The sequence below is a fragment of the Anomaloglossus baeobatrachus genome, chromosome 1 (assembly GCF_048569485.1).
Source record: "Anomaloglossus baeobatrachus isolate aAnoBae1 chromosome 1, aAnoBae1.hap1, whole genome shotgun sequence".
In the NCBI taxonomy this organism is placed as follows: Eukaryota; Metazoa; Chordata; class Amphibia; order Anura; family Aromobatidae; genus Anomaloglossus; species Anomaloglossus baeobatrachus.
This window is the reverse complement of record NC_134353.1, coordinates 30390492-30462580: the sequence shown is the minus strand read 5'-3', so window position 1 is coordinate 30462580 and position 72089 is coordinate 30390492. Positions and strand designations below refer to the sequence as shown.

At 47.1% G+C, this 72089-nt stretch overlaps 1 protein-coding gene across 1 annotated transcript; it reads right to left on the bottom strand.

Moving 5' to 3' along the window:
* Positions 1–18446: 18446 nt before the first annotated feature.
* On the bottom strand, positions 18447–58400 carry LOC142310167 (vomeronasal type-2 receptor 26-like). The gene is made up of 4 exons (XM_075347984.1): positions 58344–58400; positions 31516–32538; positions 25057–25180; positions 18447–19354 (listed from the first exon to the last, which is right to left on the bottom strand). The coding sequence occupies exons 1-4, from the start codon at positions 58398–58400 to the stop codon at positions 18447–18449; spliced, it is 2112 nt and encodes a 703-aa protein (XP_075204099.1).
* Between the last annotated feature and the right edge of the window lie 13689 nt (positions 58401–72089).

The window sequence follows — 72089 nt, the reverse complement described above, 5'->3', positions numbered from 1 at the left end:
TTTTGCACCAGGAGTGGCATAAGGTCACCCAAAAGCAGTGTGAAAGAAAAGGGGAAAGCAGCCAAGACGCATAAAAGCTAGGATTAAAAATCATGGATATTCCACAAAATATTGATTTCTGAACTCTTCCTGAGATAAAAAATATTAGTATTGTTGTTTCTAAATGATTATGAAATTGTTTTCTTTGCATTATTTGAGGTATGAAAGCAATGTGCATTGTTCTGTTATTTTGACGATTTCTCATTTTCAGAAAAAAAAATACTAAATTTATTGCTTGGAAATTTGGAGATTAAATCTCTATTAAAAATATCTTTATTAAGTAATCTTATCTTAATTTATAGAACTGTCAATACAGTGCACAACAATAGCCACTCAGAGGTGGATCAATGGAAAAAGAAGGACATGTGCGCCAAACACGAATATTCAGAGGAGGGTTATAATCTAAACGGGCTATTAATCTCCCTGTTATACTTTCCACTGCCTAACAGCGGAGTGTTAACACCCTTATACTCGGTGCCCCCGCTCCTCATCTGCTGTCCCTCACTGACCCTATCATCCATAATAAACTACCACTATCAACACAAAACAGTGTAAGTGCAGTGTGCAGGTCAGCTATAGGTCAAATTCCTGGGCTTTAAGTCAAGAAATGCTGCTGTGTATATAATGTATACAGGTGTATAAATGTATACTATAACCACTGGGAACGTATAATCATACAACTAACATGGATGAATCTCCAGTCAGGACAACAAATTCACTTCAATACCAGTGGATTAAGCATCCCACAAAGAATACTCCATGCATATAAATATCAGCAAATCTACTAACAAAATCACCAGTTTCGTCTGTTCTCCTATTCCGTCATGCACCGTGCCACGGTCAGTTCGAACTGCCCCTGTGCAACCGACATAAACGTCACCAGCAGCTCCACTCGTGCTTCCGCCGCCCCTGCACATCACATTGCACCCGCAGCTCTGCCACCCCCGCACATTACACCTGCGGCTCCGCCACCCCCGCACATTACACTACACCCACGGCTCTGCCACCCCCGCACATCACATTACACCCGCGGCTCCGCCACCCCCGCACATTACATTACACCCGAGGCTCTGCCACCCCCGCACATTACATTACACCCGTGGCTCCGCCACCCCCGCACATTACATTACACCCGCGGCTCTGCCACCCCCGCACATTACATTACACCCGAGGCTCTGCCACCCCAGCACATTACATTACACCCGCGGCTCTGCCACCCCCGCACATTACATTACACCCGAGGCTCTGCCACCCCAGCACATTACATTACACCCGCGGCTCTGCCACCCCCGCACATTACATTACACCCGCGGCTCTGCCACCCCCGCACATTACATTACACACGCGGCTCCGCCACCCCCGCACATTACATTACACCCGAGGCTCTGCCACCCCAGCACATTACATTACACCCGCGGCTCTGCCACCCCCGCACATTACATTACACCCGCGGCTCCGCCACCCCCGCACATTACACCTGCGGCTCCGCCACCCCCGCACATTACACTACACCCACGGCTCTGCCACCCCCGAACATCACATTACACCCGCGGCTCCGCCACCCCCGCACATTACATTACACCCGAGGCTCTGCCACCCCCGCACATTACATTACACCCGCGGCTCCGCCACCCCCGCACATTACATTACACCCGAGGCTCCGCCACCCCAGCACATTACATTACACCCGCGGCTCTGCCACCCCCGCACATTACATTACACCCGAGGCTCCGCCACCCCCGCACATTACATTACACCCGCGGCTCTGCCACCCCCTCACATTACATTACACCCGAGGCTCTGCCACCCCCGCACATCACATTACACCCGAGGCTCTGCCACCCCCGCACATCACATTACACCCGCGACTCCGCAACCCCCGCACATTACATTACACCCGCGGCTCTGCCACCCCCGCACATCACATTACATCCGAGGCTCTGCCACCCCCGCACATTACATTACACCCGTGGCTCCGCCACCCCCGCACATTACATTACACCCGCGGCTCTGCCACCCCCGCACATTACATTACACCCGAGGCTCCGCCACCCCAGCACATTACATTACACCCGCGGCTCTGCCACCCCCGCACATTAAATTACACCCGAGGCTCCGCCACCCCCGCACATTACATTACACCCGAGGCTCCGCCACCCCCTCACATTACATTACACCCGCGGCTCTGCCACCCCCGCACATTACATTACACCCGAGGCTCTGCCACCCCCGCACATTACATTACACCAATGGCTCTGCCACCCCCGCACATTACATTACACCCGCAGCTCCGCCACCCCCTCACATTACATTACACCCGAGGCTCTGCCACCCCCGCACATTACATTACACCCGCGGCTCCGCCACCCCCTCACATTATATTACACCCGAGGCTCTGCCACACCCTCACATTACATTACACCCGAGGCTCCGCCACCCCCTCACATTACATTACACCCACGGCTCCGCCACCCCCGCACATTACATTACACCCGAGGCTCTGCCACCCCCGCACATTACATTACACCCATGGCTCTGCCACCCCCGCACATTACATTACACCCACGGCTCTGCCACCCCCGCACATTACATTACACCCGAGGCTCTGCCACCCCCGCACATTACATTACACCCACGGCTCTGCCACCCCCGCACATTACATTACACCCGAGGCTCTGCCACCCCCTCACATTACATTACACCCATGGCTCTGCCACCCCCGCACATTACATTACACCTGAGGCTCTGCCGCCCCCGCACATTACATTACACCCATGGCTCTGCCACCCCCGCACATTACATTACACCCATGGCTCTGCCACCCCCGCACATTACATTACACCCATGGCTCTGCCACCCCCGCACATTACATTACACCCGAGGCTCTGCCACCCCCGCACATTACATTACACCCATGGCTCTGCCACCCCCGCACATTACATTACACCCACGGCTCTGCCACCCCCGCACATTACATTACACCCGTGGCTCTGCCACCCCCGCACATTACATTACACCCGAGGCTCTGCCACCCCCGCACATTACATTACACCCGAGGCTCTGCCACCCCCGCACATTACATTACACCCACGGCTCTGCCACCCCCGCACATTACATTACACCCGAGGCTCTGCCACCCCCGCACATTACATTACACCCACGGCTCTGCCACCCCCGCACATTACATTACACCCGAGGCTCTGCCACCCCCGCACATTACATTACACCCGAGGCTCTGCCACCCCCGCACATTACATTACACCCGAGGCTCTGCCACCCCCTCACATTACATTACACCCGAGGCTCTGCCACCCCCTCACATTACATTACACCCGAGGCTCCGCCACCCCCTCACATTACATTACACCCGAGGCTCTGCCACCCCCGCACATTACATTACACCCGAGGCTCTGCCGCCCCCGCACATTACATTATACCCGCAGCTCCGCCACCCCCGCACATTACATTACACCCACGGTTCCGCCACCCCCGCACATTACATTACACCCACGGCTCTGCCACCCCCGCACATTACATTACACCCGTGGCTCTGCCACCCCCGCACATTACATTACACCCGAGGCTCTGCCACCCCCGCACATTACATTACACCCGAGGCTCTGCCACCCCCGCACATTACATTACACCCACGGCTCTGCCACCCCCGCACATTACATTACACCCGAGGCTCTGCCACCCCCGCACATTACATTACACCCACGGCTCTGCCACCCCCGCACATTACATTACACCCGAGGCTCTGCCACCCCCGCACATTACATTACACCTGAGGCTCTGCCACCCCCGCACATTACATTACACCCGAGGCTCTGCCACCCCCTCACATTACATTACACCCGAGGCTCTGCCACCCCCTCACATTACATTACACCCGAGGCTCCGCCACCCCCTCACATTACATTACACCCGAGGCTCTGCCACCCCCGCACATTACATTACACCCGAGGCTCCGCCACCCCCGCACATCACATTACACCCGAGGCTCTGCCACCCCCGCACATTACATTACACCCACGGCTCTGCCACCCCCTCACATTACATTACACCCGAGGCTCTGCCACCCCCTCACATTACATTACACCCGAGGCTCCGCCACCCCCTCACATTACATTACACCCGAGGCTCTGCCACCCCCGCACATTACATTACACCCGCGGCTCCGCCACCCCCGCACATTACATTACACCCGAGGCTCTGCCACCCCCGCACATTACATTACACCCACGGCTCTGCCACCCCCTCACATTACATTACACCCGAGGCTCTGCCACCCCCGCACATTACATTACACCCACGGCTCTGCCACCCCCGCACATTACATTACACCCGAGGCTCCGCCACCCCCGCACATTACATTACACCCGCAGCTCCACCACCCCCGCACATTACATTACACCCGAGGCTCCGCCACCCCCGCACATTACATTACACCCGAGGCTCCGCCACCCCCGCACATTACATTACACCCACGGCTCTGCCACCCCCGCACATTACATTACACCCGTGGCTCTGCCACCCCCGCACATTACATTACACCCGAGGCTCTGCCACCCCCGCACATTACATTACACCCACGGCTCTGCCACCCCCGCACATTACATTACACCCGAGGCTCTGCCACCCCCGCACATTACATTACACCCACGGCTCTGCCACCTCCGCACATTACATTACACCCGAGGCTCTGCCACCCCCGCACATTACATTACACCCGAGGCTCTGCCACCCCCGCACATTACATTACACCCACGGCTCTGCCACCCCCGCACATTACATTACACCCGAGGCTCTGCCACCCCCCGCACATTACATTACACCCACGGCTCTGCCACCCCCGCACATTACATTACACCCGAGGCTCTGCCACCCCCGCACATTACATTACACCCACGGCTCTGCCACCCCCGCACATTACATTACACCCGAGGCTCTGCCATCCCCGCACATTACATTACAACCATGGCTCTGCCACCCCCGCACATTACATTACACCCACGGCTCTGCCACCCCCGCACATTACATTACACCCGAGGCTCTGCCGCCCCCGCACATTACATTATACCCGCAGCTCCGCCACCCCCGCACATTACATTACACCCACGGTTCCGCCACCCCCGCACATTACATTACACCCGAGGCTCCGCCACCCCAGCACATTACATGACTGATGGACTAGTGAATTGCGCTCCTGGTAACCTAATAAATAAGACACCACACACTGCGTGACATGGATTAAAATTTTGGCCACAGCAGCCCTTTATTTTTTATAAGAAAAAACATCAACAAGAAAAACAAGATTATCGGCCCAGAGATGTGGTTGTTATAAATCCCAGCCCCATATCCCCCTCCGCCGTGTACACCTAGCTCAAGGGGGAATCTGGGTATACCCCTTGATCATTTTCCTTGTGTCCGCTGAGCTCCTCCCCAGGGACCCATCTATTCCACTGTCCACTGAGCTCCTCCCCAGGGACCCATATTCCACTGTCCGCTGATCTCTGGCCCAGGGACCCCATTAAAAACATAATTCTCCAACCAACAAAGAGGGGGTTTAAACAACCACATCCCGCCGCCGCCAAATGCTGCTGTAACATACAATATTAAAATGTTAATACAATATTAATATGTTGATATGACATTGTCAATTTGGATACATTACTGATAACAATTGATACAATACTAATAATGTTGATAAAATACCGATGATGTTGAATACCAAAACATTGTTAGAATATTGACAGTGTTGCAAAGTCCTGATATTGATACATTTCCCTTTATTATAGGGAGGGTGGGTGGGACAACTGCTGGTTCAGTCTTTGAGTCCAGGACAAAGGAATGACACCTTAACATGGGACCTATTTCTTATATGGCCCCTGCCCCCTATCTCTCCTCCTGCTCGCTGACCCCCCACCACATTCCTTAGGTAAAAACCCCATCCCTTACTCCTTAACCCTTTCCTGGATCTATCACTGCCTCAGTCATGTACGTTACGGCTATCTGCCTTCACTCTGCTTGACTGATGGACTAGTGAATTGCGCTCCTGGTAACCTAATAAATAAGACACCACACACTGCGTGACATGGATTAAAATTTTGGCCACAGCAGCCCTTTATTTTTTATAAGAAAAAACATCAACAAGAAAAACAAGATTATCGGCCCAGAGATGTGGTTGTTATAAATCCCAGCCCCATATCCCCCTCCGCCGTGTACACCTAGCTCAAGGGGGAATCTGGGTATACCCCTTGATCATTTTCCTTGTGTCCGCTGAGCTCCTCCCCAGGGACCCATCTATTCCACTGTCCACTGAGCTCCTCCCCAGGGACCCATATTCCACTGTCCGCTGAGCTCTGGCCCAGGGACCCCATTAAAAACATAATTCTCCAACCAACAAAGAGGGGGTTTAAACAACCACATCCCGCCAAGACTCGCTCTTGTGACACCTTACAAGAGTGAGTTCCTCCACAACTTAATGGCTCGTTCTACTCCTTCTTGTATTCCCAACATCCATATATCAATGCCAATGTCATTAAGATGTACCTTATCATCTCTCCAAAATTGTTCCTTTGTATTTTCAAGCATCTGGTGACGTATGGCCACCCCTCCGTTTTCCAACACAAATTTTGTTATTTTTTTATTAACCTTTATCCTTGTATTATTGATGCGAGCCACTGATCGCGCTGTTCTCCACATTTGTCTAGCTACTATATCCGACCAGACCACCACTGTTTCTGGGTAAGACCTCCATAAATTCAACATATCAAGCTTTATGTTCCTAACTAAATGTCTTGATGTTCTTATTGCTAAATCATTACCACCTAAATGGATAAGTAAGACGTCCGGGGGGCGGTAGAACTCCACATGATACTGGATTTCTTTTAACAGCTGATGCCACTGCATTCCCCTCTTTCCTATCCATGTCACCCGTGCCAAGGAACTGGGCAACCCCAACTGTTTGCCATTAGGCCTGACTGCTGCACGTAATGCCCCCCAAAAAACAAATGAATGTCCCATGATCCAAACCAGGCATTGCTGTTCAGCTAAAACAAAAACACAATTATCACACAATTGTCTAAATGAAGACACAACTACTATAAGATTACCAAAATGTACACATATATATATACATGTACGCCATTTATAATAAATGCAATCTAATGTAGCTCTTAAATCTGCTCGATTCCCATCTCCCGATTTTTTTAACTATGTCAGGCTCTAAGCCCCATCTAGCAGCTTCTGTGGCTGCTCCTATCCTAAATGAGTGTGAAGTGAATGCATTTGGAGACTCTCCCAATATTGTCAGGCATTTTTTAAGAACTGCTGTGAATTGAAATTGTGACAATGACTTACAATCCTCATGAATTAGTAATGAACCTTGGATATTTGGCCTTCTTAAGACATAGTTTCTAAAACAGATGACCGGGCAGGCCCTGGAACCGCTTAAAGGAAACAATGTGATCCATTTTCCTCTACCCTGTTGATCAGTTTTTGACTTTGCCAGAAAACATTCCAATCTGTCTGTGTACTGATGCACGTCCTCGGCTTGTAGACCCCCACTTCTGGTGGAGCTACTCGACACTAACTCGCTGATTCTAAAAGCTCCAAAAAAGGCCAGTGTGAATGCACAACTAAAGAGTAACACTTCAAACGGACTGCTACAGACTCGGCCTAGTACACTCAGTATCTGCTGCAATAACTGGAAAGAAATCGGACGCCGTTTATCTCTGGTCTTCTTACAACTTTTCCTGTAACCCTTTAGGGCCTGCTTAACTAAAAAATGCTTTGTGTAATCAGTGACGTCATGCAGCTTAAACCAAAAAGCTAATCCAGACATTTTACTATTAATACTGGACAATGAAGTACCGTCCACAAAGGCCCTGCTAATGTAAAATAACAACAAGGAAACATTGTCATGTACACTGGCATCATGTGCCACTAGAGCACACAAGTCTTCCCATTCCCTCCATGCTGACTGGTACCTCTGCCATGTGCTTACACCCACAGACCGTTCTATCAGAGCGTATGCGGTGTCACTGGCAGTGACCACAGAAAATCCGGACACTTCTTGCCTTGTACCTCTGCCATCGGGGCTAACGAACGGAATCTGTCCCACTGAAAACGAGACAGAGCATCAGCCACAGAATTGCAAACACCGGGGACATGCACAGCTGTAATCAGACAATTTGACTTTAAACAGCGCAGCACTAGATGACGCAGCAACGTAACAACAGGCAGGGAAGAAGCTGATTGTTTGTTGATGACTTCTACAACTCCCAAGTTATCACAATGAAATCTCACTTTTCGGTTTTGGAAAATATTGCACCAAATTTCACAAGCAACCACTATGGGGAACAATTCAAGGAGTACTAAGTTTCGTGTTAACCCCTTGTTTCTCCAACTCTCTGGCCACCTATCTGCACACCACTGTCCAGAACAATATGCACCAAAACCAGTTGACCCCGCTGCATCAGTGTGGATGTCTAGATCAAAATTTGAAACCGGTGGTCTAATCCACAATGACCTCCCATTAAACTCCATTAAGAACTGTTCCCATACCGCCAGATCGTCCTTTAATGTTCTAGCCAGCCGCACAAAGTGATGTGGAAAGGTTATGCCTGAGGTAGCTGCAGCTAGGCGCCTACAAAAAACTCTACCCATTGGAATAATGCGACACGCAAAGTTCATTTTTCCTAACAGCGATTGTAGATCCTTTAATCTGATCTTACGGTGAGATCTAGCTTCTCTGACTGCCTCCAGCAGATCACTGACCTTGTCATCCGGTAATCTGCACTCCATGGCCTCACTGTCAATCAAAATTCCTAAAAACTTGATAAGTGTAGACGGGCCTTCTGTTTTATCTGATGCTAACGGTACTCCGAATCGCTTAAAAACCGACTGAATCGCTGACAATAATGAAGCACAAACAAATGACTTTGGTGGACCAATACATAGGAAATCATCTAGATAATGCAGGACGGAACGCACGCCGGCTTCCTTCTTTACTACCCACTCCAAAAATGTGCTAAATGATTCAAACAAGGAGCATGAGATGGAGCAGCCCATCGGTAAACACAAGTCTACATAAAACCTGCCACTGACAACCCAAGAGATGGAAGCTTTCTGGATGGACTGGTAAGAGTCTAAAGGCAGCTTCAATGTCTGTTTTTGCCATTAAAGCTCCTCTGCCGTACTTCTGAACCCATGCAATCGCTGTATCAAATGAAGTATACGAGACTGTGCAAAGTTCCTGATCGATTCCATCATTAACTGAGCTTCCATGAGGGAAGGACAGATGATGGATCAGCCTAAACTTATTGGGTTCCTTCTTTGGGACCACTCCCAATGGAGAGACTCTTAAGTTTTCTATTGGCATTTTGGTGAATGGGCCTGCCATGCGGCCCAGGTCAATTTCTTTGTTTAGTTTTGTGGAGACAATGTGAGAATATGTATAAGCTGAAGCAAGGTTACGAGAACAGGTTAATGGGCCTGAAGTAGATGGGATCTTAAAACCTTCTGAGAAACCCTCCCCCAGCAATTGTGCTGCTTTTCTATCTGGGTACCTGCTTAGATAGCCCACCATCTCCCCGAGTCTAATTGGGGTTTCCCCCTTTTTGGTTAATCTCTGCTGTTGGGGTTTTATTTCGTGTAAAGCATTTTGATAGGCTATGGTTTCCACTACAGAAGGTGCATTCATGTTTGTACCTGCATGTGTTTCCGAATCTGCACTGGCTATCATTGAACTGCCAGCAGCAACCTTTTCTGTTTGCTGCCGACAATCCGATTGCTGATGATCTGCCGACATAGCCCTGAAAGGGCTGATTACCCCACGTGGCGCTGTCATGAGACACATCCATAAACCAATATCTTTGTGATCCCAACGAATCCCTTGGCGACCAGCCTTTCGTTGGCGAAACTGCTCATCATAGCGCAGCCATGCTAAACCTCCATACACACGGTGCGCCTCCCCGATAGAATTCATGTAACAAAATAAGGCAGAGCAATGTTCAGGAGTTTTTTGGCCTATTACACTTGCTAAGATGGCAAAGGCCTGGAACCAATTGGCAAATGTTTGGGGGATGAGACGATAGCGTCCTTCTTGTTCCTCTCTTTTTCTCTCATCAAACCTTACTCTATCCAAGTTATATTTTTCTAAGGGCAATAATGAAAATATTTCCAAATATTCGTCGGCCCAAATCTTCTCCCTAACCTCCTGTTTCAAATGAATTCCTAGAGGACCCTCAAAACATACATATAATTCTCCTTTTGCTGCATCAGATAATGTAACCCCTTGTGAAATTACTGCGTCCTCCTGTGTGTCTGGATCAGCACGCGACTGACTTACCACCTCCGATGTCCGGCGACCATTTCCACACCATGCAGCAATAGGAGAAGAAGTTATGGGTAAGCTAGACTGACTCAAAGCCTCCTTAACCCCTGACACTAATTGCTGTACTACTGAATTAAGATCCCATCCTACATTGCCGGGACCCGTACCCCCAACTGCGCCCACTGGACTCATTACAGGTGTTGTTACACTAGATATAGGACAAGAAAAAGTGTTCTCACCAATCCCTGGCTGCGTCCTAGGTTGACCAGCCGTCCGTGACGTATTAGTTATAGTCTCTACAGCCCCTTCATTATTGAAGTGCTGCGTGCTGCTGCCCTCTAGTGGGGAGTCGTTATCTGTGTCATAGTCATTGTCTGGAATCTCTTCTGAGTCTTGTAGCTGTAGATTTATTGCCTGACTCACATCCTGAGCCGGCCGATGAAGTCTTTGTCTGGTTAAAGTACTTTTGCGCAGTTGTCTTTTTGGATTCCTACCACTCCTCGTGTAATGTGAACCCGGATCCGGAAAAGTTGTGTGTCCTAAGCCCATCCCCCCGTGTTGGTTTAGTTCCTGGGGTGAGGCCGTATGATGTCCTCTAGAATGATGCAAAGATTGTTGAGGAAGTTCTAAGGATTCATGGTGGGCTGTCGTCACGTCACTTGTAGCTTGTGTGGCTGCTTCTCTGGCTGGCACCTCAGTAGAGCTGGACTTTCTCCTTGGACTTCTTGGTGTCTCTCTGGTTAGATGATCTGGCTCTTTTCTCTGTACCTTGTTATTCTTGTACTGTAGTTTCCTTCCTGGTTTGTAAGAAGGATCAGAGGCCGTGCTGCGCTTTGCTCTTTTCCTAGAAGTAACAGAAGGACTTATGATCCTATTGTGAGTCCTATTGGCCATTTCAGAAGTTAGTCTCTCAGGAGGTCTGGATCTTCTTAAAGTTTGATGTTCAGAAAGTTCAGAAGGGACAGATGCTGTATCCCGGGCATTCTTCAGCAATTCGTCTAGCTGGGCCTGAATCCATTCGGGCCTACACGTCAAAGCCGCAGCCTGAACAGTCTTCAGCAAGGCATCCATACTGCTGGTTCAGTCTTTGAGTCCAGGACAAAGGAATGACACCTTAACATGGGACCTATTTCTTATATGGCCCCTGCCCCCATCTCTCCTCCTGCTCGCTGACCCCCCACCACATTCCTTAGGTAAAAACCCCATCCCTTACTCCTTAACCCTTTCCTGGATCTATCACTGCCTCAGTCATGTACGTTACGGCTATCTGCCTTCACTCTGCTTTACACCCGCAGCTCCACCAGCCCCGCACATTACATTACACCCGAGGCTCTGCCACCCCCACACATTATATTACACCCGCAGCTCCTCCCCCCCCCCGCACATTACATTACACCCGCAGCTCCGCCACCCCCGCACATTACATTACACCCGCGGCTCCGCCCCCCCCGCACATTACATTACACCGGAGGCTCTGCCACCCCCGCACATTACATTACACCCGCAGCTCCACCACAGCCGCACATTACATTATACCCACGGCTCTGCCACCCCCGCACATTACATTACACCCGCAGCTCCGCCACCCCCGCACATTACATTACACCCGCAGCTCCGCCCCCCCCCGCACATTACATTACACCCGCGGCTCCGCCACCCTCGCACATTACATTACACCCACGGCTCCGCCACCCCCGCACATTACATTACACCCGCGGCTCCGCCACCCCCGCACATTACATTACACCCGCGGCTCCACCAGCCCCGCACATTACATTACACCCGCGGCTCCGCCACCCCCGCACATTACATTACACCCGCGGCTCTGCCACCCCCGCACATTACATTACACCCGCAGCTCCACCAGCCCCGCACATTACATTACACCCGCAGCTCCGCCACCCCCGCACATTACATTACACCCGCGGCTCTGCCACCCCCGCACATTACATTACACCCGCAGCTCCACCAGCCCCGCACATTACATTACACCCGCAGCTCCGCCACCCCCGCACATTACATTACACCCGCGGCTCTGCCACCCCCGCACATTACATTACACCCGCAGCTCCACCAGCCCCGCACATTACATTACACCCGCAGCTCCGCCACCCCCGCACATTACATTACACCCGCGGCTCTGCCACCCCCGCACATTACATTACACCCGCAGCTCCACCAGCCCCGCACATTACATTACACCCGCGGCTCCGCCACCCCCGCACATTACATTACACCCGCGGCTCCGCCACCCCCGCACATTACATTACACCCGCGGCTCCACCAGCCCCGCACATTACATTACACCCGCAGCTCCGCCACCCCCGCACATTACATTACACCCGCGGCTCTGCCACCCCCGCACATTACATTACACCCGCGGCTCTGCCACCCCCGCACATTACATTACACCCGCAGCTCCACCAGCCCCGCACATTACATTACACCCGCAGCTCCGCCACCCCCGCACATTACATTACACCCACGGTTCCGCCACCCCCGCACATTACATTACACCCACGGTTCCGCCACCCCCGCACATTACATTACACCCGCGGCTCCGCCACCCTCGCACATTACATTACACCCACGGCTCCGCCACCCCCGCACATTACATTACACCCGCGGCTCCGCCACCCCCGCACATTACATTACACCCGCGGCTCTGCCACCCCCGCACATTACATTACACCCGCAGCTCCACCAGCCCCGCACATTACATTACACCCGCAGCTCCGCCACCCCCGCACATTACATTACACCCGCGGCTCTGCCACCCCCGCACATTACATTACACCCGCGGCTCTGCCACCCCCACACATTATATTACACCCGCGGCTCCGCCACCCCCGGACATTACATTACACCCGCAGCTCCGCCACCCCCGCACATTACATTACACCCGCAGCTCCGCCACCCCCCGCACATTACATTACACCCGCAGCTCCGCCACCCCCGCACATTACATTACACCCGCGGCTCTGCCACCCCCGCACATTACATTACACCCGCAGCTCCGCCACCCCCGCACATTACATTACACCCGCAGCTCCGCCACCCCCGCACATTACATTACACCCGCGGCTCTGCCACCCCCACTCATTACATTACACCCGTGGCTCCGCCACCCCCGCACATTACATTACACCCGCGGCTCTGCCACCCCCGCACATTACATTACACCCGCAGCTCCACCAGCCCCGCACATTACATTACACCCGCAGCTCCGCCACCCCCGCACATTACATTACACCCGCGGCTCTGCCACCCCCGCACATTACATTACACCCGCAGCTCCACCAGCCCCGCACATTACATTACACCCGCGGCTCCGCCACCCCCGCACATTACATTACACCCGCGGCTCCGCCACCCCCGCACATTACATTACACCCGCGGCTCCACCAGCCCCGCACATTACATTACACCCGCAGCTCCGCCACCCCCGCACATTACATTACACCCGCGGCTCTGCCACCCCCGCACATTACATTACACCCGCGGCTCTGCCACCCCCGCACATTACATTACACCCGCAGCTCCACCAGCCCCGCACATTACATTACACCCGCAGCTCCGCCACCCCCGCACATTACATTACACCCACGGTTCCGCCACCCCCGCACATTACATTACACCCACGGTTCCGCCACCCCCGCACATTACATTACACCCGCGGCTCCGCCACCCTCGCACATTACATTACACCCACGGCTCCGCCACCCCCGCACATTACATTACACCCGCGGCTCCGCCACCCCCGCACATTACATTACACCCGCGGCTCTGCCACCCCCGCACATTACATTACACCCGCAGCTCCACCAGCCCCGCACATTACATTACACCCGCAGCTCCGCCACCCCCGCACATTACATTACACCCGCGGCTCTGCCACCCCCGCACATTACATTACACCCGCGGCTCTGCCACCCCCACACATTATATTACACCCGCGGCTCCGCCACCCCCGCACATTACATTACACCCGCAGCTCCGCCACCCCCGCACATTACATTACACCCACGGTTCCGCCACCCCCGCACATTACATTACACCCACGGTTCCGCCACCCCCGCACATTACATTACACCCGCGGCTCCGCCACCCTCGCACATTACATTACACCCACGGCTCCGCCACCCCCGCACATTACATTACACCCGCGGCTCCGCCACCCCCGCACATTACATTACACCCGCGGCTCTGCCACCCCCGCACATTACATTACACCCGCAGCTCCACCAGCCCCGCACATTACATTACACCCGCAGCTCCGCCACCCCCGCACATTACATTACACCCGCGGCTCTGCCACCCCCGCACATTACATTACACCCGCGGCTCTGCCACCCCCACACATTATATTACACCCGCGGCTCCGCCACCCCCGCACATTACATTACACCCGCAGCTCCGCCACCCCCGCACATTACATTACACCCGCAGCTCCGCCACCCCCCGCACATTACATTACACCCGCAGCTCCGCCACCCCCGCACATTACATTACACCCGCGGCTCTGCCACCCCCGCACATTACATTACACCCGCAGCTCCGCCACCCCCGCACATTACATTACACCCGCAGCTCCGCCACCCCCGCACATTACATTACACCCGCGGCTCTGCCACCCCCACTCATTACATTACACCCGTGGCTCCGCCACCCCCGCACATTACAGTACGCCCGCGGCTCTGCCACCCCCACACATTACATTACGCCCGCGGCTCTGCCACCCCCACACATTATATTACACCCGCGGCTCCGCCACCCCCACTCATTACATTACACCCGTGGCTCCGCCACCCCCGCACATTACAGTACGCCCGTGGCTCCGCCACCCCCGCACATTACATTACACCCGTGGCTCCGCCACCCCCGCACATTACATTACACCCGCAGCTCCGCCACCCCCGCACATTACATTACACCCGTGGCTCCGCCACCCCCGCACATTACATTACACCCGCGGCTCCACCACCCCCGCACATTACATTACACCCGCAGCTCCGCCACCCCCGCACATTACATTACACCCGCAGCTCCACCACCCCCGCACATTACATTACACCCGTGGCTCCGCCACCCCTGCACATTAAATTACACCCGCAGCTCCACCACCCCCGCACATTACATTACACCCGCAGCTCCGCCACCCCCGCACATTAAATTACACCCGCAGCTCCACCACCCCCGCACATTACATTACACCCGTGGCTCTGCCACCCCCGCACATTACATTACACCCGCAGCTCCGCCACCCCCGCACATTACATTACACCCGCGGCTCTGCCACTCCCGCACATTACATTACAGCCGCAGCTCCCCCACCCCCGCACATTACCTTACACCGCAGCTCCGCCACCCCCGCACATTACATTACACCCGCAGCTCCGCCACCCCCGCACATTACATTACACCCGCGGCTCTGCCACCCCCAGACATTACATTACACCCGCGGCTCCGCCACCCCCACTCATTACATTACACCCGTGGCTCCGCCAACCACGCCCATTACATTACACCCGCAGCTCCGCCACCCCCGCACATTACATTACACTCGTGGCTCCGCCACCCCCGCACATTGCAGTATGCCCGTGGCTCCGCCACATCCGCACATTACATTACACCCGCAGCTCCGCCACCCCCGCACATTACCTTACACCCGTGGCTCCGCCACCCCCGCACATTACATTACACCCGTGGCTCCGCCACATCCGCACATTACATTACACCCGCAGCTCCACCACCCCCACACATTACATTACACCCGCAGCTCCGCCACCCCCGCACATTACATTACAACCGCGGCTCTGCCACCCCCGCACATTACATTAGACCCGCAGCTCCGCCACCCCCGCACATTACATTACACCCGCGGCTCCGCCACCCCCGCACATTACATTACACCCGCGGCTCCGCCACCCCCGCACATTACATTACACCCGCAGCTCCGCCACCCCCGCACATTACATTACACCCGCAGCTCCGCCACCCCCGCACATTACATTACACCCGCGGCTCTGCCACTCCCGCACATTACATTACACCCGCAGCTCCCCCACCCCCGCACATTACCTTACACCGCAGCTCCGCCACCCCCGCACATTACCTTACACCGCAGCTCCGCCACCCCCGCACATTACATTACACCTGCGGCTCCGCCACCCCCGCACATTACATTACACCCGCGGCTCTGCCACCCCCAGACATTACATTACACCCGCGGCTCCGCCACCCCCACTCATTACATTACACCCGTGGCTCCGCCAACCCCGCCCATTACATTACACCCGCAGCTCCGCCACCCCTGCACATTACATTACACCCGTGGCTCCGCCACCCCCGCACATTGCAGTATGCCCGTGGCTCCGCCACATCCGCACATTACATTACACCCGCAGCTCCGCCACCCCCGCACATTACCTTACACCCGTGGCTCCGCCACCCCCGTACGTTACATTACACCCGTGGCTCCGCCACATCCGCACATTACATTACACCCGCAGCTCCACCACAGCCGCACATTACATTACACCTGCGGCTCCACCACAGCCGCACATTACATTACACCCACGGCTCCGCCACCCCCACACATTACATTACACCCGAGGCTCTGCCACCCCCGCACATTACATTACACCCGCAGCTCCGCCACAGCCGCACATTACATTACACCCACGGCTCCACTTCATACTCCCACACAGCAGAGTCCTGCATAAAGAGAGCAGAGTCCCCTGGAGCAGCAGCTTCTGATCATGTGATTGATCACATGACAGTGACATCACAAAGGTCCTGTGAGCACATGGTTTCATCTAGATTTCAGTGGATTTTTGAGGATCTCCTTGCAGCCTCCATTCTAGGCAGTTCAGTGCTGTGTGTGCGTGTGTGTGTGTGTGTGTGTGTGTGCTGAGTGTATAGCAGAGCTTTGTACGCCTGTCTGTGTCTGTGCGTGCCTGTGTCTGTGCGCACCTGTGACTGTGCATGTCTGTGCCTGTGCCTGTGTGTTAGAGCTGAATGTATAGCAGAGCTGTGTGTGTTAGAGAGAGAAATAAATAAAACAAATTATACACACATACACACACACACATATATAACACACACACACACACATATATAACACACACACACACACACACACACGCACGCACGCACGCACACACACACACACGTTATGTTTATTTACAATAAAAATACACACAGCCTTTAACACATTTAATTAGCCCCAAAAACATTTCTGTGGACAATCACCTTACAAGGGACCACATAGTGTAAACACACACTGCACACAGGGGAGACACTCCATAGTGAACACAGCTCAAGAAACACAACACTAGATACCAATTTACAGCACAAAACATGGAAGAGACAGTGCACAGGGGTGAAAGAGGTCAAAGGATGCAACACACACAATACACAAATGCAGAGGAATGACATACAACAGATATATTGGAAAGCGCAATCAGTGTGACACATGTCCACTGCTCCTGTCACACCACTAAGCATAGACAGATCTTCATTTCACCTCACTGCCGATGCGATAGTATCAGGCCTATTTCTAGTATATAAATATTATCTGCTAGCACATACATATATATATATAGCTGCTCCCTACATACAGGGAGTAGGGAGTAGACCAGATATTGTCTAATGCATTAATGTCCTTTGGATTCTTTGATGGAACCACATTCCCACGTCAGACACATTATTCCATCAGGTGTAAAAAACACAAATATTATCTGGATATATATCTTACACACTACAAGGTAAATATCGAGAATTCACCTATTTCTGTTTTGTTTTATTAATATCAGTATGTCATGTTCTAATAAATATACAAATAGCAGACATTATAGAATAATAATTCCATGTTCTCTATATATTTTTATTACACAACCTGGTGAAGAAGTTCTATTTTAGTATAATATGGCTTTTACAATATTTCTGAATTGTAGAGAAAGTTTTGCCTATTATTTATAAATAGATAGAGCCACTTTAACTTTAGTGAATGTGAAAATTACAGATTTAATGACGATTATCAGAGGTGGCCTTTATTTTGTAGTCATCTATTTCTTCTTCTTAGCAGTTCAGTTTTTCTATTCATATTAGATTTAAACAAAATGTTAAAACATTTTGGAAAAAACACACAACCTAAAAGTCCAGCACTGGAAGCCATCACTGCAAATATCTCCACAGCCACCATGTCTTTTCCTCTTGTGCTCAGATAAGCCGGGATCATGGAAATCCAGACACTGATGAACACCAGCATGCTGAAGGTGATGTACTTGGCCTCATTAAATGTGTCTGGTAATGTCCTCACCATAAAAGCCAGAACAAAGCTCATAGCAGAAAGGAGACCCATATAACCCAACATGGAGAAGAACCAGATACCTGAGCCTTCATTACACTGAATGATGATCTTCCCAGGATAGGACTCAGTGTCCCGATCTTGGAATGGGGGAGAAATAGACAACCAAAAAATGCAGATTACAACCTGAATGGAAGAACACACAAACACTATGGTATAGGGCAGTTTCAGATTCAGCCATTTTTTATAAAAGTTTCCAGGCTTAATTGACTTAAAAGCAAGACAAACCATGACAGTCTTGGCGAGAAGTGAAGAGATGGCCACAGAGAAGAAAATTCCAAAACTTGTTTCACGAATTCTACAAGTAACATCAGTGGGACGACCAAGAAACAAGAAGATGGAGAGAAAGCTGAGGAATATGGAGACCAGAAGGAGGTAACTCAGGTTCCGGTTATTGGCTTTAACAATGGCGGTGTCCCGGTTAAATATAAATATTGTAAATATGGAGCTGGTCATAAGACATCCAAAGATCGAGACACAGGAAAATACAGACGCTATGATGTCATTCTTGTAAGAGATGAATTCCATTACTTTGGGCAGACACCGGTCCCTCTTCTCATTTGGCCATTCATCACTTTGGCATTTAAAGCATTTTTCAATATCTGAATGACGATTTAACAATATATTGTGTTAATATATGTTTTACATAAAAAACAACATAATTGTAATAATTTACAGTACAGACCAAAAGTTTGGACACACCGTTTTATTCAAAGAGTTTTCTTTTTTTCATGACTCTGAAAATTGTAGATTCACATTGAAGGCATCAAAACTCTGAATTAACACATGGGGAATGAAAAACAAAATAGTGTGAAACAACTGAAAATATGTCTTATATTCTAGGTTCTTCAAAGTAGCCACCTTTTGCTTTGATTACTGCTTTGCACACTCTTGGCATTCTCTTGATTAGGTACAAGAGGTAGTCACCGGAAATTGTTTCACTTCACAGGTGTGCCCTGCCAGGTTTAATAAGTGGGATTTCTTGCTTTATAAATGGGGTTGGGACCATCAGTTGTGTTGTGCAGAAGTCTGGTGGATACACAGCTGATAGTCCTACTGAATAGACTGTTAGAATTTGTATTATGGCAAGAAAAAAGCAGCTAAGTAAAGAAAAACGAGTGGCCATCATTACTTCAAGAAATGAAGGTCAGTCAGTCCGTTAGATTGGGAAAACTTTGAAAGTGTGCCTAAGTGCAGTGGCAAAAACCATCAAACACTACAAAGAAACTTGCCCACATGAGGACCGCCCCAGGAAAGGAAGACCAAAAGTTACCTCTGCTGGGGAGGATACGTTTATCCGAGTCACCAGCCTCAGAAATAGCAGGTTAACAGCAGCTCAGATTAGAGACCAGGTCAATGCCACACAGAGTTCTAGCATCTCTAGAACAACTGTTATGAGGAGACTTTATGCAGCAGGTAAAATAGCTGCTAGGAAACCACTGCTAAGGACAGGCAACAAGCAGAAGATACTATTTTGAGCTAAAGAACACAAGGAATGGACATTAGATCAGTGGAAATCTGTGCTTTGGTCTGATGAGACAAATTTGAGATCTTTGTATCCAACAACCGTGTCTTTGTGCGATGCAGAAAAGGTGAACTGATGGACTCTACATTCCTGGTTCCCACCGTGAAGCATGGAGGAGGAGGTGTGATGGTGTGGGGGTGCTTTGCTGGTGACACTGTTGGGGATTTATTCAAAATTGAAGGCATACTGAACCAGCATGGCTACCACAGCATCTTGCAGCGGCATGCTATTCCATCCAGTTTGCGTTTAGTTGGACCATCATTTATATTTTAACAGGACAATAACCCCAAACACACCTTCCGACTATGTAAGGGCTATTTGACTAAGAAGGAGAGTGATGGGATGCTACATCAGATGACCTGGCCTCCACAGTCAAAAGACCTGAACCCAATCGAGATGGTTTGGGGTGAGCTGGACCGCAGAGTGAAGGCAAAAGGGCCAACAAGTGCTAAACATCTCTGGGAACTCCTTCAAGACTGTTGGAAGACCATTTCCGGTGACTACCTCTTGAAGCTCATCAAGAGAATGCCAAGAGTGTGCAAAGCAGTAATCAAAGCAAAAGGTGGCTACTCTGAAGAACCTAGAATATAAGACATATTTTCAGTTGTTTCACACTTTTTTGTTAAATATTTTATTCCACATGTGTTATTTCATAGTTTTGATGCCTTCAATGTGAATCTACAATTTTCAGAGTCATTAAAATAAAGAAAACTCTTTGAATGAGAATGTGTGTCCAACGTTTTGGTCTGTACTGTACATATCGGATTGGTGCCCTGCGCTAGTACTGACTGGTATCACCAATCCTCATTTTCTCGGGACAGAGCAGCCTGTTACTTATTGTCCAATAAATAAGAAAGTTGTTCATAGTCATGAGGGCTAATAGTGAATTTTCACTCCCCATCTATACATCTCCTGCTACAGAACCATTTCCTTCAGTTATAAAATGATTGTCATCTGAATAATAATCTATAAGGTAAAGATTTTGCTATTCCCCATTTCTTGTGGTATCTACTGTAGAGCTTCTCTCATTCTTCTCATGCTTCCAAAGCAGATGAATGGATTGTATCTTTGGTACACTATATGGAAAAATACATTAGAACACACATGCTAATCACTGAATTCTGTTTTTTTCATACACTTTCAAGGTGTAAATTCTGCCCGTTGCAAATGTGGCCTGCCTTTGCTTAGATGTGACAGAGAGGTGGCTGATGTTAAAAGCTTATTAATACCAATCAATGATGAGCCAAACTTTGGTGCAGTAAAATGGCTGTAAATGTTCATACTAAGGGGTAGGGGCTGCAAAAGGAAGACAAATGGGGGTAAGAGCAGGAAAGTTGCCATGCAAGCAAATGTGGATAGGTAAATTACTTATAATAACACAGAATAAAAAAAAAACATAAATAAAAAAAATTATTTTGAACCAGGGGATGTAGTCGCATGTGGACGTGGCAGAGGAAGAGGTGGTCATCACTGTTTAATTTATTTGTTTGCCTTTTTTCTTATTTGGTGAAGCCCCAACATATTGGCAATGGCAAATAGAACAAACAAACTGCGGTTGATGACAGCCTTGATTTTTTTGAAGAATCACAGCTGTCATTAAACCCTTATATTACTCCGATTGCCACCACACCAGAGTAGTTGGGATGAGCCGGGTATAGCGCCGATACTGGTGTGCATCTAATAGATGTACCAATTTTGGTGAAGCTGCAGACTGCTATTTTTAGGCTGGGTAGGGCCCAATAACTATGGGCTTCCCGAGCCTGAGAAAACTTGCACCCATCAGTCTGCTTTACCTTGGCTGGGTATCAAAGTTAGGAGGGTCCTCACAACATATTTTTAATTATTTACTTAAATAATTGAAAAATAATGAATTAGGTCCCTGGTATTATGATACACAGACAAGGTAACGCACATAGTTGCAGACTGCAGCCAATAGCTGTCTGCTTTATCTGTTTATTTGTGATGAGTATCAAAATACGAGAGATCCTACAATATGTTTTACAATTATTTATTTATTTTATCACTCCACATTAGGGACATAGAAAGATAGTATGTGGGCATCCAATCACAGACATCAGCACAGAGGGAAGGTGGGAGAAGCAGAACTGCAATCAATCACAGACACTGTTACAGAGTGTGGGTGGGGAAAACCATGCATATTTATGACCTTTAAAAAGCAGACCCAGAAGCAGTGCGACAGCTGCAGGGAATCTCATTATCTTTAATTCTCCTGCTTTAATACTCTGACAACATTATTCCCCGAAACTAAATGTAAGTCAGAAATTCATCCAGCCATCTTCCCCATACTGTTCCCATTCAGCTTTAGCACCTTTCAATCCATTTCAGCATTTTTTTTTGGCCCTCCCAGACCTATCTCCAAGGTCCCCTAGAAAATTATTCGAATTTCCCATTGACTTGCATTGGGTTCGTTATTTAATTAAAAAAGTCCAAACCCAAATATTTGACTATTTCACAATCTCTACTTATAATAGTAAGCCCAATAAGAAACATCTTATGGATTGATATAAATTCCACCACCACTGGACTCTGGAGAAGAGGAAACCTGTTTTGTGGAGTAATGAATCAGACTTCTCAATCTGTCAGTCTGACAGATGGGTCTCGGTTAATTGAATGCCACAAAAATGTCACCACACTTATTGCATTGTTCCTGTTGTAAGGTTTATTGGAGGAAGGATAATGTTGCTGGCTTTTTTTTCAGGGGGCAACATAAGCTCCTTAGTTACTTTGAAAACAAAATTATTTCAAAGACATATTGTACAATTATTTGCTTCTAAAAATGTAAGTAAGGCCCTCTTTTGGTCCAGCATTACTATGTTCTAGTGCACAAAGCAATGTCCATAAATACATGATTGGTGAAGTTTTAAGTGGAATCGCTTCACTGGTCACATAGATTCTTGATCCATCCATCCAACATTTTTGGGGTGAACTAGATCGGCGAGTCCTGCCAACAAACATGAGATTTTTTCTGGATAAATAAGAAAACATTTCCACAGACACAAAGTCTTGTAAAAACCCTTTCCAGAAGATTGGGAGCTATTTCAGAAGCAAAAATGGGACGTGCTACATATGTAGGCTATGAATTTGGAATAAGATATCATTAAAGCTTCTATAGGTTTAGAATGTAGGTGTTCTAATACTTTTGTTCATATAGTGTACAGTCATGGCCAAATGTTTTGAGAATGCTACAAAAATTAATTTTTACAAAGTCTACTTCTTAAGTTTTTCTAATAGAAATTTGCATATACTCCAGAATGTCATAAAGAGTGATCAACTTAACAGCAATTACTTGCAAAGTCAATATTGGCTAAGAAAATGAACTTTAACCCCCAAAACACATTTCAACATCATTGCATTCCTGCCTTAAAAGGAGCAGCTAACATTGTTTTAGTGATTGTTCCATTAAAACAGGTGTGGGTGTTCATGAGGACAGGGCTGGCGATCAATCAGTCAGGATTAAGTAAGAATGACACCACTGGACACTTTAAAAGGAGGCTGGTGCTTGGTATCATTGTTTCTCTTCAGTTAACCATGGTTATCTCTAAAATAACACGTGCAGCCATCATTGCTCTGCACAAAAATGGCCTAACAGGGAAGAGTATCGCAGCTACAAAAAAATTGCACCTCAGTCAACAATCTATCGCATCATCAAGAACTTCAAGGAGAGAGCTTCCGTTGTTGCCAAAAAGGCTCCAGGGCGCCCAAGAAGGACCAGCAAACGCCAGGACCGTATCTTAAAACTGTTTCAGCTGTGGGATGGGACTACCAGCAGTGCCGAGCTAGCTCAGCAATGGCAGCAGGCTGGTGTGAGTGCTTCTGCACGCACTGTGAGGCGGAGACTCTTTGAGCAAGGCCTGGTTTCAAGGAGGGCAGCAAAGAAGCCACTTCTCTCTCAGGGACCGAATGATATTTTGCAAAAGGTACAGGGAGTGGACTGCTGAGGACTGGGGTAAAGTCATTTTCTCAGATGAATCCCCTTTTCGATTGTTTGGGACATCTGGAAAACAGCTTATTAGGAGAAGAAGAGGTGAGCGCTATCACCAGTCTTGTCTCATGCCAACTGTTAAGCATCCTGAAACTATTCATGTGTGGGGTTGCTTCTCAGCCAAGGGAATCGGCTCACTCACAGTCTTGCCTAAAAACACAGCCATGAATAAAGAATGGTACCAGAATGTCCTCCAAGAGCAACTTCTCCCAACTGTCCAAGAGCAGTTTGGTGCCCAACAATGGCTTTTCCAGCATGATGGAGCACCTTGCCATAAAGCAAAGGTGATCACTAAATGGCTCATGGAACAAAACATAGAGATTTTGTGTCCATGGCCTGGAAACTCCCCAGATCTTAATCCCATGGAGAACTTGTGGGCAATCATCAAGAGATAGGTGGACAATCAAAAACCAACAAATTCTGGCAAAATGCAAGCATTGCTTATGCAAGAATGGACAGCTATCAGTCAGGATTTGGTCCAGAAGTTGATTGAGAGCATGCCAGGGAGAATTGCAGAGGTCCTGAAGAAGAAGGGTCAACACTGCAAATATTGACTTGCTGCATTACCTCATTCTAACTGTCAATAGAACCATTTGGTCTTATAGTATGATTGTAATTATATTTCTGTATGTGATGTAAACATCAGACAAACACAATTAAAAACCAGAGGGCAACAGATCATGTGAAAAAATAATTTTGGTGTCATTCTCAAAACTTTTGGCCATGACTGTACATCCCCCAACTAAAACATTACTACTACTCATACTATTATATACCGGTTACATTGGATATATCTCCTTCAGAGCATGGCACGCAGTCATAGCAGCAGGTATGAATTGTTAGTCTTGTCTTTTTCCAGTTCCCAGGTAAACATTGATCGGAGCAGCGAGACACCGGGATCTGAAGGAAAATACAAGAAACTGAAAACTGTAGCAGAAAGATGAAGACTAAATGCAAATGATAATTGTGTCTGATAAGGGTGCTAACTCTTCTTGTAAGGTAACCACAGAAGCATAATCTGTAATAATAAAGCCTTGAGCTGAGTAAGATACATGCATGAGAATCATTTTTCTCCCAAACATATGCAATATATGCCATGTCTTGAATTCATTTGTATCAATAGACAAAAACAAACAGAGAAAAAACAGATGTCCAGTTATTGAGATTAGATCAAGATTGTTACAATTTGGTCTTTGGGTTTTCGTAGGTAGAACTGTTTGTAGGGGAAGCTTTGAATTTTCTAAAGGAAATCTACAAGGTGCCTGAAGCCATATCTTTACTGTATCATATTGAATTGTGAGGAAAGTTTCTCTTTAAACCTCTTCCTTAGCTTGCCCTGCTGCGAGTGTCTTGTCTGAGCGTGTTTTCAGCTCAGCGGGGTCAATAATAACAGATAGTCGCACACGACTATCCACAGAAAGTGCAGACAGTTTAACGATTATCAAAATAAACCATAGAGCCCCAGAGTATCCCAGGCCGCATGTTAACAATACCCAATAATAAGTGTATCCCCAAAATTTGTATTTCTTAAGTTCAAATAAGTTCCATTGTTTCTCATTCAAGACTATTTTGTCTTCTATCATCTAATGACACCGCATGACTAATCTAAATTATTATGCTGCTGCAATGTAATTGTTTGGCCCAATCACCCAGGGCAATATTTTTCAAGCCTTTGTACATTATGCACTGGCACAACCACTGTCGAGGCTACACTGTCTAGAACAATTGGTCAGGCAGTCTCTATTTGTGTTTTTTATTGATGCTGTGCTCCACGGTGTGCTACACATGGCCCCCTGTGGAATCAGATTTTTTTTTAGCTCCTTGGCATAGTATGCCCTGTTACAAATTCTACCAGTTTTTTAATAAAAGCTGTTGAGAGGTATTGGGAGTTCATTGTGATGCTGTGCTACATGGTGGTTGAACCAATCTCCCCTGGGGAAACTGATTTTTTTTTTAACCCCTTAACGACCCCTGACGTACTGGGTACGTCATGGTGACATGGTGCTAAACGACCCATGACGTACCCAGTACGTCATGGCAAAATCGCGGCCCCGGAGCCCCCGTGAGTGCGATCAGTGTAATCAAATAGTAGATTCGGGAAGGAGGGGACCTCTGCCTGACCTCAGGTGGGGTGGTGCCTCCTCCCCAAACCGACAGAGGCTGTGATTGGCTGATTAACGCCGCTCAGCCAATTACAGTCACTGTAATGTTCCAGCCATTGAAAATGGCTGGAACATTGAAATCCAGCCCTGATCAGAGCAGCTGTAGCTCTGATCATTGACTGGAGCTGGGTGATCGGTGCTTCACTCGCCCCCAGCTCTGATTGGAGAGACCGGTCTTGTGACCGATCTCTCCAATCACCGTGGATCTGGTGCCGGTGACCTGTGTCTGTCATTGAAAGCTGGGGAGAGCGGTTGCCTATCGGTAAGTTATAGCCCCCCGATCCACCACTGTCCCTGCCCCGCCGCGGTCCTCAATCACCCCGCCGCTGTCCCCGATCGCCACCGTCAGCCATGCCGCTGTCCCCGCCAGCTACGCCACTGTCCCCGCCACCACCAGCCACGCCGCTGTCCCCGCCACTGTCCCCGCCGCCACCCACGCCGCTGTCCCCACTACTGTCACCGCCGCTGTCCCCGCCACCGCCAGCCACGCCGCTGTCCCCGCCACCGCCAGCCACACCGCTCACCCCGCCGCTGTCACCAATTGCCACCACCAGCCACGCCACTGTCCCCGCTACTGTCACCGCCGCTGTCCCCGCCACCACCAGCCACGCCGCTGTACCCGATCACCCCGACGCTGTCCCCGATCGCCACCGCCAGTCACGGCGCTGTCCCTGCCAGCCACGCCGCTGTGCCCGCTACTGTCACCGCTGCTGTCCCCACCACCACTAGCCACGCCGCTGTCCCCACCAGCCACGCCGCTGTACCCACCACGCCCGCCACTGTCCACGCCACCACCGCCAGCCACGCCACTGTCCACACCGCCAGCCATGCCGCTATCCCCGCCGCCATCGCACCCACCTTTTTTAGCCGCCGCTACCCCCGAATTGGCCGCCACTGTTCCCGATCGGCCGCCGCCTCCTCCATCGGCTGCCCCTTCTCCATCCGCCACTACGCCTCCCCCCCTCCTCCTCCATGTGCTGCAAGCTGCCCCCCTTCATGTGCTGCCTCCCCCCTCCATGTGCTGCCTCTCCCCCCTCCATGTGCTGCCTACCCCACCCCCTCTATGTGCTGCCTCCCCCTCCTCCATGTGCTGCCTCCCCCCCATCCATGTGCTGCCTCCCCCCCCTTTATGTGCTGCCTCCCCCCTCATGTGCCATCGCACTTTCCCATCAGACTCTGCCCCCCTCCCCGATCTGCTGCCTGCTCTCTCCCATCCTCTTCATCTACTGCCTCCTCTCACCCTCCTCAATCTGTTGCCTGCTTCATCTGCTGTCTCTTCTGTCTGCTGTGATCTTGCTGCCTAGATCCATCCTGTAAGGTAGCTATCCCCAATCTCACCCCCCCATCCTCCGCCGCTCTTCCATCCGCTGCGCCATTTCCCATCCTCCATCTGCTGTGCCCTTTCCCATCCTCTACCGCTCCTCCATTCGCTGCGCCCTTTCCCATTCTCTGCCGTTCCTCCATCCGCTGCGCCCTTTCCCATCTTCCATCCGCTGCGCCCTTTCTCATCTGCCGCCCCTCCATCCGCCGACGCGCCCTCTCGCATCGCATTATCCAGCGCAGTTGCTCGCTTCCAGACTGTAGCGGATGATGCGATGCGAGACTCGTGCATTGCTCTCCCGTTGGGCACTGGTCTTATTGGCAGGCGCTCATATTTATTTTATTCATTTTTTTTTATTTACTGACGTCCGTATTTTTTATTTCGCCAAACTATTTTTTTTGTATATGGGGGGTCTAGTTTCCAAAATGGGGTCACATGTGGGGGAGCTCCATTATTTTGGCACCTCAGGGGGGTCTCCAAATGCAACATGGCGTCTGCTAATAATTCCAACCAATTTTGCTGTGAAATGGCGCTCCTTCTCTACTGAGCCCCGTCGTGCGCCCAAACAATTGATTTCCACCACATCTGAGATATCTGTGTACTCAAGAGAAATTGCACAATACATTTTATGGTGCATTTTTTTCCTGATACCCTTGTGGAAAAAAAGCTACCTGGTTGAAAAAACAATTTTGTGGTAAAAAAAAAAATAAAATATTTTCACGGCTGAACATTAAAAACGTTTGTGAAGCCTCCAGAGGTTCAAAGTGCTCACTAAACAGCTAGATAAACTCCATGAGGGGTCTAGTTTCCAAAATGGGGTCAATTGTGGGGGAGCTCCATTGTTTAGGCACCTCAGGGGGGTCTCCAAACGCAACATGGTGTCCGCTAATAATGCCAACCAATTTTGCTGTGAAATGGCGCTCCTTCTCTTCTGAACCCCGCTGTGCACCCAAACAATTGATTTCCACCACATGTGAGATATCTGTGTACTCAAGAGAAATTGCACAATACATTTTATGGTGCATTTTTTTCCTGATACCCTTGTGGAAAAAAAAGCTACCTGTTTGAAAAAACAATTTTGTGGTAAAAAAAAAAATATATACATATTTTCACGGCTGAACATTACAAACTTTTGTGAAGCCTCCAGGGGTTCAAAGTGCTCACTAAACAGCTAGATAAATTCCATGAGGGCTCTAGTTTCCAAAATGGGGTCACTTGTGGGGGAGCTCCATTGTTTAGGCACCTCAGGGGGTCTTCAAACCCGACATGTTGTCCGCTAATGAGAGCAGCTAATTTTGCACTCAAAAATATTAATGGCGCTCCTTGCCTTCCAAGTCTTGCCGTGTGCCCAAACATTTGATTTCCACCACATATGAGGTATCTGTGTGTGTACTCAAGAGAAAATGGACAATACATTTTATGGTGCATTTTTTCCTGATACCCTTGTGATAAAAAAAGCTACCTGGTTGAAGCAACAGTTTTGTGGTAAAAAAAATGTTTTTTCTTTTCACGGCTTAATGTTATAAACGTCTGTGAAGCCCCCAGGGGTTCAAAGTGCACATCAAACATCTCGAAAAATTATTTGAGGGCTCTAGTTTCCAAAATGGGGTCACTTTTGGGGGAGCTCCATTGTTTAGGCACCTCAGGAGATCTTCAAACCCGACATGGCGTCCGCTAATGAGTGCAGCTAATTTTGCACTCAAAAATTCAAATGGCGCTCCTTGCCTTCCGAGCCCTGTCATGTGCCCAAACATTTGATTTCCACCACATATGAGGTATCTGCGTACTCAGGAGAAAATGCACGATACATTTTATGATGCATTTTTCCTGATACCCTTGTGAAAATGCTAAATTTTATGGCTAAAGTAACATTTTTGTGTAAAAAAAGTAAAATTTTCATTTTTTCTTCTACATTGCTTTGGTTGCTGTGAAGCTCCAAAAGGGTTAATAAACTTCTTGGATGTGGTTTTTAGCAGAGTGAGGGGTGCAGATTTTAGAATGGGGTCGCTTCTATGTATTTTCTGTCGCCTAGGTTTCTCAAATCACTCCAAATGTGATGTGGTACCTAAAAAAATTTTTTGGGAAAAATGAGAAATTGCTGATGAACTTTGATCCCTTCTAACTTCCTAACGGAATTTTTTTTTTTTTTTTTAAATTGCGCTGGTGTAAAGTAGACATGTGGGAAATGTTATTTAGTAACTATTTTGTGTGACATATCTCTCAGATTTATGGGCATAAAATTTCAATTTTTGAAAATTGCAAAATTTTCAAAATTTTCGCCAAATTTCCAAAATTTTCACAAATAAACGCAAAACATATCAGCCTAAATTTACCACTGACATGAAGTACAATATGTCACGAAAAAACAATATCAGAATTTCCAGGATCCGTTGAAGCGTTCCAGAGTTATAACCTGTCAAAGTGACACTGGTCAGAATTGCAAAAAATGGCCGGGTCTTTAAGGTGAAAACAGGCTGGGGGCTGAAGGGGTTAAATCCTCGGTGTTAGCTAGTGGAATAAAGCATGAGTTCCAAAGTGAAACAGCTGCCACTTCCACAGTGCTGCATGCTTCACAAACTTCGGTCTAGGAAGCAGGCGATGATGCCTCTTGCTCCCAACCTGCTTTTGGTAAGATGCAATCATCAACAACATCAGCTTCGCTGTCCCAGCGTGGTGGTCATTTGTCCATAAAACATACATTTCAGAACCATTTCAATAGAATTTGAATAGAGGGCCACTGGAGCTGGTGGTGTTTGGGGAGGAGGAGGAGGAGGGCAACATCAACATCCCAACGGGCACATTGTAGCTGACCTTTTAAAGTGCTGCCAAATATGTCCTAAAAAAGAAGCTGTGAGACAGACACCAATATATTCTACAAGTTACAGCCCTTTCTAATCGAAAAAGAAGGAAAAATGTAAAAAACGAAACGTTTGAACATATGCTAAAGTGTTTTTTTTGGGAGGTCGGGGCTAGATTTGACGTTTTATTAAAGTGATTAGGCACTAGAAACTGTTTCTTATCAATTTCCTCTCTTTTACTTTGGTTTGAGAGCTGTTCTGGCGACTACGTAAACGCCACATCCTGCTCTGACCACGTTATTCAAAGACACCAGAAATGCAGTGAGGCACCTTCTACAGGCTGTGCTCATACTGTTTCTGCCTTTTCCCATCCATTTCAGCCTTTTCCTCTGTCACCACAGCTTGCCGTTAGGTCCAACATAAAATTATTCTGGTTTCCCATAGACTTACATTGGGGATCGAATGTTCGCGAATACTCGAATAGCGGCGAGGTATTCGTTGGATATTCAGCGAAGCGAAAAATAGTATATTTGATCATCCCTATTAATAATCCATGTATGAGTGTTAGCGCAGTAGGTATATATATCCGTATATATATTTTCATTTGGGATATGCACACGATCTCACCATCTCACTAGCAGCTTCATTCACATTCCTATTTTCACTTGAGCGCCAGAGGCATTTATTGTGGTAGTTTTCCTTTTATTTATAAGCTGCATTTTGTGTTTACTTGTGTTTTCTTTGTCTAATATTTAAATTTGTTTGATCTGAAACATTTTTGTGTGACAAACATGCAAAACAATAAGAAATCAGTAAGGGGGAAACACTCACACCACTGTAGCTGCATGGACTAAAACGTAGATTACATTGTAGGCCTTGGAAGAAAGGAAGGAATAAGCATTGGTGAAAGAGTAAGATCAGACCAAAGCCTTATTATCACAAGAAAAAAATTACCTCCTCGGAGTGTTTCCATGTTATAGACTGGGTGTTTATGTAAAGTTCTTGTCCACTTACAGCCCATGGTGTAAAATGTCCTACTTCGACCTTACGTATGTCTTCACGTGTGCCGTCATTTATATGTAACCAGTTTATTATCTTATATGGATGTATGGCTTCTCTTTCCTCATTAAAGTAATATGTAGGTTTCATTAGATCAGGTGGATTCTTCGTCATTTGTATATGGCGCTGTAACTTCCGTGTGTATTGTAGAAATCCAGTTGCTGAATTTTCTTGATATTTGTCTTTTACAAATAAGAACATTTCATGTAGAGCTTTTGCCAGGACTTCTACTGCATAATACAATCTCGGAGAGACCCCTGACGAGAGCAAGTTCCTCATGCTTGGCATTGTATACTCAGTGCGATTATGACCTTCAGGTGTTATATTGACTGTAGTAAAAGTAAATTCATCCTCATTTACTGATAAAGAATTTAATATTGTTAAGAAGTTATAAAAAACAAGTATATTAGGAAGTTTCTTGTAGGTTTGAATAAACTTTTTTATTCCTGGAAAAGGTGATGAAAGCTCCACTGCTAGACTTCCATTCAGTATCAAGCCCTGTTCCTCCAAAAAGAATGAAGCCCAGAGAGGTGGAAAGATGAGAGTTTTGTTTAGAAATAAAGATTCCAAATACATAAGTATATCCATTCCTGATGAGCGGGTTCCACACATTACAATGATAGTGGCTTTTGTATTCTTCACGGCCTGTTCTATCTTTTCTTCTAGAACAGATTCCTCTTCAAGTTTTACAATGAAGTCCACACAGATCTCATACTCTCTCATATACTTTGTTAATACCTGAAGTTCTTTTTCTCCAGTGTCATCATTTGATACTAAAATCCCAACCCAAGTCCAGCCAAAATGCTTCAACAGTTTGGTGATTACCATTTGGTGGATGTGGTTGTTTTCGACAGTTCGGAAAACATGAGGATAGAGGCGTCTATCAGATAATGAGCGATCGGTGGCTCCATAACTGATCTGAAAAATACAAAGAAAAGCAAAGGCATATGGTACAGATTGGTTTTAGCTATTTATTGACAATGCCCAAATCACCATTATAAAAGATTGCATAGAGACCACAAATGAATGAAGGAGAAAGAGATATTGAAAAGTTGGGCAGGGCTCTCACAAACCTTCACACAGTTCTCTTCATCTCATCCTTTCAGGCTAGATCATCAGTGTTCCTTCCATCTTTTAGTCCATATTCACTTATATTAATTTACCATATTTCTATAAACATTGATATATTTTAGTTCACGCACAGCCATATCTCACACAATTATTATGCATTATTTGAAATTAGTAAATCACCCGCCACTAGTGATGAGTGAGTGTATTCGTTACTATTCGCAGAATAGTACAGTACTCGGGCTATTCGTTATATTGCGAGTAATGGTGTACTCGCTTCGCTATATTAGGATGTCGCGCCCAGCCGTCCTGGCAGCTGATTTGCAACCACTAAACATGTTGGACTTCATAACCAATCACAGAAATGCCGCAGCTACCCTGGCTGTGGCATTATTGTGGTTGGCTGGCCGCCACCATTTTGTGCACATTACATTGCCAGTGTCTCTCTCCAAGTACTTCATAATCACCGATCACAGGCGTGGCTGTCACACGCTCTCGCTGCTTTTAATTCTTCTTCCCTACCCACTCATTAGCCTCATTACATACTCACTGCTTCTCCCTGTGATTGGTTGCAGTGAGTCAGGCCCCCACACTGAGTGACAGCCGTCTGATTGGAACCAATAACAGCTGCTGGTGGGTGGGTCTATATCGTAAGTGAAATAAATAAAAAAATATTTTAAAAAATCAGCATGCCGCCAATTTTGATACCTAGCCAAGATAAAGCCTCACAGCTGATGGTTGGTATTCTCAGGCTGGGGATACCCACGTTTTTAGGAGCCCCCATCCCAAAAATATCAGTAAGTAGCCTCCTGAAATTGCCACATCCATTAAATGTGACAATCCCGGAGCTTTACCTCGCTTATCCTGAGTGCCCTGGTGTGGTGGCAATTGGGGAAATAAGGAGTTAATTGCAGCCTATAGCAGCCACTAAGTCCTAGATTAATTATGGCAGGTGTCTCTGAGACACCGCTCATCATTAATCTGTAAATGAAAGAAAATAAACACAAACACCCAAAAAATCCTTTATTTGAAATAAAAGACAAAAAAGACACCTTCTTTCACCACTTTATTAACCCCAATAACACCCAAGTCTGAGGTAATTCACACGAGGTCCCATGACGGTCCTGGCTCTGCTACATCCGAGCCTAGAGAGACCGCAAACATGTCCGATCTCTCCAAGCTCCAAAAAACAATGACAAGAGGGACCCTGCTAGCAGCAGTGACATCACTCAGTTCATCATCGGTTATATGGGAAATGTTGTAAACTGTCTGTGACACCACCCACGGTATGTGGTGAGGTGTAGCACCACCACTGCTGTTGCGGGGCTCCCGGGGATGTTGGGCTGGCAGCTAGATGTTAACCCCTCCGTCTGTGGGGATGGATGTCCCGGGGTTCAGTGTCTCTATGCTGAGGATGGTGACTGCAGGGGCCGGTGCACCCGGTCAGGCCAGGGATGTTACTCATGGTCGAATAAATCACCAGCCGGCCACCATCACCTTGGTCCTGTGGTAAACTAAGGGGATGGTGTCTGGCTGCCACAGACGGGTGTATCTGGTCCCACACCCGGGATGGTAGTCAATGTCTCTCTCCTCTGCACTCGGTGTGTTGTGTGTTGGACTTTCCGATGTCTAATACGGGAGTCCGCTCCCGGTCCTTTGGTTGGGAGGTGTGCCCGCCTGACGCTGACCCTTGGGATCTACGGGCCCTGGGGTTGCCCTATCCCTCTAGGTGGGTGGTTGTTTACTTTTCGGGACTTAGGTTGGGACAGGACCTAAAATCCTGCCCTCAATTGGTTAATTAGCTAGGCCGTCGGTGCCGGTCCTGGCTTCAGAGTCCAAGTACCCCCTCTGTGCGTACGGTTTCCGGGTTGGTTTTCCGGTATCGGTACCGGCGGGCTACAACCCTGCCCTGGTCCACCTCGGATCTCCAGCAGCCATCTTCCCGTCTCCTGCAGACTCTGGCTACCGTCTGCCACCTAGCCAGCACGCTAGAACTCCAACGCTGACACCTGTTAACTTGAACTTCAAATCCACTTCAACTCCACTAACAAACTGACTGTTCTCCCACCCCGGGTTCTCTGGACCTCTAGGTGGGCGTTCCCTATCCGCCTGGTTCCGCCCTCTGGTGTGTCTGTCCTAATCTAAGGGAGTGTGACTTGTGTTTCAGGTCGGCTGGTTTAACCCTGTGTGTGATTTGTGTTATGCGGGGGCCTGTGTGTGGGTGACTACCTGGTTTTCCAGGTCTTCACAGATCTACCAAGATCAGTACATGCTGTGGTGAGTGGTGATCACAGCCCACGATCTGCTGTAAGGCGGGTGTGTGTCGGCAGCTCCTTCTGGCAGAGCACACAGTTCTGACAGGAGGAGCTACCGAGGTCATTACATGCTGCGGAGAGTGGAGATCACAGCCCACCATCTGCTGTGATCTATTTTAACCCTTTGAACTTTGACTCACTGTAGTGTGTTTCCTTTGGCGCTCTTTTTTGAATTACCAGCAGCTTTTTATAGACTGTGCTACTGTTGTTGTCTATCATACTGGTGGATTTCCTGATGAAGAAGTGGGGCAACACTTCAAAACACGTTGAATTTAACCACCTTGCATTATACCTCTCCTGGATGTGTGTCATATCTCCAGCAGCACAGTAATAGGTCCACATTTAGTGTTCCTGAGTGATCTTTGGATTCTTTAGGACGTGGACAGTGCAGCAGCTGGTTACAGGTTTAATATCTGTTTGTGTGATGCACAACCTAATAAGGTAACCACATTCCCTTATTACTTTTATTCTGTGTTACTGGGTAAGACCCCATTGTGTTCCTTTCCCTTCAGCTTTTCATACTTCATCTGCAATGGTCCCTGACTGAAAGTTTTATTTCTAACCAAGTTGGCCAACAGCATTCCTGCCATATTTCCGAATCTATATAAATTTTCTTCTAGAGCCGATATATAAATGTTCTCTCTTGTCTGCCCGCCCATTAGTTTTTTGATCTGATTCATTATTTTCATTTTTATTTTTCAGTTTATATGTATTGTGTATAGGCTTCCCATAGCCTGATGTTAAGTTATAGTTCCTGTGGACTGCTATTTCGAATGTAGCTATGGAAGAAATTACTCTATATCTTGTCACAGCTTTTGAAGTTTCCCACATTAATCCTGCCTTATTGTTATGTTCTTTACTGTCCCACATAAAGACTGACTACCATTTTTTCACTTAAAGAGTGAATTCCTCATTATTTCCCAGATAAGAGGGGAATCTCCAGAAATAGTCCGAGCTCCTTGGATAGGTTTCTGTCAAATTTAATATTACCGGTGAGTGGTCAGATATCACCATATCTGATAGTCTCTGAGGTTACTTTATTCATTACTAGAGATGAGCGATGCTCGTTTCGAATCGTTTGACAATTTCAAATTCAAGTGATTTTGGGGGTGTTCGAGTCGTTCAACGAACTCAAACGCTTTGCTTTAAGCTCGCAAGTTCGAGTTACCATTCGATAACGGTTCGATCACCAAAAGCATGGCTTTTAACAGTAAGGCTATGTGCGCACATTGCGTATTTGCATGCGTCCTGCGTCCCCAGCACAATCCCTCTCTCTTTCCTACTCACCGATCACGGGCGCGGCGCTGCATGGCTGTCACAAAGCTCCGGCGGCTTTTCCTCTTTTGAAAATGGCTGCCGCTGATTATTCAATCTGTTATTCCCTGTTTTCCCCGCCCACTGGCGCCCATGATTGGTTGCAGTCAGACACGCCCCCACGATAAGTGACAGCTGTCTCACTGCAACCAATCACAGCCGCGGGCTGGTCTATATCATGCAGTAAAATAAATAAATAAACAAAAAAAAACAAAGCCTGCGGTTCCCCCCAATTTTGATACCAGCCAAGATAAAGCCACACGGCTGGAGGCTGGTATTGCCAGGATGGGGAGCGCCACATTACAGGGAGCCCACCACCCTAACAATATCAGCCAGCAGCCACCAGGAATTGCCGCATCCATTAGATTCGACAGTCCTGGGACTCTTCCCAGCTCATCCTGAATTGCCCTGGTGCGGTGGGAATTGGGGTAATAAGGTGTTAATCATGGCAGGCGTCTATGAGACACCCCCAATGATTAACCTGTAAGTGAAAGTAAATAAACATATACACCCAAAAATAAACTTTATTTGGAATAAAAGACAAAAAAACACCCTCTTTCACCATTTTATTAAAATTCCCAAATTCCCCTCCAGGTCCAAAGTAATCCACAGAGGTCCCACGACGAATTCAGCTATGCTACATAAAGCTAACAGGAGCGGCAGTAGAAAAACGCTGCTCACTGTGTGCTCCATGCAGCAACTGAAGTGAATCGCGCTGTCAGCGGGGACGTCACTGAGGTAGTGCCTGCATGTGCGGTGATGATGCGTGCGCTAGTGCCTGCGTGTGCGGTGATGATGCGTGCGGTAGTGCCTGTGTGTGTGGTGATGATGCATGCGGTAGTGCCTGTGTGTGCGGTGATGATGCGTGCAGTAGTGCCTGCATGTGAAGTGATGATGGGGGTGGTAGTGCCTGCATGTGCGGTGATGATGCGTGCGGTAGTGCCTGCGTGTGCGGTGATGATGCGTGCGGTAGTGCCTGCGTGTGCGGTGATGATGCATGCGGTAGTGCCTGTGTGTGCGGTGATGATGCGTGCAGTAGTGCCTGCATGTGCGGTGATGATGGGGGTGGTAGTGCCTGCGTGTGCGGTGATGATGCATGCGGTAGTACCTGCGTGTGCAGTGATGATGCGTGCAGTTGTGCCTACGTGTGCGGTGATGGTGGGGGCGGTAGTGGTAGTGCCGGTGTTTGTGCGGTGATGATGGGGTCTCTCTCTCTCAGCATAAAAAAAAATTGGATCCGTTTTTTTACCGAATCCGTCACATCAGTGTTTACACAATCTGAGACGGATCCGTTGCATGTGGCACAAACCAGATTGTTTACACCACTATCTCATGATTTTACTCATGAGATACCCAGAGTCTAACGATGCAAGTTAAACAACTCAAATAAACATTTGTTGGATAAAACCCAAAACTTTATTAAATAATTGAATACAAAAGAATTTTAAAATAAACAGGGAAACACACCTTTGAAGGACGGTTGCTATGCCCCCTATCTAAATACGTATAGGTATATTGTCTGATAATGCCCCTTTAATCATATTTTTCAAATGCAATATATATGAAAATCAATTGTGGTTGATATATGAACGTCACATATTTTTTTAAACTGTACTGGAAAGATTATATGATACTGATATGAATGTCGGAAAAATTCTTTGGAAAATATCCCTATTATACACTCATTACTGCATATATCCAATTTTATCACTATAACTCTATCCATTACCAAATGCAGTGAGTGCATAAATTACTGCCGACAGCCATATCAATTCAGAAAATCAGACCATCACGCAAGAAATGACCTAATATTATTTAGTTCGTAATCTGTCATGGGATACCAAAAACTGGTCAACATGCTGACATAACCTGAATAGATTTTTTGGTAAATAAATCCGTATATGTAGATCGCTATCAAAACAAGGATGCTGAAACAGTTTTAATCCTTATTACATTATAAAAATTCTCTCTCTATAAACTCTCCATATGCGTGTCAAGTCATGCGTGTCACTTGACACGCATATGGAGAGTTTATAGAGAGAGAATTTTTATAATGTCAAGGATTAAAACTGTTTCAGCATCCTAGTTTTGATAGCGATCTACATATACGGATTTATTTACCAAAAAATCTATTCAGGTTATGCCAGCATGTTGACCAGTTTTTGGTATCCCATGACAGATTCCGAACTAAATAATATTAGGTCATTTCTTGCGTGATGGTCTGATTTTCTGAATTTATATGGCTGTCGGCAGTAATTTATGCACTCACTGCATTTGGTAATGGATAGAGTTATAGTGATAAAATTGGATATATGCAGTAATGAGTGTATAATAGGGATATTTTCCAAAGAATTTTTCCGACATTCATATCAGTATCATATAATCTTTCCAGTACAGTTTAAAAAAATATGTGAAGTTAATATATCAACCATAATTGATTTTCATATATATTGCACTTGAAAAATATGATTAAAGGGGCATTATCAGACAATATACCTATACGTATTTAGATAGGGGGCATAGCAACCGTCCTTCAAAGGTGTGTTTCCCTGTTTATTTTAAAATTCTTTTGTATTCAATTATTTAATAAAGTTTTGGGTTTAATCCAACAAATGTTTATTTGAGTTGTTTATCTTGCATCTTTAGACTCTGGGTATCTCATGAGTAAAATCATGAGATAGTGGTGTAAATTGTTGAATTGGAGTGATGCTGTGTGATTAACATTTGGACAAACTTGTTAACAAACCAGATTGTGCCTGATTGGAATAAACGGATGTGTGAACTTAGCCTTAATCATGTCATGCGTCTCCCCGAGATACCTTCCATGAATAACCTGTAAGTGGAAGTTAATAAATACACACAACAAAAAATCCTTTATTTGGAATAAAAGACAAAAAAAACCCTCATTCACCACTTTATTAATCCCCAAACACCCATCCAGGTCAGAAGTAATCCACACGACGCTTTCAGCTCTGCTACATGAAGCTGATAGGGAGTGCCGTAGAACACGACCGCTCTGTGTCAGCTCCACGCAGCAACTGAAGTGAGCCACGCTGTCACCAGAGACTTCACTCAGGTAGTGCCTGCGTGTGATCGCTCTCCTCTCTCTCTCTCTTCTCTCTTTTCTCTCTCTTCTCTCTCTTCTCTCCTCTCTTCTCTCCTCTCTTCTCTCTCTTCTCTCTCTCTTTTATCTCTCTTTCTCTCTCTCCCTCTCCTCTCTCTTCTCTCTCATCTCTCTCTCCTCTGTCTTCTCTCTCCCTTCTCTCTTTTCTCTCTCCTCTCTCTCTCACTCATCTCTCTCTCGCGCTCTCTCTCTCTGTCTCATCTCTCTCTCTCCTCTTTGTAGCTGAATAATCTACTTCTGGTTTCTCTACTGCAATGAAGAGGTCAAAAATACCAAATCTTCCTATGTTTTTCATGACAGGCAGTGGCTCAATGGGTAGAGCTGCCGTAAAAGGAGAATTACTTCACAAGTTCGAGTCCTGGCCGTCCTGGTAAAGATTTTAATTTAATGTTTTTATAATTTTAAATTATAATTATTATTTATTTATAATTATAATTTAATTTAATTATGCACTGAGGGGAGGAGCTGGACATCAGCTGTGAGCCGCGGGACATACCTCTAAAATCAGAGCAGTTCATGGAATGAGGCTGTTTTCTCTCCCTTTTTCTCTGTATTTCTCTCTTTTTCTCTTTTTCTCTCTCTCTTTCTCTCTTTTTCCCTCTTTCTCTCTCTTTCTCTTTCTCTCTCTTTCCCTCATTCTCTCTTTCTCTCTTTCTTTTTCTCTCTCTCTATCTCTCTTTCTCTTTTTCTCTCTTTCTCTTTCTTTTTCTCTCTTTCTTTCTCTCTCTTTCTCTCTCTTCCTCTCTCTCTTTCTCTCTCTTTATTTCTCTTTCTCTCTTTTTTCTCTCTTTCTCTCTCTCTTTTTCCATCTTTTTCTCTCTTTCACTCTCCTCTCTCTTTCTCTCTCTCTTTTTCTCTCTTTTTCTCTCTTTTTTTCTCTTTCCTTCTCTCTCTCTTTCTCTCTCTTTCTCTCTCTCTCTTTTTCTCTTTTTTTTCTCTCTCTCTCTCTCCTCTCTCTCTCTTTTCTCTCTCTTTTCTCTCTCTCAGACCTGGCGATAATCAGCTGATGCGGTCACCTGACAGAATCAGCTGACGCTATAAGTCGAGCGTTGAGGCCGGCTTTTTACCGCACAGCCAGCTAAAACATCAGCTGCTGCTATCGGACAGGAGTCTGCACAGAAGTATTTTTTTTTTTGCACTGATGCATCAGCTGATTGCGTAAAAGCCGATTATACAATTAGCTGCTGTGTCATGGGATTCAGGCCCTTGAACCTGACACATCATCTGATTGCTTTGCCTTCCAGCAAACCGATCAGATGATATTGGATCCGGATTGGACAGCGCGGGTCCCTTGACCCAGGATTACTGCCGAGGGGGGGTCTTCATTTCAATAAAGATGGAGTCACTAATTGTGTTGTGTTTTATTTATAATAAAAATATTTTTCTGTGTGTTGTGTTTTTTTTTTATCTGTACTAGAAATTCATGGTGACCATGTCTAATATTGGCGTGACACCATGAATTTCGGGCTTAGGGCCAGTTGATAATATACAGCTAGCCCTAACCCCATTATTATCCAGCAAGCCACCCGTCACCGGGGCAGCTGGAAGAGTTGGATACAGCGCCAGAAGATGGCGCTTCTATGAAAGCGCCATTTTCTGGGGAGGCTGCGGACTGCAATTCATAGCAGGGGTGTCCAGAAAGCTTGGGCACCCTGCGCTGCGGATTCCAATCCCCAGCTGCCTAGTTGTACCTGGTTGGACACAAAAATTGGGCGAAGCCTACGTCATTTTTTTTTTTTAATTCTTTCATGAAATTTATGAAATAATTAAAAAAAAAAGGGCTTCCCTATATTTTTTGTTCCCAGCCGGGTACAAATAGGCAGCTGGGGATTGGGGGCAGCCCATAGCTGTCTGCTGTACCTGGCTAGCATACAAAAACATGGTGAAGCCCATATAATTTTTTTGGGGGGCAAAAAACTCCTGCATACAGTCCTGAATAAAGTACACTGAGCTTTGTAGTACGGCTGCCCCCAACCCCTAGCTGCCTTTTTGTACCCGGCTGGGAACTAAAAATATAGGGAAGCCCTTTTTTTAATTATTTCATGAATTTCATGAAATAATTAAAAAAAAACAACAACATAGGCTTCGCCCATTTTTGTGTCCAGCCAGGTACAACTAGGCAGCTGGGAATTGGAATCCACAGCACAGGTTGGCCCGAGCTTTCTGGGCCCCTCTGCTGCGAATTGCAGTCCGCAGCCACCCCAGGAAATGGCACTTTCATAGAAGCGCCATCCTTTGGCGCTGTACCCAACTCTTCCAGCTGCATTGGTGACGGGTGGTTTGCTGAATAATAAAGGGTTAATACTAGCTTTGTTTTACTAACTAGTATTAAGCTAGAGATTCCTAATGTCAGGCAAGTTTGACCCGGCCATCAAGAATCTCCAATAAAGGGTTAAAAAAAGACACCACACAGAGAAAAAATACTTTAATAGAAATAAATACACAGGCACACTTAGAAACTCCATGTTTATTACTCCCTGTCATCCCTCCACGATCATGGTCTTCTGTCTTCTTTCTCCTTCAACCCATGCAGCTCTGCTACATCAGACAGCACTGCATGGGAGAATGACACTGCTGATCCCATGCAGTCTAATCACTCAGTGAGTGAGGATAGGCTGCGGGTTGTAAGCGGTGACGTCACCGCTGTCACCGTTGCTGAAGTAATCTGACAGGCGGGTTACTATAGCAATGGTGCTCCGATCACCTTATTCCCGGTGCCGCAATTCACCGGCTGTGGCAGCCAGTCCTTGTATGTGGGCTGACTCTGTAAAGAGCGCCGACATGCAGGAACGAGGAAGCCGACCATGTGCCAGAGCATCTCGATGGTACATTGAGATGCTCAAATGAGCACCGTGTGCCGGAGAGATGCACTGACAGGACCTAGCATGACGTCTAGCCATGTGACCAGTCTGTAGCCAATTGGATAATAGACACGTGACTGGTCCCATGCTATGATGACGTCACGGAAGGTCCTATCATCATTGCTGGTTACTAGGAGGACGCAGCAATGATCGGAAGGAAAAATGGCAGGATAGAGAGTGCAGGACGCGTCACGGGGACTTGTAAGTATAATGCCAATGTTTATTAACTGTATGTGTATATGTATAATGTGTTTCTATGTGTTTTGCTAAGTTCACATTTCCGTTGTTTTGCATCAGTCACATGCGTTGCTTGACGCATGTGACTGATGCGTTGTACAACGGATGACAACGGATGACAAAGAAAAGAATTTCATTGTCGGACTCCGTTGTGTGTGTGGGGCGGAGTTCGGGGGGGAGTTCGGAGGCGGAGTTTGGGGGGCGGAGTTCGGGGGTGGCGTTTGGGGGGCAAAGTTTGGGGGCGGAGCTGAGGACGTCAGTGCCGCGGTCTGCAGGGCTGGGGACAGGTGAGTGTGTGTGTGTGTGTGTGTGTCTACATGCGTGTGTACATGCGGAGTGTGGAAGGGGGCAGAGCGTGAGGGGGCAGAGCCGAGCGGGGCTGTGGAGCTGAGGACATCAGTGCAGCGGGGACTGCAGGGCTGGGGACAAGTGAGTGTGTGTATGAGTGTGAGTGTGAGTGTGTGTGTGTGAGTGTACACATGCGGAGTGCGGGAGGGGGCAGAGCCAAGTGAGGAAGTGTCGGCCTCCTTGCACACTGTATCTAGGGTAAATATCGGGTAACTAAAAGCAAAGCACTTTTTGCTTGGTTACCCGATATTTATCTTGGATACCAGCGTACACCACTTAGCGCGGGCTCCCTGCACCCGTAACCAGTGTAAATATCGGTAACTAACCAAAGCGCATTGCTTGGTTACCCGATGTGTATTCTGGTTACGGGTGCAGGGAGCCAGAGAGAGCATGCGCAGCAAAATCCTACGGATCACGCTGCTCAAAAAACGTTATAGGCTGCGTTGCTCCCGCCCGGCGGTCAATGAAAAAACGACTAGATAATCAAAAAACTCCGGCACTCATTTGTGATGAAAGAAATTTTGGTTCTTTATTGCATATCCATTAATTAACACAACGTTTCGGCTAATGCCTTCTTCATAGACTGGAAATTTCAATAAAAGTAAAAAAATATACGTCAGTACCATAAACATATATAGTCTCATACATATATACATATCGGTAATCCCATGTAACATCAAATTTGAAAAAAGGAAGGTTTATTTTACCTAATAGATGGAAAAAGCTCTATTTTAAGAAGAACCTCAATTGTACTTGTGTACAGTATATCTAAGGAAAAGACAAGAAAGCAACCAAATGTAACAATGGAAAGATGGGATCAAAATCAAAGTCTAAAAATGACAAGTGGTATACAACATACCTAATGAGAGCTCACAGTTTTCTATGGCTCCATATATGGGAACATTCAATATTTGACAGTATGAACAAAGGTTTATCTATGGGACAAATAATAAAGTTTCAAAGATTGAGAACCACATCTATATAAACAGATCAATCATTATATAAATATTACCTCAATAAGGGGAAAGAGAGAGAATGACTGCTATATCCCAGTGGGGCAAAGTGGAAAAGTCGCTATATACAGGGAAAAGGAAAAAGAAACTGTTAGAACATCTCACTAAAGTGAGGAACAAGAACCACAAGATGAAGTCACAAAGTTAAAGTCCCATAGACACATACCAAAAGGTGAAGACAGACGCAGTGCATTACCTGTGCAGCCGGTGATCAGCGGTGAATGAGGAACCATGTAACCGCGAGAGGGGTTTATATGTGAAAAGGGGGCAGGTCATGATAATCATTTCCTGTATCGTGGAACGCACGGTGAGACGCACGCCACGCGTGCGCAGAAGAATCCGGAAGTGCGCGCATGCGCAGACCTGGTAATTATTCCTGTATTGTGGAACGCAGAGTGAGACGCACGCCACGCGTGCGCAGAAGAATCAGGAAGTGCGCGCATGCGCAGAAGCATTTTTGTGATTACAAGCGTTCGGACACCTTGAGACTCCAAACGAGACGCTATTAAGTGCGTGTCTGTAAGAAAACAAGAGAAACGGCAGGATGTAATATAAAGACCAAAAGAACATATAAAAGGACTGGTGTCGAATATGAAATTACGTGCACATACAATATACATAACATATGCATATATCAGAGAGCACAAGCAAATGGGCCCATGCACCACCCGACCCTTACAGAGATTTTACTCCAATGTTTAACTCCAATATTTATTATCATGCATGAGTCCACTTGCGTGTGCGCCCCGATTCCTCCAAAAATAACACCATGGAAAATTCATAGGTAAATAAGAACATCAGGCAGAACAGACCTCATACCTCCTAGTTAGTAATTCTCGTATTCCCTGTTGAGACCGTGAGGGGAGAGGGTATTGAGCATATGGATCCAAAAGGATTCCCTTTCTTTTAATTTTTTAACCCTGTCCCCCCCGCGTCTCAGCATGGGAACGTGCTCCAAAACTTGATACCTCAATTGTGAAATTGAATGTCCACACTGAATAAAATGAAATGGAATAGGCAACATAGTCAACTTGCACCTGATAGTGGACTTATGTTTTCCTATACGGTCTTGGATATGTTAGGTAGTCTCACCAACATACCCGAGACCGCATGGACATTTAATTAAATAGACAACATATGAAGTGTCACAAGTGTAAAATTCTTTAATGTGAAAAACTTTGCCAGTACGGGGGTGTGTGAATTGGCTGCCTTTTATAATATTGGAACAGTGGGGACAGTGGAGACAAGGAAAATTCCCCTGTTTGGGAGTAGCTAGAAATGTCTGACGGGACTTGAGGGCCGTAGACCCTATATCAGCCCTGACCAATAAGTCACGAAGATTGGAGGAGCGTTTATGGCTGAATAAAGGTAAGGAGGAAAACTCCGGTATTTGAGGATATGATCTTGATAAAACCTGCCAATGTTTTAATATAATTTTCTTAATAATAGAATGAAAGGGGTGAAATGTATTCACAAAGGAAATAAATGGACCATCTCTTTTGGACTTATGAGTAGTTTGTAGACTCTGTTGTAAGGCAGAATTAACAACCGGTAAAGGATAACCACGTTGTAAAAATTTATGTGTCATCTCATCATGCCTGATCTGACGTTGAGCCTGCGATGTAACTATCCTAGATACTCTTTTATATTGAGAAACAGGTAAAGAGTTTTTAAGGTGGCGTGGATGGCTGCTCGTGTAATAGAGTAGACTATTACGATCAGTAGGTTTTGTATACAAATCGGATGTGACAATGCCCCTGGAATCAATATGTATAAGAGTATCTAGAAAGTTAATAGTGGAAGGATCAATATGCTGAGTAAAGGATAGACCTTGTACTCGTGTGTTAAGATACTCAAAAAAGTCGTTGAACTGTATCTTAGAACCTGTGAAGATAATGAAGATATCATCTATGTATCGTTTATACATAAGAACATGATCTCGGAATAAAGGGTGAGTGTGAACAAACATGGACTCAAAATGCGTCATATAGATGTTCGCGTACAGTGGCGCGACATTTGAGCCCATGGCTGTGCCTTTTTTCTGGAAGTAAAATTGGTCGCGGAACAGGAAATAATTTTTGGTAAGCACTATATTCAATAGGTCTACACAAAATCCCTTCTGTATCGGAGAGAATTCACTATAGTGATCAAGAAACCAAGTAACAGCTTGTAAAGAATGTAAAGAATAGGGACAACCGGACTAATCTTATTAAGATAGGTGACTAATTTGGCGTCTATAACGCCTAAAGATGAGTAGTGATGGATCTTCTCCAAAATAATTTGTTTGATGTCATTAGTGGGATCACGGGGAATAGGCGAATATGTGGACGTATCTGCCAATTGTGACATAATTTCAGAAATATAATAGTTTTTATCCATCACTACTAGGGCTCCGCCCTTATCGGCCGGTTTGATTATGATAGAGGTATTGTTCCGAAGAGACTTTAAAGCCTGGGTTTCACCTGGAGTAAGGTTGTTTTTAATATGTAGATCACCATTTTTAACAGTGTTAATGAAATTGTCAATATCCGATTTGACAAGAGAGACAAAAGTCTCTGCGGGGTGGTAAGTCTTAGGTGAAACCCAGGCTTTAAAGTCTCTTCGGATAATTATTTTGGAGAAGATCCATCACTACTCATCTTTAGGCGTTATAGACGCCAAATTAGTCACCTATCTTAGTAAGATTAGTCCGGTTGTCCCTGTTCTTTACACCTTACCTAAGGTGCATAAAAATTTGTGATATCCACCTGGACGTCCCATTGTGGCGTCTATTGATTCCCTGTTATCTCCTTTGGCTATAACTCTTGATCACATTTTGTCACCTTTAGTGACTAAAGCTGGTGTCACACATAACGACGACGACAACGACGTCGCTGCTACGTCACCATTTTCTGTGACGTTGCAGCGACGTCCCGTCGCTGTCGCTGTGTGTGACATCCAGCAACGACCTGGCCCCTGCTGTGAGGTCGCCGGTCGTTGCTGAATGTCCAGCTTCATTTTTTGGTCGTCACTCTCCCGCTGTGACACACACAAAGCTGTGTGTGACAGCGAGAGAGCGACGAAATGAAGCGATCAGGGAGCAGGAGCCGGCGTCTGGCAGCTGCGGTAAGCTGTAACCAGCGTAAACATCGGGTAACCAAGGGAAGACCTTTCCCTGGTTACCCGATGTTTACGCTGGTTACCAGCCTCCGCTCTTGCTGCCAGCGCCGGCTCCTGCACTGTGACATGTGGCTGCAGTATGCATCGGGTAATTAACCCGATGTGTGCTGCAGGAGAGCAAGGAGCCAGCGCTAAGCGCGGCTCCCTGCTCTCTGAACTGTGACATGTAGCTGCAGCACACATCGGGTTAATTAACCCGATGTGTGCTGCAGGAGAGCAAGGAGCCAGCGCTAAGCGCGGCTCCCTGCTCTCTGAACATGTAGCACAGCGACCTTATGATCGCTGCTTCTGCTGTGTTTGACAGCTAAGCAGCGATCATAACAGCGACTTACAAGGTCGCTGTTACGTCACCGAAAATGGTGACGTAACAGCGACGTCGTTGTCGCTGTCGTTTAGTGTGACACCAGCTTAAGACTCCTTCATACCTTCGTGATACAGGTGACTTCCTACATCAATTACGCTCTTTGGGGCCTCTTCCTCCTAATTCTTTTCTTGTTACTCTTGATGTGAACTCTTTATATACATCTATTGATCATGTATTAGGCATGGAAGCTGTTACTTGGTTTCTTGATCACTATAGTGAATTCTCTCCGATACAGAAGGGATTTTGTGTAGACCTATTGAATATAGTGCTTACCAAAAATTATTTCCTGTTCCGCGACCAATTTTACTTCCAGAAAAAAGGCACAGCCATGGGCTCAAATGTCGCGCCACCGTACGCGAACATCTATATGACGCATTTTGAGTCCATGTTTGTTCACACTCACCCTTTATTCCGAGATCATGTTCTTATGTATAAACGATACATAGATGATATCTTCATTATCTTCACAGGTTCTCAGATACAGTTCAACGACTTTTCTGAGTATCTTAACACACGAGTACAAGGTCTATCCTTTACTCAGCATATTGATCCTTCCACTATTAACTTTCTAGATACTCTTATACATATTGATTCCAGGGGCATTGTCACATCCGATTTGTATACAAAACCTACTGATCGTAATAGTCTACTCTATTACACGAGCAGCCATCCACGCCACCTTAAAAACTCTTTACCTGTTTCTCAATATAAAAGAGTATCTAGGATAGTTACATCGCAGGCTCAACGTCAGATCAGGCATGATGAGATGACACATAAATTTTTACAACGTGGTTATCCTTTACCGGTTGTTAATTCTGCCTTACAACAGAGTCTACAAACTACTCATAAGTCCAAAAGAGATGGTCCATTTATTTCCTTTGTGAATACATTTCACCCCTTTCATTCTATTATTAAGAAAATTATATTAAAACATTGGCAGGTTTTATCAAGATCATATCCTCAAATACCGGAGTTTTCCTCCTTACCTTTATTCAGCTATAAACGCTCCTCCAATCTTCGTGACTTATTGGTCAGGGCTGATATAGGGTCTACGGCCCTCAAGTCCCGTCAGACATTTCTAGCTACTCCCAAACAGGGGAATTTTCCTTGTCTCCACTGTCCCCACTGTTCTAATATTATAAAAGGCAGCCAATTCACACACCCCCGTACTGGCAAAGTTTTTCACATTAAAGAATTTTATACTTGTGACACTTCATATGTTGTCTATTTAATTAAATGTCCATGCGGTCTCGGGTATGTTGGTGAGACTACCCAACATATCCGAGACCGTATAGGAAAACATAAGTCCACTATCAGGTGCAAGTTGACTATGTTGCCTATTCCATTTCATTTTATTCAGTGTGGACATTCAATTTCACAATTGAGGTATCAAGTTTTGGAGCACGTTCCCATGCTGAGACGCGGGGGGGACAGGGTTAAAAAATTAAAAGAAAGGGAATCCTTTTGGATCCATATGCTCAATACCCTCTCCCCTCACAGTCTCAACAGGGAATACGAGAATTACTGACTAGGAGGTATGAGGTCCGTTCTGCCTGATGTTCTTATTTACCTATGAATTTTCCATGGTGTTATTTTTGGAGGAATCGGGGCGCACACGCAAGTGGACTCATGCATGATAATAAATATTGGAGTTACACATTGGAGTAAAATCTCTGTAAGGGTCGGGTGGTGCATGGGCCCATTTGCTTGTGCTCTCTGATATATGCATATGTTATGTATATTGTATGTGCACGTAATTTCATATTCGACACCAGTCCTTTTATATGTTCTTTTGGTCTTTATATTACATCCTGCCGTTTCTCTTGTTTTCTTACAGACACACACTTAATAGCGTCTCGTTTGGAGTCTCAAGGTGTCCGAACGCTTGTAATCACAAAAATGCTTCTGCGCATGCGCGCACTTCCTGATTCTTCTGCGCACGCGTGGCGTGCGTCTCACTGCGTTCCACAATACAGGAATAATTACCAGGTCTGCGCATGCGCGCACTTCCGGATTCTTCTGCGCACGCGTGGCGTGCGTCTCACCGTGCGTTCCACGATACAGGAAATGATTATCATGACCCGCCCCCTTTTCACATATAAACCCCTCTCGCGGTTACATGGTTCCTCATTCACCGCTGATCACCGGCTGCACAGGTAATGCACTGCGTCTGTCTTCACCTTTTGGTATGTGTCTATGGGACTTTAACTTTGTGACTTCATCTTGTGGTTCTTGTTCCTCACTTTAGTGAGATGTTCTAACAGTTTCTTTTTCCTTTTCCCTGTATATAGCGACTTTTCCACTTTGCCCCACTGGGATATAGCAGTCATTCTCTCTCTTTCCCCTTATTGAGGTAATATTTATATAATGATTGATCTGTTTATATAGATGTGGTTCTCAATCTTTGAAACTTTATTATTTGTCCCATAGATAAACCTTTGTTCATACTGTCAAATATTGAATGTTCCCATATATGGAGCCATAGAAAACTGTGAGCTCTCATTAGGTATGTTGTATACCACTTGTCATTTTTAGACTTTGATTTTGATCCCATCTTTCCATTGTTACATTTGGTTGCTTTCTTGTCTTTTCCTTAGATATACTGTACACAAGTACAATTGAGGTTCTTCTTAAAATAGAGCTTTTTCCATCTATTAGGTAAAATAAACCTTCCTTTTTTCAAATTTGATGTTACATGGGATTACCGATATGTATATATGTATGAGAATATATATGTTTATGGTACTGACGTATATTTTTTTTACTTTTATTGAAATTTCCAGTCTATGAAGAAGGCATTAGCCGAAACGTTGTGTTAATTAATGGATATGCAATAAAGAACCAAAATTTCTTTCATCACAAATGAGTGCCGGAGTTTTTTGATTATCTATTTGTAAAGTTCTCCTGAGCACCACCTAAGCAGTGAGCCAGACCATCACGGTTTTTTTGTACTAAATGAAAAAATGACTGACCGCCACGCAGCAGATGCAATGCAGCATCATCAGTCGCAATCCGTCACTAATAGAAGCCTATGGGGAAAAACTGGATTCCTGCAAAATATTTTGCAGGATACCGTAATTCCTCTAGGCGACGGATTGTGACTGATGCAAAACAACGGAAGTGTGAACTTAGCCTTTGTGTTTGCCTCCCATTGTTTTCAATGGGGTTCGAAGGTGTTCATCGAACGTTCGGCGAACTAACCCACCGTTCGTCAAACCAAACTGAACTCGAACACTAGTGGGGTGGCTCAACAGTATTCATTACTAGAGTTGAGCGCGGTTCACGGTTCGCGGTTCTCCAGTTCGCGGTTCGAGTGATTTTGGGGGGTGTTCAAGATTGAACTAGAACTCGAGCTTTTTGCTAAAGCTCGATAGTTCTAGTTACAGTCGAGAACAGTTCTAGCAGCAAAAAGCAGGGCTTTTTACAGCTACAGTGTGCAGGCAGCCATCCCTGGCAGCCTGCCAGAAGCTAGTAACCAAGATAAACATCGGGTATCCAAGCAAAGCGCTTTGGTTAGTAACCCAATATTTATCCTAGTTACGAGTGCAGGAAGCCGACACTTACCCGCTCAGCTCGCTCCACCCCCCTCCTGCACGCGGCATGTACACATACATACACACACACACACTCACCTGTCCCCAGTCATGCAGTCCATGACACTGACGTCCTCAGTGCAACATGACACCGCTAGGCTCCACCCACTTCGCACTCCGCCGCCAGCACACATGGCTCCGTCCATCTGGCACTCTGCACACATGGTCCCGAAAGGCTCCGCCCACCTGACACTCTGCACACATGGTCCCGCTAGGCACCGCCCACCTGGCACTCTGCACACATTACCCCGCTAAGCTCCGCACACCTGGACTCTGCACACATGGCGCTGCTAGGCTCCGCCCACCTAGCACTCTGCACACATTACTCCACTAGGCTCCGTCCACCTGGCACTCTGCACACATGGTCCCGCTAGGCTCTGCCCACCTGACACTCTGCACACATGGTCCCTCTAGGCTCTGCCCACCTGGCACTCTGCACACATTACCCCGCTAGGTTCCGCCCACCTGGCACTCTGCACACATTACCCCGCTAGGCCCCGCCCATCTGGCACTCTGCACACATTACCCCGCTAGGCTCCGCCCACCTGACACTCTGCACACATGGCGCTACTAGGCTCCGCCCACCTGACACTCTGCACACATTACCCCGCTAGGCTCCGCCCACCTGACACTCTGCACACATTACCCAGCTAGGCTCCGCCCACCTGGCACTCTGCACACATTACCCCGCTAGGCTCCGCCCACCTGGCACTCTGCACACATTACCCTGCTAGGCTCCGCCCACCTGGCACTCCGCACACATTACCCCGCTAGGCTCCGCCCACTTGGAACTCTGCACACATGGTCCCTCTAGGCTCCGCCCACCTGGCACTCTGCACACTTGGCTCTGCTAGGCTTCGCCCACCTTGCACTCTGCACACATTACCCCGCTAGGCTCCGCCCACCTGGCACTCTGCACACATTACCCCGCTAGGCTCCGCCCACCTGGCACTCTGCACACATTACCCCGCTAGGCTCTGCCCACCTGGCACTCCGCACACATTACCCCACTAGGCTCCGCCCACTTGGCACTCTGCACACATTACCCCGCTAGGCTCCGCCCACCTGGCACTCTGCACACATTACCCAGCTAGGCTCCGCCCACCTGGCACTCTGCACACATTACCCCGCTAGGCTCCGCCCACCTGGCACTCTGCACACATTATCCCACTAGGCTCCGCCCACCTGGCACTCTGCACACATTACCCCGCTAGGCTCCGCCCACCTGGCACTCTGCACACAGCCCGCTAGGCTCCGCCCACCTGGCTTTCTGCACACATTACCCCACTAGGCTCCACCCACCTGGCACTCGGCACACATTACCCTGCTAGGCTCCGCCCACCTGTCACTCTGCACACATTACCCCGCTAGGCTCCGCCCGCCTGGCACTCTGCACACATGGTCTCACTCGGCTTACCTGCGGTGATGAAGTCCCGCCCTCCCGACCTCAGCGCTGTCACTGTCCTCCATGGCCGCCGCTTGTCACATCACCTTCTCTCGCTTCCGGCCCGAGACTGACTAGCGGTGACGTCACGCGATACTTGGCTGTGAAGATGATTGAAGTCAGTGTGCAGGAGATCAGCGCAGGTAATGTACCTCGCTGACAGCGGCACTTGTCATCCCCTGCCGTGACCTGGGCTGACCTATTGATGTTAGCTCAGGTCACTGCACTGCTCTCCTGGCCAATGGGGAACATCCTGCTCTTCATTGACTGGGACAGTGTGGATCATCATGGGAACCCCTTGGATTACACAAGACCTGGATTTGTTTTTCTTTCTAATAAATTGGTTAAAGAGGCAATGTGTTGGGGAGTGTTTTTTCAAATAAAAATGTGTTTGTCGTCTATTTTTTTTTATTACTCCCTGGGTTGGTGATGTCGGGTATCTGATAGACGCCTGACCTCACCAACCCCAGGGCTTGATGCCAGGTGACATTACACATCTAATATTAACCCCATATATTACCCCGTTTGCCACCGCACCAGGGCACGGGATGAGCTGGGGCGAAGCACCAGGATTGGTGCATCTAATGGATGCGTCACTTCTGGGGCGGCTGCGGCTTGCTATTTTTAGGCTGGGGAGAGTCCAATAACCATGGACCTCCCTAGTCTGAGAATATCAGACCCCAGCTGTCTGCTTTACCTTGGCTGGTGATAACATTTTGGGGGGACCCCTACGTGTTTTTTTTTTTTAATTATTTATTTAATTTAAAATAACAGCGTGGGGTGCCCTCAGTTTTGGATTACCAGCCAAGGTGAAGCTGCCAGCTGTGGTCTGCAGGCTGCAGCCGTCTGCTTTACCCTAGCTTGCTACAAAAATAGGGGGAACCCCACGTCATTTTTTTTTTCATTTTTTGGCTAAATACAAAGATAAGCACCCCTTAGTGCCACAAGAAAGGCACCAAAGGGTGCAAAATTACAAAATGCAGGAGAGTGGGACATTATGTGTCTTTCTGCCATTATCATTTGTTTTCTAATTATTTCATGAAATTCATGAAATAATAAAAAAAGGGCTTCCCTTTATATTTGTTTCCCAGCCGGGTACAAATAGGAAGCTGGAGGTTGGGGGCAGCCCGTAGCTGCCTGCTGTACCTGGCTAGCATACAAAAATATGGCGAAGCCCACATAATTTTTTCAGGGGGCAAAAAACTCCTGCATACAGTCCTGGATGGAGTATGCTGAGCCTTGTAGTTCTGCAGCTGCTGTCTGTCTGTATGGAGGAGAGCAGACAGCAGCTGCAGAACGACAAAGCTCAGCATGCTCCATTCACTAGTGTATGCAGGAGAGCAGACAGCAGCTGCAGAACTACAAGGCTGCAAGGTGAAAAAGTGATAGATTTTATTAAACACACAGGGTAGGTGAAATTGCGGCACAGGATACAGGTGCGACAGCGGGTCACCGTATCTCCAGGATACGTTTGCACACAATATGAGTGTGCAAATAGAAAACTGTGACAATTGATATACTAATGTATATATATATAATTGTTAACTTACAACCACAATTGGTCCAAATCTTTTTTGTTTCCTATGCTGTATACCAGCGACTTGCCGGGGTCCACATTTCGCCATGTTTATTTATGGTACCTTTACTTACATAGCATCTAGATAAAACATGGTGTGGCTGTGGTCTGTATATAACTGTAAATAAACTGCCTGGCAAAAGGATCTAATGGGGGTCACATTTTGTAAAACTAACAAAATAAATTATTCACCGCTGCTGACACCTCCTGGATCCTGCACTGGCCGTCCTATGGTCTGTACAGCATTAATTATGTCACTGTTCTACCAGACATGGGACCGCTGCAGTTTGTGATCCGCTGCAGCACTCAGGTGACTTGAACTGCAGGCATCACAAGGTGATTTTTCACCCACTGGCGTTGTCGCAAATCTTTTTTGTTTCCTAAGTTTATTTACAGTGCATATAGTATTTCACACAACTCCATTAAAGGGAACCTGATAGCTAATACCCATGAGCCGTGGGCAGCCTGTACCAGGCAGTGGCTGTATGACCAAAGCCAGGTATGCGTGATCCTGACAGCTGATACCCATGAGCCGTGGGCAGCCTGTACCAGGCAGTGGCTGTATGACCAAAGCCAGGTATGCGTGATCCTGACAGCTGATATGTGACGCCCTGGCAAAACCAGGGTGTCACAGACCTGCAGAAATCCAGCAAAGAGCAGGTCATTCTCCTCCTTGGTAACCTGATCCCACACCGGTGCAGCAGGACAGACACAACCCCCCCTCCAGTGTAAGAGCAAAACAGAGCAGCAGGGGAGGGGCTGGAGCAGAGTTTGTGGTGAGAGGGAGAGAACAGGAGCCCGGAGTTGTAGCTCCCGGGCTGCTACAGAAGCGTGCTCCAAAAGGGCCTGGACAGGCTGTTAGTGAGGAAGGGACTTGAGGTGACCGGGGCAGGGTAGTGGCCCACCGGTATCGAAAGAGATCCCGGATCACTGCAGGGGAGTGGACTCCCCGTTCCCGGCTGAGGAGGAAAGAAAGAGAAAGATTGGAGAAAGAGGCCCCTGGCTGCAGGGAAAGAACAGGAGTCTGCTGCACCATGTGTGGGACTTAAACACCCTCCGTACCGAAGGCTGCGGACACCGGCAATTTCTAGTTAATTCCTGACTCTGTGTGAATTTTCTTGCAAAGCGAACTGTGAGTAACAACATCCCCCGGTCCAACCGGGCGCACAGCTCTCAGACGGTCTCCATCTCCTCCCTGCACCACCTCCCCGGGGTCCCGGGACACCAACACCTTACCCGTGGAGGGAAATCACCACCTTGCTGCCCACCACCATCCCCGGGATCCATTAACCGGCAGCGACGGTACCTCACCGCACACCACGGGTGGCGTCACGGACAATCTCCCTTATCTAATCCCCTTCTTACTGTGGAGCCTGGGATCACAGACCGGGTCACGCCACCGTGATACCTACAGAAGTGACCCCGTGGCCCGGACCTGAGTACCCCTTATCCCTGGGCAACACAGATACCCATGAGCCGTGGGCAGCCTGTACCAGGCAGTGCTGTATGACCAAAGCCAGGTATGCGGGATCCTGACAGCTGATACCCATGAGCCGTGGGCAGCCTGTACCAGGCAGTGGCTGTATGATCACAGCCAGGTATGTGTGATCCTGACAGCTGATACCCATGAGCCGTGGGCAGCCTGTACCAGGCAGTGGCTGTATGATGACAGCCAGGTGCGTGTGACCTTAAAACGCTGTGTAGATTCAGAGAAAGACATTAATAGATGCCAGGGACTGAGCCACATGAAATGCTAGTAACATATGTGATGTCTGATACAGACTTCTTGATCTGGCTCCCCCTGGTGGCAGCATTACAGTATAGCCGGCCCCAATAGGCTTTATCTCCCATAGGGAAAAAAAAAGTCATTTAATTCTTGGTAGTGGGATCCAACTTTGCGGGAATACAGACTGTAATGGATCCACTCAGTACTCAGTACTCAGTACAGCGAGCAAGTAGCCAACCTTACGCAGCTGGTGCAGGATTTGGCTGCAGAGCATCGCACCCTGGTAGCTTCACACAACAGTCTTCAGAGTGAGGTTTCTGCTTCTGCGAGGGCCACCTCAGTGGCAGTTACCTCACAAACCGTAGGACAGCATAGTCCCACTGATGTCCAACTGACCTCCCCCGAACCCACGGTGATGCTCCCCGATAAATTCTTGGGGGAGAAAAACCTATTTCGGACATTTAGGGAGAGTTGCAGGCTTCTTTTCACTCTCCGGCCTCGGTCCTTACGGAATGAGACCCAGCGGGTGAGGATCGTCATGTCGTTACTTAGAGGGGGTCCCCAGACCTGGGCGTTTTCCCTACCCCCTTCGGCCCTGGAACGGCATTCGGTTGACCTCTTCTTTGACTCCCTCGGGGTTATATATGACGAACCAGACCATGTACGGGTGGCTGAGGACAGGATCATGTGTCTCACTCAGGGAAACCACACTGCTGAGCTATATTGTTCTGAGTTTCGGCAGTGGTCCACTGAGGTGCGGTGGAATGATTCTGTACTCAGTTGCCAATTCCGGAGAGGTCTTTCGTACTCCCTGAAAGACGCTTTGGCTCTGCACCCTCCTCCCAGCACCTTGGATGATGCGATGACGGAGGCAGTTCGTATGGACCGCATATTACGGGAAAGAAAGGGAACCATGCGTGAGATTCCGCCCCCTCTACCTAGGGCACCTTCTTTGCCGGCTATGGAACAGATGGAAGTTGGAGCCATCAGTTCGGATGAGAAGGAGAGGAGAAGACGCCGAGATCTCAAGCTGTGCTTCTATTGTGGACACCATGGACACTGGAGGAAAGACTGCCCGGCTTGCCCCTCCGCTAAACAGTCGTCGGGAAACTTCTAAGTCTGGGTAATGGTCGAGGAGGTTGCCCAGACTATCAGGTACCTTTCCTATCCTCCAATAAGATACTTCTGAATGTCGACCTCCGGGTCAAGGAGTCAGTCTGGTCTGCTACTGCCTTTGTTGACTGTGGGTCCGCTATGAACTTCATTGACTCTGAGTTGGTCCAAAGATTAGAGTTAAGGCCCCGTCACACTAAGCAACATTGCTAGCAACATCGCTGCTAACGAACAACTTTTGTGACATTGCTAGCGATGTTGCTGTGTGTGACATCCAGCAACAACCTGGCCCCTGCTGTGAGGTCGTTGGTTGTTGCTGAATGTCCTGGGCCATTTTTTAGTTGTTGCTCTCCCGCTGTGAAGCACAGATCGCTGTGTGTGACAGCGAGACAGCAACAACTAAATGTGCAGGCAGCAGGAGCCGGCTTCTGCGGAGGCTGGTAACCAATGTAAACATCTGGTAACCAAGAAGCCCTGTCCTTGGTTACCCGATATTTACCTTTGTTACCAGCCTCCGCCGCTCTCACTGTCAGTGCCGGCTCCTGCTCTGTGCACATGTAGCTGCAGGACACATCGGGTTAATTAACCCGATGTGTGCTGTAGCTAGGAGAGCAGGGAGCCAGCGCTAAGCAGTGTGCGCTGCTCCCTGCTCTGTGCACATGTAGCTGCTGCACACATCGGGTAATTAACCCGATGTGTGCTGTAACTAGGAGAGCAGGGAGCCAGCGCTAAGCAGTGTGCGCTGCTCCCTGCTCTGTGCATATTTAGCTGCAGCACACATCGGGTAATTAACCCGATGTGTGCTGTAACTAGGAGAGCAGGGAGCCAGCGCTCAGTGTGCGCTGCTCCCTGTTCTCTGCACGTGTAGCTCCGTGCACTGGTAACCAAGGTAAATATCGGGTTGGTTACCCGATATTTACCTTAGTTACCAAGCGCAGCATCTTCCACGCGGCGCTGGGGGCTGGTCACTGGTTGCTGGTAAGCTCACCAGCAACTCGTGTAGCGATGCTCCAGCGATCCCTGCCAGGTCAGGTTGCTGGTGGGATCGCTGGAGCGTCGCAGTGTGACATCTCACCAGCAACCTCCTAGCAACTTACCAGCGATCCCTATCGTTGTTGGGATCGCTGGTAAGTTGCTTAGTGTGACTGGACCTTAAGGGACAGTGAGGTTAGAAGGACCCATTCAACTCCTGGCAATTGATAAAAAACCGCTGCCTCAAAACCTCATTCGGTTTGCTACAGAAAAATGTACTCTGGTGATCGGGTCTCTGCATTCTGAAACGATTTCTTGTTTTGTAATGGCCAATCTCCCTGCTGGATTAATGTTGGGGTATCCATGGTTAAGGTTACATAATCCCGTTATTGATTGGGAGTGTCGTACCATAGTCAAATGGAGTCCTGCTTGTCATAAAAGGTGTTTACAATCTGTACCTGTGTTCTCCGTAAGTCCTGAGGGTCTTCCGGAATACCTGAGGGTCTACGGAGATGTATTCTCGGAAACAGAGGCCGAGGTTTTGCCGCCTCATCGCCAATATGACTCTGCCATCGATTTACTTCCCAATACCAAATTGCCCAAGGCCCATTTATATCACCTCTCGGGTCCAGAAAGGGCTGCTATGAAATCATACATATCTGATAGTATACGTAAAGGGCATATCCGTCCTTCTTCTTCCCCTGTGGCTGCTGAGTTCTTTTTGTAAACAAGAAGGACGGAGGATTAAGGCCATGTCTCGATTTCCGAGAATTAAACAAAATTACTGTGAAAAACACGTATCCGCTTCCACTCATCCCTGATCTCTGCAACCAACTCTCTGAAGCCCGGTGGTTTACCAAACTAGATCTCAGGGGGGCCTATAATCTTATCCATATTAGAGAAGGGGATGAGTGGAAAACGGCCTTTCTGACGTCAGAGGGGTTATTCGAGAATTTGGTGATGCCTTTTGGTCTAACAAATGCCCCTGCGGTGTTTCAAAATTTCATCGATGATATCTTCTGTGATTTTCTTGGTCGTTTTGTGGTCATCTATCTCGATGACATTTTGATTTATTCTGCCGATAGAGATACGCATATTATGCATGTTCACTCAGTATTACAGAGATTGTGTGATAACCATCTGTTTGCTAAGCTTGAAAAATGTGTGTTCTCTGTCCAGGAAATAGCCTTTCTTGGGTTACTCCTTTCTCGTGATGGGTTTAAAATGGACCCAGGAAAGGTGCAGGCTATTGTGGATTGGGTGCAACCCAGGGATATCAAGGCGCTACAACGCTTTTTGGGTTTCGCAAATTATTATCGAAGGTTCATTAAGGGGTTCTCTCAAATTGCCAAGCCATTGACTGACCTTACATGGAAAGTGGCGGATCTGCAGAACTGGTCGCAAATGGCTGTCCAGGCCTCTCTTGAGTTAAAGGACTGGTTCATGTCCGCCCCAGTCCTGGTACAGCCTGACCTCGAGGCGCCATTTGTTGTGGAGGTGGACGCCTCAGAGGTGGGGGTGGGAGCTGTTCTCTCTCAGGGCCCTGCTACTCTGACTAATCTGCGACCATGTGCGTTCTTCTCCAAGAAATTCACTCCAGCTGAGAGGAACTATGATGTGGGTAACCGTGAATTATTGGCGGTAAAGTTGGCATTCGAAGAATGGAGGCATTTTTTGGAGGGTGCTGTTCACCGTATTACTGTCATCACTGATCATAAAAACCTCCACCAAGAGATTGACGCCTCGACAAGCGAGGTGGGCTCTTTTCTTTTCTAGATTTCATTTTTGTATTACTTTTCGGCTGGGGTCTAAAAACGTGAGGGCAGATGCACTGTCTCGTAGTTTGGACCCGGTGTCACCTTCAGAGCCTCCTTCCTCCATTCTTCCACGGGGGGTGGTGGTCTCTGCCTTGTCGTCCGAGTTAGAGGCTGAGGTCAGGGAGGCCCAGTCCTCAGCGCCATCTTCCACTCTAGACACTAAACTGTTGGTCCCTTTGCACCTCCGGTTATGGGTACTTCAAGAGTTCCATGAGTCCGTACTTAGTGGCCATCCTGGAGTTACAGCCACTCGCAGGGCTGTTGCTCGACTGTTTTGGTGGCCATCTCTTCACTCAGATGTTGCTCGGTTTGTGTCTGACTGGGCTACATGTGCCCGTGCTAAGGTATGTCGTAACTGGCCGGCCGGGGAACTGGTTCCATTACCTGTTCCTGAAAGACCATGGACCCACTTGTCCATGGTTTTCATTACGGACCTCCCTGTCTCAAATGGTATGACTGTGATCTGGGTGGTGGGGGATCGTTTTAGTAAACAGGCACATTTTGTTCCCCTCTCCGGTCTACCTTCTGCTGCGGCCCTTGCCAACCATTTTATTGACCAGGTGGTTCGGTTATATGGGTTGCCCCTGAATATTGTGTCTGACAGGGGAGTACAATTCATTTCTCGGTTTTGGAGGGCCTTGTGCAGGCGGTTGGGAATTGAGTTGTCCTTCTCGTCCGCCTATTATCCCGAGTCCAATGGGCAGACGGAAAGGACAAATCAGAACCTTGAGCAAATCCTGCGGTGGTTGGTTTCTGCTCAGCAGGAGGATTGGTGTACGTTTTTGCCCCTTGCTGAGTTTGCATTCAATAGCAGAGTCCATCAGTCTACGGGAACTTCTCCCTTCTTCTGTAATTACGGGTTTCACCCTCACTTCGGGACCTTCTCTAGAGTGGATTCGGGGTGTCCAGGGGCCGACTCTATCGTTCAGCATCTGGGGGAGGTGTGGAAGGCAGTACGGCGGTGCATCATGACGGCTCAACAGTCCCAGAAACGCCAAGCGGACAAACGCTGTTCTCTGAGACCCCCCTTTCAGGTGGGGGACAAAGTGTGGTTGTCCACTCGGAATATCAGGCTCAGGGTTCCGTCTGCTAAGTTGGGTCCTAAGTTTATAGGGCCCTATGAGATCATCGAAGTGATCAACCCAGTGGCCTTTCGGTTGCAACTGCCCCAGACCTTGCGTATTCCCAATGTGTTTCATGCCTCCTTGCTTAAGCCATTTGTTCCTTTGGTGGTGGATTCTCAGACCCCTCCGGCTCCGATACTGGTAGACGGTGAGGAGGAGTACGAAATTTAGCGTATTATCGACTCTAGTTGGGTTCGTAGTTCCCTCCAGTATCTGATTCATTGGAAGGGTTACGGTCCGGAGGACCGGTCCTGGGTGCCGGCTCGATCCGTGCGGGCCAATCGGTTAATTGTGGCTTTCCACCGAAAGTATCCTGGGAACCCTGGGGGTCCGGTGGCCCCCCCTTGAGGAGGGGGTACTGTCATGATTCGCCTCCCTCTCGGGCCTCACTTCCGGCCCCTGGATGCCTTAAAAGCTGACACTTCCAGTGAACCAGCGCCGGCTATAAGCTTAGCTCTGCTTTGCCTGTGATTGCTGGTCCTGTGAGTGATATCCTGATCTGTCTGTTCCTGTGCCCCCGTGCCCTTGTCTGTGTTCTGTCCCCTGGTCGTCCCTCCTGTCCTGTGTCCCCCCTCCTATTTCCCCACTCGGTTGCTTCCTCCGGTACTGACCTTAGCCTGACTTTGACTTCGCTTCTGCTCACTCCTCCGGTCCTGCTTCTGCCCATACGGTGTTTGACCCAGCCTGTCTCACTATTCCTCACATACCCTGCAGTTCTGCCTCTCAGCTGTGCTGATTAGGCAGTGCATGAGAATGCTGTGCATTTCCTTCCTGGTTCTCATTGCTCTGTGTAATGTTGTCTGCTGCAGAGCTCTGGCTCCCCCTGGTGGCAGCATTACAGAAAGAGAGTGGAATAAAGAAATTCCTAGAGAAGTATCTTAAAAGTCATTTGTGGCAATTTTAATTCCCTGCTGAAAATTATGCAAACATATTTATAGGTATTAGTAGTTAGCTGTGGATGGCCGAAATAATTTCTAGGAAACTATCTAAAAAGTTGTCCTTGCCAATTTTAATTGCCTGGTCAAAATTCTGCAAACACAACTGTAGGTATTGTTACTTGAAAGTGAGTGGCCTAAAAAACATTCCAGAGAAGTATCTAAAAAGTGGTTATTGCCAATTTTAATTGCCTGGTCAAAACTCTGCATGCACAGTTATAAGTATGGGTATTTAAAAGTGAGTGGCCTAAAAAAAATCCTAGTGAAGTATCTAAAAAATAGTTCTGTGTAATTTCAATTCCATGCTGAAAATTACACAAACACATTTATAGGTATTGGTAGTTAGCTGTGGGTGGCATAAAAGTTGCTAGGGTCTAAAAAGTGGTTCTTGTCAATTGTAATTGCCTGGTTAAAAGTCTGCAAATGCAGTTATAGGTATTGTTACTTGAAAGTGTGTGACCTAAAAAAATTCCTAGGTAAGTTTCTAAATAGTGGTTCTTGCCAATTTCAATGCCTGCTGAAAATTACGCAAATACATTTAGAGGTAATGGTAGTTATCCATATGAGGCCAAAAAAATTGCTGTGGAACTATATAAAAAGTTGTTAAATAAATAGTTGTAGATTAAATAGTTGTTTACATAATTAATTAACAAAGTTATATTTTTAATATATAATTAACTTAGATTATGTCAGAAATTTTTGATTTACTGCCTTGTATAAAATTATAGATGGTGATTTTTTTCTGAACCAAAAAGTGGTTCTTGCCAATTTTAATTGCCTGGTAAAAAAAATTCTGCAAACACAGTTAAAGTATTGTTACTTGGGGGCGTGGCCAGCAGGCAGCATGAGCGGTCGCATCTGAGAGCAGCTCCGCAGTCCAACGCTGATAAATACTATTAATCCTGCCGAAATTGGTGCCTAAATACACCTCCGGATTCCCTGTGGTGCGGTGAGCATTCTGATCGGTACCATGAGCAGAGGTCGCAGCGCAGTGGCGGCTGAAAAGCTGAAGAAGTTTGCTCGGGACTCCCAGCAAGATGGCGTCGGCAAGCAGTCGGAGCGGGAATCCAGTGAGGCGGAGGAGGAGGAGAGCATGGAGGCCGGATCCAAGGAGCCGCAGGAGTTAACCCTGCAGCAAGTTACTTCGCAGTTACTTGCGGCGATCCAGGATTCAAAAGTGTCGCTGACGGGCAAAATCGAGGAGGTTAAGATTGATGTGGGACTCCTCCGGCTGGACCTGCAAAATCTGAGAGAGCGGGTAAAGGAGACGGAGCAGCGGCAAATAACTGGGCGCAAAGGGCTGACGATCTGGAAAACCGCCTGCGTCGCAATAATTTAAGAATTCTGGGGATGCCGGAGAGAGCAGAAGGGAGCGACCCATGTAAGTTCATGGAAACATGGCTTTCTGAAACTTTCCCTGATGCGACGCTGTCAGCGGCATTCGCTATAGAACGAGCCCACCGGGTACCGGCCAGACCTCCTCCCCCGGGAGCGCAGCCTAGACCTCTCCTGGCCCGACTGTTGAGCAGCAGGGATAGAGATGCGATCCTTGGTGCGGCGCGACGCAAAGGCCCGATCCTACATAATAATGCTCCCATACTGATTTTTCCTGACTTCTCTGCGTCTCTTCAGAAAACGAGGGCATCCTTCATTCAGGTGAAAAAACGCCTTAGAGATCAACATATTGCTTATTCCATGATCTTCCCGGCTCGTCTCAGAGTGGTTCATCAAGAGCGATCCTTGTTCTTTACATCTCCGGCGGAGGCGGATGACTGGATCAATACACTGAAGAGGAAGCGCTGATGCGTTACAGCCATGAGCGACGCCGGGAGGATCGCTGTTGTGATGGCATCGTGGCTCTGATTGTTTATTTCATCTCCTTTGGATTGAGGTTGGTGATACGATTCCTTTTCCTGGGACGCCTGGAATCGCTGTTGCGATAGTTTTCGGATCATCCTATGCTGATATTCGGCGTCCCTCGATACTGAAGGCGCGATATATCTTTGGTTCCTCCATCTCTCCTACCGTGCGAGTGGAGCGCTGTTCGGGATCGCAGTTGCGTCCGCGTCCAACTCCTTTGGTTCCAGTTTATGGAGAAATTGACGATCCCATCAGGATGCGATGGTGCGCTTGCGACCCCCGGAAGCATGTGAGTTACTGGATGTGTTTATTATTGGCCTTCCATTGTGCCGGTCTCCAGGTTGGCCCCCCCCTCAAGGCTGGGCAGCTGGAGATGGTGCCTCTGAGTGTGTCGGGACCTGAGCTCACTGCAATTATTACTAAGCCCTGTTTGAGTTCTGGAATACTCGTCGCTGGTGGGACCGGATGGAACTGTCTTCAGGCGGGACATGTGCCAGAACGCTGCTGCGGGGCCATGATCACTTTCATGCGATCTTGAATTATCCTGCATCTTGCGATCCAAAAGGGGACTTTACTCCGGGTTTGCAGTGTTTGGCAACGCACTTAAGTTCAGGTTGCTGAATTTTGTCTTTAAAGCTATATTAAGGTTTTTTGGGGTCACCATACATGATAGTCACTTATAATTTGGGATTGCCTGCAAATTCTCCTTCCATTTCCTTTACATTCCTATCTCTTTTTCCCCCCTCTCAGTCTCACTTACTTGTCTAATCCCTCGGCCCCTTTATCTCAGCCTCATACCCATCCTTGCTTTTCTATTCCTATCTACCTCTAAGTCTTCTTTGCTATTTTCTCCAACTTCCCTCTTCAACCTTCATCTCTCTTCTTCAGTTTCCACCCAGTATGCCCTCCGTTACCTCTCTTCTTCTTATATTTCTATTTTCCCTCCTCCTCACATTCTCTCTTCTTCCGCCCATCTTAATTTCTTTCCTCTTTCTTCTCTTCCCTTGCCCCTTTCTCTCTTCCTTACCCCCCCCTTTTTTTTTATTTATTTTTTTTTTTTTTCTCCCTTCTCTCCTTTCTCTTCTCTCTTCTCTTTCTCTTTTTCTATATTTTTACGCCTACTTACTCTGGGTTCTCTTACCTACGTATGATTAAAGGTTATGTTGCAGGATAATTTAATACGTTGGACTGCAGGAGAAGCTTAAGTCCTTGTTTCGAGGACACCCCCGTACCAAGTATACCATCTAGCCACGTTGGTTCACCCTGGTCGTTACTAGGGACACCCTCTCCTGGTCACACTACTGGATCAGTTCTTTCGGCTGTGTGTTTGCAACCGATAGTTTGTATTTAAGGGTACGTTTGCCCAAGTTCTACAGTGGGTTAAGTTTTTGACATTTCCCTATTAATTCAGTACGAGATACATTTCAATGGCTTTAAGTTTGATGACATGGAATGTTAGGGGGCTGGGCACATCCAGGAAACGGGCGGCAGTATTTGCACATATCAAAAAATCTAAAGCTCAGATTGTATGTCTACAAGAGACCCATTTGTTGTTGGAAACCACGAGAGTGCTTCAGAAGCCTTGGGTTCAATGGTCAGCTCACTCTGTTCATTCCTCATATTCGAGGGGAGTATCGGTACTAGTCCATAAAGCATTGCGGTGGGACCCGGGTAAGATTATAAAGGATAATGATGGGAGGTATGTGTTTATCCAGGCTCACATCGATGGGATCATGATAGTGATCTTGGCCATATACATCCCCCCTGCGATGGGAATCTCAATTTTGTATGAAGCGGCTAAGTTTGCCTCACAATTCCCACAAGCCTTGGTGCTCTGCATGGGGGACTTCAATTTGATTAGTAACATAGGGCTGGATAGATTCAACACCCGACAGGTCCCGATCTCCCCTACGATGCAAACTAGACTGAGTGCATTTCTACAGGAGGTGGGGTGGAGTGACATGTGGCGGTTTTTTAACCCAGTACTGAGAGAATACACATGTTATACCCCAGGGAAAAACTCATTGTCTAGAATTGATTACATCTGTGGAAATGAAAGAGTCTGTGCCCATATACAATCGGTGTGTCATCTACCCAGATCAGTATCAGACCACTCTCCGGTATTTGTCAGCATTAAGTGGGAGGGTTGTAAATCTCGTAAAGTGTCACGGAAGATTAACCCTTGGTGGCTGTCACTCTTTGGCACCAATGATAGGATTCCTGATCAGCTCAGGGCATACACCGAGACTAACTCCGTGGAAGAGAATCACTCGGCCTACTGGGACGCGCTTAAGGCGTATTTGAGGGGTTGCTGTCACTCCTCTATCTCTTATGTCAAGAAACAGGCGGCCAGAGAGGAGGAGGAATTGGCCACTCAAAATAGAATGCTTGAACACAGATTTACCTCAGACCCTTCTGAAGGAAACAGATCCCAGTGGCTACAGGCTGGGAGGAAATATCTTTTGTTCCTGCAGGATAAGGCTAAGAGGCATGTCTTCTTCATGAGCCAGAGATATTTTGAGCAGGGGAACCAATCTAGTAGTTTACTAGCGTTCCTGGTGCGCCAATCCACTAGCTCACCTGCGGTCCTTAAGATCAGAGACTCCGGTGGCGAATCAATCACCTCCGTCACTGGCATCCTGAAGGTGTTTCTGGACTTCTATAGGAACCTATATGAGTCCAGGCTGGCTGTGTCAGGGGAGGAGATCGCTGAATACTTGCGGGATCTGGAGCTTCCCAGATTGACTTTGGCCCAGAGGTTGGCCTTGGATGAGCCCATTAGCATGGAAGAGATGGTGGAGGCGATGGGAGCCCTCAATAGGGGTAAGGCGTCTGGCCCAGACGGACTCCCGATTGAGATATTCGACAAGTATAGGGTGGAGCTGGTTCCGGCTCTCTTGGAGACGGCTGAGGCTTCGTTCCGCAGGGGACGGTTGCCTGATTCCTTCTATGAGGCAACCATCGTGCTACTATTGAAACCAGATAAGGATCCACTGGATTGTGGCTCATACAGACCGATCTCTCTGTTGAACTCTGATTACAAAATTCTTACCAAAATTTTAGCAACTAGACTCAATAAAGCGATCTCCTCCATAATACATGAGGACCAGTCTGGATTCATTCCGGGTAGAAGTACTTCGGATAATCTGAGGAGGGCACAGGTGATTCTACAGATGGGCACCAAGTTAGAGGAGGATTGGGCTTTGGTCTCCTTGGATGCGGCCAAGGCCTTTGACTCTATAGAATGGCCATACCTGCTGGAGGTGCTGCGGGCATTTGGTTTCGGCAATGATTTTATTAGATGGATTGAGATTATATATAAAGCCCCAACGGCTAACATTCAGGTGGGAGGCGGAGTATCGGAAACCTTCCATTTGGAAAGGGGAACCAGGCAGGGATGTCCTCTATCCCCCCTTCTGTTCGCCCTTGCCATGGAACCGTTGGCAGTGCGCATTCGGACGGACCCAATCTACCGGGGAGTGAGACATCGTAAGGGAGATGAACGTTTGTCTCTGTATGCAGACGACCTGTTATTGTTTGCTTCGGATCCGGATTCCTCCATTCCTCGAGCCGTAGAGTTAATCGACCGATTCGGGGAGTTCTCGGGCCTGTCAATAAATTGGTCAAAATCGTACCTTCTCTTCCTGTCCCGGGACAGGGAGGAAATGATGAATACCCACATATGTAGGGTTCCAGTGGTGGATCATTTTAAATACCTGGGGATTATATTGACAGGAAGCCCTTCGGAGATGATAGCAAGAAACGTTGCCCCCTTATTATCACACCTCGGGGAGAAATTTAATAGATGGAGCCAACTCCCGCTCTCAGTGGCGGGAAGGATTAATCTCCTTAAAATGATAGTGCAACCAAAGTGTCTTTACATAACCCAACATGTATTCGTGCAGATTCCCCGCTCTTTCTTTCGGTCCCTGGAATCTCTGATGATCACCTTTGTCTGGGGTCCTTCCAGATCAAGGGTCCAGTTGGCCAAATTACAGAGACCCAAGGACATGGGGGGTATGGCCCTTCCCGATCTGTACTTATACTATCTGGCCGGACAATTGAAATATTTGGGACAATGGACACTTCCTGGGGTGAAGGGTTCTCCGGAGGGTCTTCTGGCAGAGTTCACAGGTATGGATCTCCTATTGCCATTGTTGACGGACCACAAGAGGGCTCCTGAGGGTCGGGTCCTCCCAATACACAAACTGGGGGCCAGGGTCTGGAGGGAGGCTAAAACCATTTTTGGTTTCCGTGATATGCCAACTGAGACACCAATATGGGGTAACCTGGACCTTCCACACTTTTGTGGGCTGCCGGGGTTTGGCGAATGGAGGAATCGAGGAATAGTCTCCTTGGGATCACTGGTCCGGGATGGTGATCTCCGTCCCTTTGCGCAGCTGCGTGCAGAATTTGATTTGCCGGAATCTCATGGGTTTCAGTATCTCCAGATTAGGCACGCCTTTCGGGCTCAGTTCTCTGGTCGTGGGATTAGATTCTCTTCCTTTCCAGTCATTGGAATTATCAGATCACAGGGCCCTGGAGGCCTCATTTCCAAACTGTACTCCTCCCTTATTCGGGCCAAGGCCATGACCAGTCCTCTTTCTGTCCGGGAGAGGTGGAGTGCCAGGATCCCTGAAATTGATGATGTAGTGTGGGACGACATTGTCGAATCCCACACGCTAGTCTCTCCGGCAGTCAATAATAGACTGATTCAGTTATACATAATACACCAAAGTTATATGACTCCTCAAAGATTGAACAAGATGAAAAAGGCGAATAATCTGGTGGGGGTGGGTTGTCCAAGATGCGGGAGAGACGGTGCTGATTTCTGGCACATGATATGGGATTGCCGGGTCATTCTCTCCTATTGGAGCGAGGTTGTAACGATTCTATCCACCATACTTCAGAAAGGAGTTGCTCTGTGCCCAATTCTGTGTCTGTTTGGGGTGGTGGACGTACGCTCCTGGTCCCAAAATGAAAACTTGTTAATAAAAAAGGTATTATTTTTTGCCCGGAAGGGCATTATACTAAACTGGATGGGCATCCACCCTCCAACTAGAGCCTCATGGATTGCGTTGGTAAATGCTATAATTCCGTCAGAACACTATGTTTATAAGATAAGGGGATCATTACATAAATTTGACAAAATATGGGGTAGATGGATGGACTCGCCCTTGACCGGAGGATCACCCGGCTCCCTAACTGATAGTCTACAGTCGGTACTGCCGTGATAGTAACTAATGGTATTCTGATGGGTGGAAAGGAGAAATATGTGGCTTATGATATAATGTATCGGGGATACTACGAGACCGCTGTAATCTGGGTTGCGCTTCTCTTATTGAGGTGGGCTTTCGCCCCAGAATGGATATGTTTCATGATCTGACTCCTCTGCAATGATTAATGTGCTAAGGCCAGATTGAATGTAATAGTTGTGGATTTAATTGTTGTTGCTTTAATACTCTGCTTATCAAACAGTATATGTGTATACTTGTAAAGTACAAATTGCTGACTTATCCTGTAATGTAATGTCTTACTTAACCTTCAATAAAACGAGTTTAAAAAAAAAAAAGTATTGTTACTTGAAAGTTTGTGTCCTAAAAAAAAATCCTAGGGAAGTATCTAAAAACTGGTTCAGGGCAATTTTAATTCACTGCTCAAAATTGCGCAAATCCATTTATAGGTACTGGTACGTGGGGGGGGGGGGGAGTTGGTAGGGAACTATTTAAAAAAATAGATCTCTATCTATCTATCTATCTATCTATTTATATCTATCCCTCCATTCATTCATTCATTCATTCATCAATCCATCCTGTATCTCTCTATTTATCCCTCTATCTCTGTCACTCTATCTATCTATTTATACATCTATCTCTATATCTATCCATCTATTTATCTTTCTAGCTGCTTCCGTTTTTTGCGGTAAGTAAAAAAAATGAAAGGCACACGGATGACACACGGATTGTATACAGAATGGAGCGGATGTCTCACAGATGCCACATGGATGTATCCGTGAAAAAACAGGACCATTTCAACGGTCATGTGAATGTAGCCTAAAACATGTTTTTGTTGTTTTGAAAGCTTTCAACCCATTAAGGGGTACTTATTTACGTTTGGCCTCCTATTGAATCCAATGGCATTTGGAAAGGTTCAATAAAGGTTCGAAGTTCGGTTCAATAAAGGTTTAACGAACGTACCCTTTGTTCGGTACAATACCCCTGAATAAAATCCTGAAGAGGGCTAGTTAAACTGTAGGGTCCACTTTTTGGTGTTGCCTCTTGAAAAAGTGAGAAATTTTGTGCTAATCAACATTTTTGTGAAAAAAATGAAAATTGTCAATATGACGGCCTAATATTATCAAATTCTGTGAAGTACCTGTAGGTTCAAAATGCTCACTATACCCCTAGTTAAAATCCTTGAGAGGTCTAGTTTCCAGAATGGCTCACTTATGGGAGTTTTCTGCTGTTTGGGTATCTCAGGGGCCCTGTAAATGCAACATGGTGCCCAATCTATTTCAGCCAAATTTGTGTTCCAAAATTCAAATATTGCTCCTTCTATTCCGGGCCCCCCTATTTGTCCAAACAGCAGTTTCAGACCAAATGTGGGGTATCAACGTGTTTAGAAGAAATTGGTTAACAAATATTGAGGTCCATTTTGTTGTGCTATTTCTTCTCAAAGTGAATAAATTGGGTCTAGATAAACATTTTAGGTGAAATGATATATATATTTTTTTTGTTTCATTCCACATCGCTTTAGTTCCTGTAAAGCACCTGAAGGGTTAATAAACTTCTTAGATTTTTTCTTTGAGTACTTTGAGGGGTGCAGTTTTTAGAATGGTGTCACTTTTGGGTATTTTCTGTCACCTAGGCCTCTCAAAGTCACTTCAAATGTAACATGCTTCCTTGAAAAATTAGTTTGTAAATTTTGTTGAAAAAATGAAAAATTGCTGATGAACTTTGAACCCCTCTAACTTCCTAACTCCAAAACGTGTTTCGAAAATTGTGCTGATGTATAGTAGACATGTGGGAAATGTTATTTGTTAACTATTTTTTGCGACATAACTCTCTAGTTTAAGGTCATAAATATTTAAAGTTTGAATATTTCTAAATTTTCAAAATGTTATCAAATTTCCAATTTTTTCACAAATAAAAGCAAAAATTATTGTCATAAATTTATTACAATCATAAAGTACAATATGTCACAAAAAACATTTTCAGAATCACCGAGATCCACTGAAGCGTTCAAGAGTTATATCCTCATAAAGTGACACTGGTCAAAAAATTGCCTGGTCATTAAGTACAAAACTGGCTTCACCCTTAAGGTGTTAAATTTACAGGGTTAGTAATGGAAGTTGTCTGATAGACGCATATCTATTACTAACCCCTGGACTTTATGCCATCAGTCAACTCATATCTGATATCAACCCCAAAAGTTTAACCTCGATTGACATTGCACCAGGGAAATTGTAAAGAGCCAGGTAAAGCTGCAGAATTGGCGCATCTAATGGATATGCCACTTCTCGGCCAGCTGCAGGCTGCTATTTTAAGGTTGGGAGAGGCCAAATTACGATGAGCTTTCCCATCAATTAATTGTTTAGTTTCCGAATGCCTGACTTGAACACGGACTTCACTGAGAAGTCTATCTTCGAAATCGAGATACAGACATTAGGTTTCTTGTACAAATGGCAAACTTTACCATTCTGGTTTGCTCATCACTAGTAGGGATGGACGAACCCAAACTGTAAAATTTGGGGTCTGTACCTATCACATGGCGTTTCTGCATATGACCCCGAACAGGATCTTTCCTGAGAAGCTTGTGTTACAGTTTGGGTCTAGTTTGGGTCCAGGGGCTGTAAAAAAAAAAAAAAGCACGTTATTAAAAAACATTATGATCATACTTACAGGTCCTGCGACGTGCCCTGCAGACTCTGTCTCCCGGCCGCTTCTGCGTCCGTCCGATCATTGATGTGCCACCCGGTAACCAGCACTGAGTTACAGGACTTTCCGTGATGCCATACACATGTGACCAGTCACGTGAGAATATTGTATTACCTCACTGGCTACAGACTATGACGTCATCAAAGGTCCTGGTGTGCCTTGATGCGATTGTCACATCGTATCACAGCGCATAATCTAGAGATAGCAGCGGGTCAGCTGCATTTATTTCCATGCAGCTGAGGCGCTGCTGTCGGATGAGTGGGGTGATTCAATGTGAGACACAAGTGCAATCATCCCCTCACTGTCAGTGTGCTATATCGCTCTGTGCAGAGTGATGTAGCAGAGCTGACATGGATCTCTGTGCTTCTCACGCTGTATAGACGCTGTCTGTGCACAGTGATGAAGCAGAGTCGACTTTTCTGTCCCTGTTTTATTATGTCAGACTAAGGATTTTTTTATAATAAAGATGGAGTCTCTAAATTTTTTTTGTTTTATTTCTAATAAAAAAAAAATCTCTGTGTTGTGGGTTTTTTTTTACTGTTTCCTAGAATTCCATGGTGGCCATGTCT

What these genes read in the sequence shown, in the direction of transcription:
- LOC142310167 (XM_075347984.1), bottom strand. Translation starts at nt 58,400, where the DNA reads ATGAGGCGGCAAAACCTCGGCCTCTGTTTCCGAGAATACATCTCCGTA. An exon ending in ACATCTCCGTAGACCCTCAG is followed by an intron (nt 32,539 to 58,343) that starts GTATTCCGGAAG and finishes TGTATTTTTCAG; the next exon opens with ATCAGTTATGGAGCCACCGA. An exon ending in CATGGAAACACTCCGAGGAG is followed by an intron (nt 25,181 to 31,515) that starts GTAATTTTTTTC and finishes ATTTTCCTTCAG; the next exon opens with ATCCCGGTGTCTCGCTGCTC.